At 58.0% G+C, this 60948-nt stretch overlaps 1 protein-coding gene across 11 annotated transcripts; it reads right to left on the bottom strand.

Annotated features, from left to right (window-relative positions):
• Positions 1-1089: 1089 nt before the first annotated feature.
• SPEG (striated muscle enriched protein kinase) lies at positions 1090-49997 on the bottom strand. Of its 11 annotated transcripts, none has more exons than XM_037849595.1 (43): positions 49932-49991; positions 48896-48938; positions 47952-47986; positions 47290-47379; positions 46870-47206; positions 42820-44120; positions 40761-40904; positions 40240-40422; positions 31316-31512; positions 31004-31092; positions 30141-30316; positions 27488-27748; positions 26220-26378; positions 25929-26118; positions 25598-25821; positions 23096-23215; positions 22711-22815; positions 21905-22111; positions 21413-21536; positions 21140-21315; positions 18716-18828; positions 18140-18308; positions 17792-17888; positions 17452-17652; positions 16408-16465; positions 15765-15842; positions 15471-15649; positions 15014-15040; positions 14162-14314; positions 13948-13990; positions 12970-13038; positions 10720-12700; positions 10264-10395; positions 7652-7768; positions 7292-7459; positions 7074-7196; positions 6741-6908; positions 5987-6605; positions 4098-4337; positions 3792-4015; positions 2827-2902; positions 2403-2552; positions 1090-2136 (listed from the first exon to the last, which is right to left on the bottom strand). In XM_037849595.1, exons 6-43 carry the CDS (start codon positions 42998-43000, stop codon positions 1944-1946), a joined length of 7914 nt encoding a protein of 2637 aa, XP_037705523.1. In that variant the 5' UTR covers positions 43001-44120; positions 46870-47206; positions 47290-47379; positions 47952-47986; positions 48896-48938; positions 49932-49991; the 3' UTR covers positions 1090-1943. The 11 variants fall into 11 exon arrangements, 10 of the variants coding, with proteins under 10 accessions (XP_037705523.1, XP_037705517.1, XP_037705520.1 ...); XM_037849589.1 differs by having other exon boundaries at positions 47952-47981; positions 49932-49981; XM_037849592.1 differs by having other exon boundaries at positions 47047-47206; positions 47952-47981; positions 49932-49980.
• Between the last annotated feature and the right edge of the window lie 10951 nt (positions 49998-60948).

The raw sequence follows: 60948 nt of genomic DNA, 5'->3' as shown, positions 1-60948 counted from the left end.
ATTTATCAAGATATGAGTTCAGGCAACTCATTTTTATGTGGAAACAGTTGCAGTGAGTAGGGGATTGGAGATTCTCACAAACTATGTATCTTCATCGTGAAACTGACAGGTGGGCAAGGCATCCCTCTGGTCCCTTCCAGCTGGCTTTAACATCCTGTTATTTTACAATGATGGAGCTTGCCCCTTCCCTGGTGTCCTGAGAAGCCAGGGAAGCTGGGCTATGCTGGGCTGGACCAGGGGTTGCTTGAGCTGGAGCCAAGGGAACCTCAACCTCAATCAGCAACACAACCAACACCAGCTCTCTCTGCTCATGGCTGGAGGTTTTGTTCCTCTCCCTTTACCAAGCACAGAGTTTTCAAGATGTGGGGAGGGGGGCAGTCCCTCTGGGTAGAGGGTGGTCTGATTCTCACCCCCCCCACCACCACCACTCCAATTAGACCCTCTGCAGGGCAAGGCAGGGCAGCCCAACTCTAGGATCCAGTGACCATTTTGTGACACCACAGGGGAGCAGCTGGAACCAGGATGCCTTGGCACCCAACAGACCCTCTAGCTTGCCATGGGGACAGAGAAGCTCCAGGCTGATGGATCCCTCAGCCCTAGGAAAATGTTGGTCTGTGGCCCCCTCACGGTGGACATGCCGATCGGAATACTCTCACAGCTGCCCTGTGCAGCTGGTGCTCAGGTGGGCTCTGATGGTGTGCTAAGACACAACAGGTGGGGCTTGGGCCACCCTCCTTCTTCCTGCAGCCCTTCACACCACCTGCTCTCTCCAGTGATCATGATGAACCCCACTCTGCTCTGGGGGTCAGGACCAGGACTGGGTTTGGGCCTGGTTCATTCTGAAGCCCAGCATCCCCCAAACTGTGATGAGGGGACATGTGAGAAGAGGTGAAGCTACCAGAGTCTGGTTGGAGGGTTGGGGGTGCTATTCATAGTCCTGCCAGGATTCCAGAAACTGCAAAAGGTATATGGTGAGGGGTTCTCAGCTTTCACAAGTCCATAAAAGGCTGAGATGCCCCTGTCCCAGGACTCACTGCCTCCCTCCCTCAAGCCATCCCTCCCCACAAACCACACAGAGGTCCTGCTGCTTGCCGTTTTTATTTTCCTTGTGACAGACAGACAGACAGCTGCACAGGCAGCTAGATGGCAGGGGATGGTCAGGACAACACGGGCAATAGGGATTAGATGGAAGGGGAAACTTCCTAAGTCAATAAATAAATAAATATGAGTGGGAAGAAGGACGAAGGCCATGAAGGGGGTGGCGGGGACATCCTCAGGCCAGCTCAGAGGGCCCCTGACCCAGAGGTGAGTTCCCTGGGACAGGAGGAGAACAAAGGCTCCAGTGACTGCTCACCTCCAGCCTCCAGCCCTGCAGCCTTCTCCTTCTGGCTTGCGGGCAGCTGGCAGGCCCCAGCCCACCTGCATCCCCTCTCCTCTCCCTCCCCTACCTCGCTGCCCTCTCTGGCATCCTGGTTCTGGCTCCCTGGTGCTGTCTCCATGTCCCATCCTTGCTGCAACTGACACCCACTCCCAGCCCACTGCCCTGACACCCTAGGCCCCTCTTCTGCCTCTCCAGCCACTCACACCGTCCTTGGTTCTCTCCCCAGCTACACTGTCCCTCCGGCCCCCCAGGACCTTCGCAGAGTTGCCTCCTCCCCATCTCTCTGCTTCTTTCCCTTTTCACTTCTCTATTCCCTTCTTGTCCTTCTTCCTGCTTCCACTCCCGCCCAGCCTGGCCAAGGGGTCTCCAGCTCTGGCCGGGGGTGGCCCGTGGCCTCTGTCCCCGCAGGTCCGCAAGTCCGTGAGGTAATAGCCCGGCCGGATGTTGCTGCTGGTGGTGTCCAAAGCCCCGGGCCCACCCGGCTCAGCGCGGGCCCTGGAATGTCCCGCGGTGTCCGTGGGAACCCGAGTGGAAGCCCGAGGCCGGGCCGCGGCCGGTGCCACTATGGGCTGCCGGGGTAGGAGCGGAGCAGCACCTTGTGGCGGGTGGCGGCCTCAGCCCGGCGGCGCCGCTGCTCACCCAGGAATTCCTTGAGCCGGTTCGTGGTGAAGGTGAGCGTCTGGCGGCGCAGCTTCATCAGGTAGGCGTCCTGCAGCCACGGGTGGGCCAGGCAGTCCTGCACGGAGGGCCGGCTCCTGCCAGGCCCGGCCGGGACCGTGAGCCCACCCACAGACCCGCACCCCAGTCCTGGACCCACCCCCCAGCGAGTGACCTCGGGCAACTCTGAGGCTCAGTTTCCCCATCTCTGGATTGGGGGCTGCGATTCTGCCTATCTCATGGGGCTGTTGCAGGCAAATGGAGGCTGTCCAACCATGGGGAGTGAGCAGGGGCAGGGTCTTTGGCATGGGTTGGGCTGGGGCAGGTAACGCTGGGGGGCTTGGCAGGTGTGGGGTCTGCTCACCAGGGATGCACTGAGAGGACCTTTCGCAGGAAGAGGGTGGCGCTCTGGGAGGTATTAGGGTACAGCTGGAAGGCATCAAAGCGGCCCCCCACAATCCGAGCCTCCGTTTCCTGGGGCTCTAGCTCATAGAACGGGGAGCGTCCACTGAGCCTGTTGTGGGAGACAGTTCAGGTGACACACTTGGACTGGGGCTCAGTGCCCACCCAGGCCCTGGGGGACATTAGTGTGGAGGTTCTGAGGGCCACAGTACCCAGTGGTGCTGCCCTGTGCCTGGATGTCCAGGGAGGCCTGAGCTGTGTGTGTGTGTGCACGCATGCGTGTGTGTGCGTGTATTAGGGAGGCAGGGGGTGAGGTAGACAGTAGGCGAGTCCTGGAGCCCATGGCATGGGAGGAGAGGGCGGGGCAGGGCCTGGGGGGCACTCACATGATGTAGGTGAGCACACCCGCTCCCCAGATGTCCGTGGCCGAGCCGATGGGATCCCCCTTCACCATCTCAGGAGCTGACAGGAGACAGAGGCCAGGCTGACCCAGCTTCTTGGTGGCAGGGGAGAGGGGAGAGGCGGGGGGAGGCCCCTGGGGTCCAGGGGAACAGAACAACGCCCAGGTCGCCAGACCCTGGTTGCAACCAGGGCACCAGGCCCTGGAAGCCAGCGGACAGGACAGGAGTGGGGGTGGCCCCAGGGAAGATGTGGGGAACGTGAGGGTTCAACTTAGGCACCGAAGAGTGAGAGTCCCCAGAACTCCAGAGGAGCTAAGAACTGGGGTCAGTAGTTCCCTCAGATCAGCCCCGAGGTAGGATGCCCACTGGCAAAGAGTATGGCCAACACCAAGATTCAGAGCCTTTGAAATCAGCCTGCCTGGTTCTAGTCCCAGGCCTGTGCCTTCCTAGCCACAGGACACTGGGCAATTTACTAAATCTCTCTGGCTCCACATCTCCTCATCCATGAAGCATGGCCTGCAGAATAGCTCTAAAGGAGGGAGACAGTGAACGTAAAGCCCTGGGCACTCAGCAGGTGGCTAAATGGTGGCTCTTTCCTTATTTATATAAAATAATAATTGATTCTCCCTGTCTTTCCAGCTTTATCAAATTCTAGTTCTACCACTTATAGTTGTCTGATGTTGGACAACATACTGAACTTTTGGTGCCTCTGTTGCTTCATCTGCAAAAGGGTTTAATATTATGCCAATGTCCAGAGCTATTGTAAAGATCACATTTTTTAAATCCACATGAAGGACTTTGTCCGTTGCTTGGCATGCAGTAAGCACTCAATACATGGCTGAATGAGACCCATCCTAGGCATGTGTAGGGGTGAACTGGGGTAAGCCCTGGCTGCTGCACCCCTGGCAGCACCCCAACCTCCCACCCTGGCTGGCAGCCTGGCCCCTCACCCATGAACTCCAGCGTGCCCGTGCGGTGGCCAAGGGGCCGCAGGGCCTGGGGGTTGTAGGGCTGGGCACTGCCGAAGTCCACGATCTTGAGGGCATTGTCGGGTGCCAAAAGCAGGTTGTCCGGCTTGATGTCCAAGTGCAGCACATGGCGGCCATGGAGGTAGTCCAGGCCTTGCAGCAGCTGCACCACGTAGGTGGCCACGTCGTCCTCCGAGTACCGAAACCTGCCGGGGGGTTGAGGTGGGGAAGCAGGTGGTATCCCAGCCCTGCCCCACAGGTCCTGCCCCCCTGGGATGGCCCAGCTACCTGTCGCTGAGGCCACAGAGGAGTTCCCGGTTGCCGCAGCTCTCAGCGATGAGCACAAGGTAACGTGGGGTGATGTAGGCCTCGTGCAGAGCCATGAGCCGCTCGTGGTGCAGTGTCCGCAGCACTTCGTACTCCTGCAAGACCCGCCGCTTGCCCTCAGCTGCATAGGGCACGATCTTGGCCACAAATGTGCGACCCGTGGCGTTCTCCCGGCAAGCTCGCACTACTCCAAATCGGCCCCTATGTGTTGGGGGGGGGACACCAGAGGCTCAGAGGAGAGGAGGGACACCTCCATTAGGAAAGCCAAAGGGGGAAGCAGGGAACCCCCGGGGTGAGAATGCAGTGCTTTTTTTTAGGGTTCTGGAGGGGAATCCTAGAAACCTGGGTTCAAATCCTAGCTCTGCTACTCACTGGCCCTAAACCTTAGGCAAGTCCCCTGACCTCTCTAACTTCAGCTTTCCCATTTGTCAGTGGGAGAAGGTATTAATGCCGTGACTCCCTTTCGCAGCTGTTGTTGACAGTAAATGAAACCAACCGCTCACCCACTAGAACGGTTACTATTTAAAATAATAATAATAAGTGGCAGAAATGTGAAATGGTGCAGCCTCTGTGGAAAATAGCTTGGAAGTCCCTCAAAAAGTTAAACATAGAATTGCCATATGACCCAGCAATCCCACTTCTTGGTATATACCCAAAAGAATTAAAAGCAGAGACTTGAACAGATATTTGTGCACCCATGTCCATAGCAGCATTATTCACAATAGCCAACAGGTGGAGGCAACTCAAGTGTCCATCAACAGAAGAACGGATAAACAAAATGAGGTCTATCCATAGTAGAACACAATTCTGCTGTAAAAAGGAATGGAGTTCTGATACATGCTACAACCTTGAAGACATCCTGTTGAGTAGAATAAGCCAGACCCAAAGACAGCTATCTAATGATCTCACTTATAATAAATAACTAAAATATGCAAATTCATATTTGCATGGAAAGTAGAGTGCAGGTTGCCAGGGGTGGGGGAGGGGGAAAGGGGAGTTAATGCATAGTGGGTGCAGGATTTTGATTTGGGTTGATGAGAAAGTTTTATTAATGCATGGTGGTGGAGGTAGCACAACACTGTGAATGTGATGAATCCTACTGAATTGAAAGCTTGGGAGTGGGTGAGATGGGAAAGTCTACATTGTATATCTGTTTCCACAATTAAAAAGAGAGAGAAATGAAAGAGACACTGGCAATTAAATGCAGTACACGATCCTGGACTGGATCTTACAATGGAGGAGAAAACACCCAAAAGGACATTACTGAGGCAACTGAAAGAAATGGAATATAGACTTTAAGTTTTATATCAGTGTTAAATTGCTTGAAGTTGATAACTGTTCTAAATGAGGTTATATAAATGAATATCCTTGCTCTTAGGAAATTTACATAGTTAAGTATTCAAGGAGCATGATGTGTGCAACTTACTCTCAAATGTTTAGAAACTAGAAGGATGAATGGATGGATGGATGGATGTATAGATGGACAGTTAGACAGAATGAAATAACAAAGGTGGCAAAATGTTAAAAGTTGGTAAATATGGGATCTGGGAATGTGGTAGGGAACACATTGGGGCTCTGTGTATTGGTTTTTGTGTTATTTTTTTCAACTGTCCTGTAAGTTTGAAACTATTTCAAAATAATACATGAAATAAAAAAACTTGGTGAGAGCAGATGGCTACAGAGCCTGGTACAGGGCCTGGCACAGAGGAAGTTACTCGCTGGTGCTCTAAGGACTCCCCCGTGCCTGGCCAGCACAGTCCGCTTCTCTAGAATCCAAAACAGTCTCCCCAGTGCTTCCTATACTCTACCCCGCCCCACGCCGACCCTCTCCCCTTCCCCACACAGCTTGCCTGGCCTTCTCCTCCAGGAAGGTGTAGGGTTTCTGAGGGGGGCCCTGTCGAAGAAGCGTGGTGCCCTCTGGCCCAGGAGAGCTGGGGGGGCCACCCCCAGGGGAGCCAACCCCCTTCTTGGTTGGGCTGAGGCTCCGCACAGTCACCTTGGTGGGCTCAGGAGGGGGCTCAGGGGCGGGGGGCTCAGGGGCAGGTGGTGCAGACACAAAGGAAGTCACCATATACAGGGGAGTAGGGGAAGATGTTGGCTTAGCCTCGTGAGGGGTGGAGGCTGGGGTCGGGGTCCCAGTGTCAGGGACGGAAGACTTGGGCTCACTTGGGGGGATCTGGGAATTGGGTGGGGTGGGCTCTGCTTGCTGGACAGCCAGCAGGCCCCTGTGCTTTCGGGGGGGTGTCTGGGGTGGTGGACCCGCAGCCTTGAGTGAGGACAAGGCCTGGCTGGGGGTTGCTGGGGGAGATGAGGGTCTGACAGCGGCTGAGTGTGGGGCTGGGGGAGCAGGAGCTGGAGGCGGGGTTGGGGGTGGGGCCAGTGAGGTAGGAGAGTCAGGAGGCGGGGCCCTGGCTGGCCCTGAGGTAACAGGGACATCTTGGAGAGCAGCAGACAGTAGGGCTGAGGGATCTAAATGGAGAGAAGGAAAATCACCATTGTGCCCAGTGCGGGGTGCGGGGGGCAAAAGAGTGGTGCTCCAGAGAAGGGGCGGATCCTGGGCTCAGGGTCGCCTTCTCTTCTCTCAGTCCCCCCAATCCCACTGACCTTGAGTGCCCCTGACGAGGACCTTCTCAGAAGGGTTGCTGAAGGGTCCCTGCCCTGCACGGTTAGCACAGGCCACACGGAACCTCACAGTCGCACCGACTGGCAGGTGGGTCACGTTGTAGTAACAGTCAGGGATGCCCGAGCTCACAGGGTGCCAGGCAGACTCCCCTGCAGGCAGCATGGGGGAGGGGCTGAGGCCACAGAAGGGGTGGCCCCAGCTCCCAGTGCTATCCAAGGAGCCCAGGGCGGGGGCCTCTGCCTTGTGTGGGCACTGGTCTCCCCCTTCCACCTGCCATTGTCCTCTCCCGTCCCACCCAGGCCCCTGGCCCTCACCATCCACCCGTTGCTCCAGTGTGTATGTGCAAGGTGCCCGGCTGTCTCCCGGCTTCCATAGCACCAGCGCTGTGTCCTGGTACGTCTGGGGTATCTCAGGAGGGGCAAGCTTCCCTGGGATGCCTGGCAAGAGCAGGAGAGTCCCAGTGAGCACATAAGCCCCAGCTTGGGGTCCATCGCCCTCCCACCCCCACCCCAAGTCCCTTTCCCAAGCTCACGGGCCACAGCCACGGTACAGGAGCTGGTGATGCTGCCGAGGGCGTTGGTGGCTGAGCACTCATAGAGCCCAGTGTGCCGTTTGCCGACCCGGGGGATGCTCAGCAGCTGCCGTCCATCTTTGCAGGATACAATGACCACTGAGGGCTCTGACCGCAGGGACCGCTTGTCTGGGGGGCAGGGAGGAGCAGGAGAACTTGCAGACTGCAGCAGCACTCATGTTCCTCATGCAGGCTCCACCTCGTGAGTGTCCCCTGAGCCCTGCCCACCCCATCCCTGTAGCCTGCAGCTGCCAGCTCACACCAGCCCCCCTGCCCTGTCTCTGCCTGGCGGAGTGATCTCAGGTGCCCCGAGAGCTTTACCTTTCATCCAGGAGATGTGGGGCGCAGGGCAGGCCGCTGGCAGGCAGAGCAGCGTGGCCGCCTCCCCCTCCAGCAGCACCTGGTCCTTGAGTTTGATGTGGAAGACTGGGGGGAAGTCTGGAATGAGAGCAGGGAGGCCAGTGGTCTGTGGGGGCCCCAGGCCACTCACTGCTGAGTGGGGGGAGGACGCGTGCAGGGCCAGCACTGCTGGCAGGGAGCAGGGGGGATGGCTGCCTCTCCCCAGTGGGATGTGGCATATGGAACCCCACTTTGCACAGAGCATTTCATTTGGGGCCTGCATGGCTTTCCCAGGGCCCTCACTGTGTGTGAGCTCTCTGTTCCTTCCACTGACTATGGGAGATGCTCAGTGCCTGCCTTACATGTCTGTAAACCGCTTAGAGCAGGGCCTGGCACTATGTGAGTGCTCTATGAGCATTTGTGAAATAAAATGAAAACAAATAAATATTGAAAAACGATAATGGTTATACCCACTCCCTGCAATACCCATTCTCTCTGGGGCAAGTGCAAGGAGCGAGAGGAGCCAGTGGCTTGAGCTGACACGGGATTGAACGTGGACTGCCTCCACGATAGGCAGTCTCAAAAGCAGACCTCGGCAGACCTCGGAAGTGCGTCGGCCTCCCTGCCCCTCTTTCCCACCTGGAATCAGGGGGAGAGGGTCCTGGACCTTCTTCAAACCATTGTTGGTAGAATTAAAAGAGGGATGTGAAGTGCTTAGCATGTGTCTGATGGGTAATAAGTGCTTGTAAATGTTAGTCTTTATCGTGATTATTATTATTCATCCCATTTATAGGCCATCTTGTTAATATGCCCAGGAGAGAAGCCAGGCACAGAGCCCCCGAGAAAGGGGCCGCTTCAGCAAAACAGCAGCCGCAGGCACAGCTGGCTGGTGAGTGTGCCCCTGCTGGGGCTGAGGATGGGGCCGGGGTCTCTGCTCCAGCACGGCCAGCCTGTGGCTACCTAGTCCCATGAGGATTTGAGCTCATGCTCCTGGGAATGTCCCTCCAGAAAAATCTGCATCTGGTGCCAGTGCTGGGGATGAGCTGGGCAGGACAGAAATGTCCAGCAGGGGTGGACCATCGGGACAGCAGACTGGCCCCCACTTTCCACTGTGCCCCAGCACCCCCAAAGACAGGTCCCACACTGACACCCCAAAAATATAACCTGGACATAGTTTTATCAATGGTGCCCCTAGACCAAGTGAGAGCACTGGGTAGGGGGGAAAGAGGGAGTTGAAGAAGAAAGGTGAAAGGTGACCCCAGCCCAGCTCTGTCAGATACCACCCCCAGTCCCCACACCTTCCACCCCCCACACCTTCCACCCCCATTTCCCCAGGACCAGATCTACTTGGTAAAGTGGAACAGCTTTCCTCCTTCAGGGAGCCAGGAGAGGATGAGGTAAGGGGACACGCCTTGGCGGGAAATCAGCTGCACAAGCAAAATGGGGAGGGAGGGGGCCCCAGGTGGGAAGGGATCAGCTGTCCCCAGGCCTCTAGCCTGGCTTCTCTCTCTTTCCCCCTCCTTCTCTCACCCCTCCCTCTCCAGCTGGCCTCCCCTCCTCCTCTTCCCTCACTCCAGCCCCATGCTTCTCTGCCTCTCGTGAGGCCCCAGTTCCCCTGGCCAAGGCTGGACACTGTCCCTTCAGGCCCAGCCAAGGCTAGGCTAGAACTGTTTGGAGGACTTTAACCAGGAATCTGGAAAGGTTAGAACTGGAGACTTCTAAAGATCCCTCCCACACCTGGCTTGGGGGGCCTGGTCCTTTCCTCTGTGCCAGTCTGGAAAACCTGGCCCCGCAAAGCCCTTGAACAATGAGGTTTTTCAGTTGGGGGACCGGAGTCACTCCAGGTGGACAATGCTTCCTTCCCTGCAGGCCCAGGACACTGGGGCAGAGAAACCAGCCAGGGAAGGCCCCAAGTACCCCCACCCCCCACCGAGAGCCCTGGAAGCTGCTTTTCCACACAGAAGAGCCTTCTGTTTGCAGAGGAGGGGACAGGGAGGGGCAGTTGGGGGTTTCAGGCTGTGGAGAAACTGAGAATTGGAGACACAATCCAGGGTGGGGCCTCTAGCCTGGGGAAGAAAGTGCAGGTCTTTGGGTGCACCCTCAGGCCGACACACATTTAAGGAGGTGTATGAGGGCAGGAGAGCAATATCCTGAGGCCTTCTAGGGTCTCCCACCAGGGAGGAGGCCAGCCACAGAAAGGCCACAGAAGGTCACATGGTTCAACTCTCTGGCTGCTCCACTTACTAGCTCTGCAACTTGGGCAAGCTACCTAGCTTCAGTTTCTGCACCTGTAAAATGGGGTGGGCGATAATCATTCCTAAACAATGTAGGAGGGCTGAAAGGGAGAACACTTGCAAAATGTCTAACACAACACTTGGCATTGCTAAAGAAACAGTAGCTGCTGCTACTGTTTTGACCTGACTCCAGGCCCCTTCACTGCTGCCCAGGCTCTTTGAGGTGGTCCATCTCCCACCCAGCTGTGACCCCTCCCTGACCAGATACTTCTCACCCCCCTCCTGGGGTGGGGTGCATGTGTGTGTGAATGGGGAAAGGGGCAGGGACTGGGAGGTACTCCCTCCACTGGCTGCTATTACCTGACTCACTGCGCACATACTGGTGACCCAAGTCCTCCTGGACGCTGGCAGAGAGGTTTGGCTGTGACAAGCCCTTGTCCTTCCGCAGCCGAGAGAAGCCCCAGCGGAGCCGGCTTCGGCTTTCCCCTGGAGCTGCAAAGGCCCAGGCCGGTGAGCACTTGCCCAGCCAGCACCACAAAGCTGTCCCCTCCCTGCAGCCCTCCAAGAGGAGAAGGCTGAGGAGTAGAAAAAAACAGCTAGCCCCCTGACCTGCTCCCATCCCATCCCAGTCGTGGCCCCTCTGCCTCCCTCCCCTCCAGCAGGCGGCCAGCATGTCTTAAGCCTTTCTGACAGCATGTGCCCGGCCCTCTCCTCCTCCCCAGCCACTTTCCCGCTCTGCACTTGTCATCCCAGCCCTGCAACCCACCCCATCCACATTAGGACTCCACCCCCCACCCTGCCCCTATGCCTCCTCACCCGAGGAGCCCGACGTGGCGCTGGCCTCGGAGCCCAGGGACTCCGCCGAAGGGGTAGTGGCACCGGCCTGGGCGGCCAGCTGGTTGTGCGGGAGACCGAGGCGCCGCAGGCTCTCGCCCTCCGACGTGGCCCTACGCAGCCGTCCGAACAGGGGAGTGCTGCGGCCCGACGCGCCCCCCGAGTCCTCGCTGCTGCCGCTGCGCTGCAACCGGCTCGACAGCCGCTCCAGCGTGGAGCTGAGCCGCCTGCGCACCGCCAGCACCGGGGAGCCCCGCGCCGAGCTGCCGCCCTCCGAGCTCTCCCCGTCCCCGCCACGGGCCTCCCAGGCTGGGTGGCGCTGAGCTGGGGGGGTCCGCCGCAGCCGTTGCGATAACGACAGCGAGAGGCGGCGGACGAAGCCCGGCTCCCCGGCCGCCCTGAGGTCCTGCACCGAGCGGGAGCGCTCCGGCCGTCGCACCACCTCCAGCGGGGTCCCCGCCGGGCTGGGCCGGTATATGCCGTCCTCCTCCTCGGCCCCGCGGAAGGGGCCGCGCTCCTCCGAGCGCGAGCGGCTCAGCATCCGCAGCCCCCGCGACAGGGGCGACTCGCGGCTGCGCTTGAACTTGGCCTCGAACACCGCTTCCGACTCCAGGTTCTCGATGCTGCTGCTGAGACTGCTGCCTGGCCTGGGGGGCACCGTGGGGACCCGGGCTTTCTCGGTCAGGGCCGGGGGACCCCCGGCTGAAGGCGCGCACTTCTCGGGGGCTCCGGGAGGGGGCGAGGCCACCCTGGCGAACACAGCCGCGTGGGGCTTGGGCTCTGGCGGAGGGGCCGCGGGGCCCTGCAGGACACCCTGGGCGTGGCCCGGCATATGGAGCGACTGAATGATTTGGGCATAGGGCGTGAGGGGTGGCGCGAGGGTCTGCAGGGCCGCGGGGGGCTTTGTAGGCTTGGGGGCGCGGACCGGCTCCGGCATGGGCTCTGGGGCCTTCTCTAGGGCTGGCTGCGATGCCGAGGGCTGCAGGGAGTCACTGGGCATTGTGGCAGGACGTTGCACAGACTTGGGGACACTGGGCTTGGGGACACTGGACTTGGGGGCGGTGGGCTTTGCAGGGCTGGACGGCTGGGCCTCGCTGAGGGCAGACAGGGAAGGAGACTCCTGCAGCCTGCGGGCCCCGAGCCGTGCCACGGGGATCTCCAGGGGTGCTCCAGCTCGGCGGTGCCGGCCCCGGGGCTCTGCCTCACCCTGTGAGAAGCTGCTGCTCTTCTGCAGGCCCCGAGTCTCAGGCGGGGGCTGGTGGCGGGGCGCTGCCTCGCTGGAGGCGGCCCGCGCCAGTCGGGGGTCCCGCGCCCGGCCCCCCAGGCTCTCCAGCAGGGGGCCCCTGAGGCCGCTGACTTTGCCATCCTCGGGGCCTCCCCGCAGCAGCCGCTGGCGCAGCGCCTGCAGCCTCTGGGCGTACTCACCCTCACCCAGGCCTCCCCGGGCCAGACGGGTGGCGCCCGGGCTGGGGCTCCTGCGCTGCGGCAGCTCCACAGACGCGGCCTTGTACAGTCCCCGGCCCGGCTCCCGCGACACGGCCCGGGGCAGGGCGCTCTCAGCCGAGCTGCCCCTCCGGAGCTCACCCCGCCGGGGGCTGGGGGGCTCCTGGCCTGGGGAGGGGAGGGCCTGAGGGCTGGGGGCCTCCTGGGCCTGAGAGAGAGCGCTTCCCTGCTTCTGCCAGTCCATGAGAGTGGTAGCCCCAGCCTCAGGGGTCCCTAGGACCTCATCCTCAGTGGGAATGTCGGTGAGGGACACTCGGGAGCCTGAGAACTCGGGCTGCAGGGGACGGGGCACCGAGGGCAGCTCCTCCAGCTCTTCCTCTTCAGAGTCCGAGGATGACGACAGCCCCCCGCTGGGGGGTGGGCGCCGGGGCACAGCCACCCATACCCGCTCTGGGGGGGCCCGCAGCAGTTCAGGGATGGGGCGCAGCACCAGGTGGCACTTGTAACTGATCTGGGAGCGCTGGAAACAGAGCACTAGAGTCAGGTTGGCAGGTGTCCAGGGCAGAACTGACCCACCCAGGCCCACCCTAGCTCAGACGTAGTCCTGGGGGAAAGGCCTAAGGCAGGCAGCGGTTTAGGGCACAGGGGGAAGCCAGAAATTCAGAGAACAGAAGCCAGAAGATGGATGAGCAGGAGGCAAGGGCACATGAGAGGAAAAGGGCAGGTTAGAGAGAGACGGCTGGAGAACCAGAAGGTGTAAGGGGCAGAGGCAGCCCCAGCCCAACTCACCTGCCACTTCCGCCGGGAGAGGAAGAGTTTCAGGTGATCAGTGCTCACCTCTGCACCTTTTGCCTCTGTCTGCAAACCCGGGAAAGAGGGCATGAGGGAATGCCTCTGCCAACCAAGACCTCCCGGGTTGGCAATGGGACAAGTCCATGGGAGGAGTCAGTAGGTCATGGGAGGGGACAGTGGGCATAGAGTCTGGGCTCCTGGAGGTCCCCTTCCCTTTGGGTCTGTCCTGACAACTCCACAGCCAAGATGCTCCATGTGTGGACAAATCCCCTGGGGCCCCAGCTCCCCATCTCAGTCTGTCTCCATGTAGGGTCAGAACCCTGGACAGCTGGAGGCTTGGTGGGACAGACAGAAGCTTCCCTCTGCCACCCACCCAGGCCCTCCTTTTGGAACTGCTTTCTGGTTTGCGAGAGACCTAACTCCAAGGACTGACAAGAGTGACCGCACCCTTAAGTTGACTGAGCACAGTGCTCAATGGACAATATATTCAGTCACTCTTTCTGGATTCATTTACTGAGTTCCCCCTCTGTGTCTGGCACTGTGCCCCATGGTGCTGGGGTGAGAAGATGAATAAGTGGGAACCCTGCCCACAGGGAGCTCAAAACCTAGAGGCCAAGTTAGCCAGGCCACTCACCAACCTCAGTGCCATAGGCCCAGTGCAGGCTGGAGGCCCAGGGCTGGTCTCGAGAGCTTGGAGAACCCACTGAGAGCCCCCCAGCAGGATCCCAGTTCAGATAGTGCACCTTGGAGTTTACGACATCCCAACTCTATCACCAGTTTGAGCCTTGATTTCCTTATCAACAAAATGGGAATACAGCACCTGCCTTTGCTGAGCTCCTGGGAGGCCAACAGAGCACAGATATATAAAATGCCCACCGTGGTGATGCATATAGGGGTACTCAACAGAGGGGGCTGCTAATAATGTGCTCTCTCCCTCTGGCTCCTGTTCCACCTACTTTGTGGGACTAGACTCACTTTGAACCAAGGATGTTCTAGGGTCTCCTCTGCAGTAGGCCTCCTGTAAAGAAATGAGGATTAAGAAGGGGCTAGAAGGATTTTGATTCATTCACTCATTCAATAAATGTTGAGAAAATGGGGCCTCTAAGGAGTTGGGGGATTGAACATGTCAGGGCAGAGGAGGAGGGCAGAGGGAGGGGGACACTGTGGTGAGGGGGCTCCTGGTACTCACTGCTGGTCCCGCACCAGCACTTTAATGAGGAAGCCCCGGGCCTCCCTGCTTAGGCTTAGGAACGTCATCTCCTCAAAGGCCACGTTGTAGTTTCGGATGTTCATCAGTGTCGTCCGGTCATTTTCCCCAACAAATGGGGAGATTCCCGTCAGACTACAGGGTGGAGAGGGCTGTCATGAGAGGTGGGCAGGGAGGGTGAGGTGGAAAGGCCCAGTGTGGGGACAGGGCTGGGGATGGGTGGAGGCCCAGGGCTGGTGGAGGATAGGCATGGGGAATCTGGGCAGAGGGGAGGCTGGGCAAGAAGCCAAGGCACTCAGCCTCTTGCCTGGCCTGCCCCCACCCCACTGCCTGGATGGGCTGGGAGGTAGCTCTGCCCTTAGATCTGACCAGCCAGATCCCCTGCCCCAGGCCTATGCTTTAAGCCTGTTTTGTCCCTCGTCCAGCCGTGGCCTCTCCATGAGGTGAGGAGTCCGGGGACCAAGGGAATGTGCCGACTCTGAGCTTGAAGTACCCCCTCCCCTTCTAGACCATGTTCTGGACCTTGTCATTACCCATATATGCTTCTATCTGTCTATCATCCCAGGCATGCTGCCAGTATGCCCACCCCAGGTCCCAAGGGTGGCATTTAGGGAGGTGCAGGCTGGTGGACAGAGCTCGTACATGCACACTGGGGTGTCACGGTCACGCACTTGGGGCCCTTGCTGGCAGGAAAGAGTGGGAGGGAGTGGAAGAGAAGGGGTCAGGCAGCAGGGCCCCTTCTTGCACTCCTACCCCAGGGCCCTGCAAATGTTAGGGGTAGAACTGCAAGGAGGCCACTAGGAGATGGGGTCCTGAGTGCAGGGAGGTCCTTACCAGAGGAAGGCAACAACACCCACGGGCCTGTGGGGAAAGGAGAGTGGACAGGTAAGAGAATTGCCCACCTCCCACTGGAAGCGAGCAGCCACTGCCAAGCTGAGGTGTGGGCTCTTTGTGAACCTGCTGTGGCCAGAGGTCCAGACACACCTGCAGGAGTCAAAAGGGGTCTGGGGGGCCATTGGGCTGTGCCTGCCCCACTGGGCAGGTGTGGAGGCTGCAGAGGGGGAGGCCCGCCTTCCTCCCTCCCCCAAGGGCCCAGCACCCAGGGACAGGCAGAGCTGAGGCTCTGAGCAGTTGAATCAGCCCCTGATTGATGGGGCCAGGGAGTCACGTGGGCAGGAGGAGCCCTCATGAGAGATTCCCCCCTGCCGGCTATCGGAGAGGAAGGAATCTGGGCAGAGCACCTAGGGCAGCAACCCTGGCCCACCCCCGTGGCCCGGCTCGCCAGCTTCACCAGATATCCGTGACCCCGGATACAGGAGTCTGGTTGACAATCTCGGGCGCCACGAACTCAGGCGTGCCGTACTGGCAGTACTGGGGCTCTCCCGGAGTCAGCTCCTGGGCATTCCCAAAGTCGCAGATCCGAACCTGCTCTTTGCCGTCTGCACCGTCCCACACCAGCAGGTTCTCGGGCTGCAGGACACAAGGCAGGGCATGGGAGCTGGGTGAAGAGAGGAGGACAGTCCCCCTACCTGGATCCCATGAGGGCTGCCCACTCCCACCCCTCACCCCCCCACCTGTAACTCACCTTGACATCCAGGTGCAGCACATGGCTCTGGTGCAGGTAGCATATTCCCTCTAGCACCTGCCGCATGTAGGCCCGGATCTGTGGAAACAGGGAGCCCAGAGTCCATGGGAGAGGGTGGGGTTTTAAGTTTGATCACCCCCAGAGCTATGGAAAGAGGCCAGGCCATGCCTGGGGAAGGCAGGTAAAGGGCACTGAAACAGATTTAAGATAGCTGAGATCCAGGACCACACTGTACAGCTGTGCAGGTTGGGCACAGCACAATTCTAGGTAGGAACTATTTACATTGTAATAAGTGGAATTATGCAGTGCAGGGCAGGACTGCAATGAGACTGATTAGAGTTGGGGCAGAAGCTCCTTCTGGGAGAAAGGTCTGGGGAACATTTACTTAGGAAGACTGGGAAACAACAGTTAGGGACTCGAGTGGGTCTGCCGAGGTTTACAGAGAACAGTGGAAGTTCCAAATAGATGAGGTTCTAGTCTGACGAGGCAGGGGGAACTCTGCTGCCCGCCTAACAGTGCTCTCCACCACCTCCCCGGCCTCATAAGGGCACAAACGGCATCCCAGGACCCACCCATGGGTTTAAAGAGCTCAGCTGGGGAAAGGCTGATGCCTTACCCGGCCCCTGCCACCCGCTGCCCTCACCTCAGACTCACACACGGTGGGTTTCCTGGCCATTCGCTCCAGCAGCTCCTCTGTGCAGCTACATCCCAGATCAAGGAGAACAGTGACCAGTGCTGGCTGCCTGGCCCACCTCTGGGCAGGGCCTTCCACCCCCAGAGCTCAGGGCCAGTCCCTGCTCAGTTCAGGGTTCTCCTTACCCCTTAAAACACGTGATACCAGGCAGAGACGGTCTTTACCCTCCCTGTCATTGGGGTGCATCGATGGGACAACCTGGCTTGAACTCTTACTTGCTGTGGGATTTCAGGCAAGTCATGAACCTTTCTGAGCCTGGGTTGCCTTGGATGTAAAATGGGGGTAGCATGTCCTCTCCTACCCACCTCACGAGGTACTGATAAGCATTAAATTAGAGCAGAATTTTGCTGACAGTGGATGAAACTCCTTAACTCTATTTAAGAATGACCCAGAAGGTGCACGACAATAATTTGTCATTCTGCTGAGGTTTGGGTTCCAACAGCGCAGACTCGGAGGGGGATGGGCAGGGCGTGATCACCCTGCCAGAGGTGAGATGAGCTGACCACCGAGCACCCTGACCCCAGCGTGCCTTTGCTTTACCGTAGCTCTCATTAAAGGATAAAACCCTTTCCCTATGAAAACAACCTTCAAAATAAAACCAAATATTGATGCTCATGGAGTCACTTAAAATGTTAAGACACACTACTGCATTTTATGACGAAAATCATTTGCCACTCACTAGCCATGTGACTTCCAGCAAGTCACTAAGCTTCTCCATTCCTCAGTTTCCTCATCCGTATAAAATGGGGATAATAAAATTTCACGAGGTAGGTGTACATGAGGATTAAGTGACTTGGTATTTGTAAAACTCTTAGGACACTTCCAAGCACACAGAAGTACTAAAAACTGTTTTTCACAGAAGTCTCCAGACTTATCCCTCACAATCCCCAACGGAGCCACTCTGCAAACTGTAAACCATGTTGCCAATGGCTATGATAAGGATCAGTAATTTCAGTCACGCATTCCCTCCGGTCCCCGCCTGTCCCAGGATACAGCTCGGTGACGATGACCAGTCCCCGGCGCCTCTCAAAGGCCTCGTGGAAGTCGATGATGCAGTCGTGCTGAAGCCGGGCCAGCAGCCGGGCCTCCCGCCGCGCTGATGCCTTTGGCTTGGCCTGGCTGGGGACGAACTTGGCCGCAAACTCCAGGCCAGAGCTGCGCTCCACCACGCGCCGCAGGTAGGAGAAGGCACCCCTGGGTCACCGGGAGGGGGGCCAGCTCAGCTGTTGCTGCAGCCCAGGCTTTCCACCTGCTCCCGGCCCTGAGACCCAGTCTCTCGGGATGATGCGCCCCCAGATACCGTACCGCGCCGTATCCCCTCCAAGGCCCATACCTGCCGATCTCCTGGTGGATGTCATAGAAGTCGCTGAGCCTCCTCCCTCGCTGCTCCTCATCGTCCCCGACCCTCTCTACCTCCATAGCTGTCTGAGCTGAGGAAGAGATGTCCTACTGTTAGGTGAGAGAAGCAAGGAAGGGATGAGGGCAGAGACTGGGACAGTCAGGGACAGACTGAGGCAGCGGAAGAGGGACAGAATGTTGGGGGTCCGAGGTGGGGGGTGCTGGGGGCTGGAGGATGCATGGCCACAGAGTGAAGGACCAGGCAAGTGTTTCCTGGGCAGAGGCTCCAGTCAGACTCCTGGGGGTGAACGCTTTGCCCTTCTCCCCTTGAACCCCAGCTCACCTTCACGAACAGCCAGCTCTGCTTTGCAGGAGACATCGCCTGCCAGGTTCCGGGCGGTACAGGTGTAGACGCCGCCATCCTGGGTCCCCGTGCTGAGCACCACCAGTGAGCACTCATTCTCCTCGTACACGAAGCTCACGTGGCTGCTCTCCGTCAGCAGCACCTCATCCTGTGGAGTCGGGCGTCACCTCCGGCCCCGGCCTGGCCTCACCTCTCCTTGGCACCTGGCTTCACCTGGGTCCAGGCACCTTTCTACCCCGGGCACCACCCTCATCTCCATCCCAGGGACTGGCATCACCTCCACCCTGGGGACTGTACTCCCCCAGGACCCAGAGTCGGCTCCATCCTTATCTCCCACTAATATCCCTGTACCCCCCACTGGAGTCCCCCAGCACCCCTGGGTCCCACTGCCGTCCCCTAATTACTTGTCTGGCAGCAGGTCTTCTTTCCTGCCCAGGCTCCCCTGGTCCTTAGGCCTCCAGGACCCCTCCTTCCCTCACCTCTAGGGAATCCTGCCCCCAGTCTCCTGGCCAGCCCTGTCTAGGACTCAGGCTGCTGCCTCCATCCCCCACTGACCTTGTACCACATGATGTCTGGCACTGGTTTCCCTTCCACCACCACAGCAAAGCGAGCCGTCTCCCCAGCCCCCACTTCCACGTCCTCCATGATGGACTCAAACCGTGGGGCCTCTGGAACACACAGGGCCAGGAGTGGAGGGGTGAGGACGTTGGCATCACAGGGCTGCCTCCTCAGCCCCTCTCCAAATCCCCCCACCCCCTAGCAACTGGCTCAGTCCAACACCAGACTGCCCCTGCCCCGACCAGGGCTCTCAAACCCAGCTCCTTGGGACACCAGATTTCTTTGCCTGGACCAAGAGCTCTGCCTATAAATCCAGACACAATGTTCTCCAAATCTCCAAAAGCGTTAAGTTAGAGAGGGCAGGCTTGCTTTGTTTGGTTTGTCCCTCGGTGTTCGTTTGCCAGCTTTAAAATTACATGTTCACACACAAAAGAAATCTGGATTTCCTGCCTCTCTTGAAAAATCAGGACTTGCAGTCCTGAGCCTGCTTCCCTCACTGCATTAATGGGCAGACACTGGGTGGCTCAATGCTGCCCCCTGTGGGTGACCGCCCCTCTTCACACCCAGCTGCCTCCACCTCACTTTACCTGCGACCCCAAATTAAGTTAATGGATGGGGTTGTCTCCGTCTTAATGTTTTTTCTCTCTGAATCTTACTTAAATGTTTCAGAGGCCTTGCACCATCTGTGAGATGGCAAGATGAACAAATGGGCAATCCTCAAACATTAACCAAACAGTCTAGAAACTGATTCTCAGCCTAGTTCTCCCCCATGAGGCTGATTTTATTCCCCACGCACATCAAGAGATGGTATTATTTCTTGGAAGAGCAGCTTTGAATTCTCATGGTGGAATTAAATACATATTCCAATGTGCTGTGCTCAGGAGCCTGCTGCCCCACTCCTGAGCATGTTTTAGGGTGTCTGCTTCCAAGGGGTGGGAGTGATCAGGGCCTCGGGGAACAGTGGGGAAAGGGGTTGCTGGGTGGGGATGGCATCCTGGGAGTGGGAAAGATGCCACTGTGGGGTAGCTGTGGAGGAAAGGGGCCATTCCACTTGTCCTGCCTTGGGGGTGGGTGGGGTGGGAGGGGGACAGGGATCCAAGCTCCAGCCTCAGCCATTGCTGCAGCCTGGGCTCTCAAGCACCGACTGGCAGGGAGGCAGTCTCCTTCGTGGGGCCAGGGCCTCTCCAGACCCCAGGGCTCCTCCTGTATCTGGGAAAAAAGATGGGCCCTGCAGCTGGAACATCAAAGCAACTGAGCAGGAAGCACTGGGACAAGCCTCACTTAATCATGGGGTTGAAAGGGGCAGGGGGCAGCTGGGCAAGGGGGAAGACATGTAAGAGGGAGACCAGGGCCCAGACGATCTGGGTCCCCCACTTCCCACCAAAGCCCACAGTAGAGCCAGGAGGACTGTCCCCTTCTCTTCCTTATGAACCCTATGGCTGCTTCTCTTCCACTTTAAACAGGCTCCTCTCCCTGCTAGGAATGTGCTCCCCAGTCTGCTGGGGGCATCTAGAAAGGTCAAAGCACTGCAAGGCTTTGACTGAGCGCCAACAGTTTTTTTTGTTTTTTTTTTTTCAAAAAGCACCAGAAACTGGACCTTTACCCGTGATAAGAGTGCCTGTGCTAGCCACGGGGTCACCTTTGCATTGGGTTGGAATTATATCTACTCAGCAGGTAACACTGCTTAATTCATGCTGATCTGAAGTTCTGATTGGCAGTTACATATGTCTAGAGTTAATTAACAAATCGGAAAACAGAACAATTACTCCTTAATGGATGCCGTGGTTGGGAAGACCACATCTTCAAAGTTACGGAAGAGAAAGGTAGGGAGGCTCTGCCCAGCAGGTTTCTTTCTGCAAAAAGGGCAGCCAGGATCCTGAGAGCCAGGAGTCTGGTGACAGATGCCCTCACTTGGACTTTTTTTTGTTTGTTTTCAGTCACCTGGTCTCACCACTATACCTAAGATACCATTTCTTACTGTGTTTACCACAGGAGCTAAGAGCACTCACTAGCTCTGGAGTTAGGCATCTGGGTATAAATCTCAACTCCTAGGATTAGGAGTACTGATTAGGCTATGTGATCTTGGGCCAGTTACTTAGCCCTCTCTGAGCCTCAATTTCCTCACCTATAAAATGGGGATAATACCCGACCCCACCTCCCAGGGTGGAGGTAAATATTAAATGAGGTGATACGTGTAAGGAAGGTGCTCAGCAAAGAGACTGGCACATGCTACCTGCCCAGTGAATATCTTCTTCTTATTGCCCATACTGGCATTTGTATAGCTGCTAGACAGATAAGCCTGGGAGGGAGGATGTGGAATCAGTTCCCCCGCAGGTAGAGGCAGGTGTGTGCCGCTGGGTGTGTAAGGACAGGGCTGTGGGCCTCAGAGGGAGGGAGGGAGAAAGACACACTGTCACCCACCTGCCAGCTCCAGGGTGACGGAGCAGGCCTGTGTGCCGTGGCGGTTGCGGGCCGTGCAGGTGAGGGGCCCCAGGTCCCGGCGGCTTATCCGGCAGATCCGAAGACAGTACTGGCTGTCGTCCGGCTGGCTCAGCTCGTACACACCTGCCCGTGCCTCGAGGAGGGCCCCGCGGCAGCTATGGGACATGTGAGAGGGAGGTCACCCAGGATCCGGCCACGGTCAGAGCTGGGCTGCCCCATGTGGGGAGCAGGGCAGGCCAAGTGGGTCCCCACCTCCTCCAGACGACCTGGGCCTCCACGTGGTTGAAGGTGACGGTGACGCTGGCAGGCTGCCCCTCCACCACATACACCACATCCGGCCTGTCCAGCACAGCGGGGGCCTCCTCCAGTGGGGGGCCTGGGAGGGGAAGAGCTCAGGCTCGGTGCTGGGCTAACTGCCAGGGCCTAGCTGCCCCTGCTCCTCTCACCTTCTTAATCACTATGCCAGTTCCATTATCACAGAAGAGGACCTTGAGGCTCAGAGAGGCTTAGCAATTTGTCTAAGGAACACAGCCAGCAAGGGGCAGAGCTGGAATTGGAACCCCGGCTTGTCTGACTGCAGAGCCTCATCTCTGCCCACTGGGCCATGCCGCTTGCCGGGAGTGAGAAGAAAACACATTGATGGGCCAGGGTTCCTCCCAGCCACCCTGTTCCTACTGTGTCCAGATGGGCCAGCACGCGGGCAGCAGGCACTCGGTCTCCACCCTATGGGACCTCCAGGCTCACCACGCTCCAGCAGCTGCATGGGCTCCGAGGCGGGCGAGGGCTTGCTGCTGTTCTTGGCAGTGGTGCTAAGGACGCGGAAGATGTGCTGGGCCCCCTTCCGCAGCCCCAAGGCCGCCCACCTAGGCTCCCGCAGGCCCGTGGCCAGCGCTGTCCACTGGTCTGAGCCAAGCACCTGGTGCTGCACCGTGTATGTCAGGGAGTCCGGATCTGCTAGGGGGAGGCAGAGGCTGAGAGGGCTGATGACGCGGGGACGCCCCCATCTTCATCCGCCTTTGGTTAGCTTGGGACTCTCTGCCTGCTCTGAGGACCTGCCTCAGTTTCTCCTGTTGCTCCCTGCCTGCCCCCACCTGCCCTTCCCCAGCCACCAGCCTGGCCACACTTAGAGCCATCAAGGTACCATGTGTGGAGTCCAGTTACAGGTGTGGAGAGACTTGACTTTTGTTCCAATGCCTCACTACTTGTGGCAGGGAAACTGAGGCATAGAGCAGGACTAGATCCTGGTCAAGGAGAGGAGAGGGAGTCCCCAGGATAATGATCCAGGTCTCCAGCCCCTCAGGGAGCTGAGAAAGAGCAGGGAATGTGGGGGCACCCAATGTCTCCTCCCCAAACTTGGAGCGAGAGCCTCAGGGAGAGAAGCTGGGACATAGCTACCTCCTGCCGTGCTCCTAACACTCCTTCCACTCTTTGGTCCACTTCTTTCTTGGGGCCTTGCTCTGCCTTTCCTGGTTCCCTTGGTGCCCTTTGCCTGAGCCTGCCCAGTTTAGGTCCCCAGCCACACCTCATGGCCCCGGGCAGCCCTGACCCACCAATGGCCGTGTCCAGACTCCTGGGAGGGTTCCACGTGAGCACAATCATCCTCCCAGTCACAGCCACCACCTGTGGGGCACCATCTGGAGGGCCTGGAACCACATCTGAAAGTCACAGGTTGGGTGTCTGCTGAGTCCTTTAGAACCCAGTGGCTATGCAGGATCACCAAGGCCCTGGGCAGCAGCCTGGGAGCCAGAGCCCAGTCACAAGGGCAGAGGCAAGGCCAGATGGCTCCCAGGAGACCACCGTCCACTGGTGGAGCTAGCGTGGAGCCTGGGTGGTGGTCCCTCCCTCACCCAGCTTCCTGGGGCCACCCCACCTTAGGATGGGTGGTACAGAGGTTCGGCCTGTGGGTGCAGCCGGCCAAGGGAGCGCCCGCCTCACCTGTGACGTAGAGGTGGGCGTAGCAGGCAGCTTTGCCCAGCTTATTGGCGATGACACTCTTGTAGACGCCGGCGTGCTGGGGCCCCACGGCAGGGAACACCAAGCGATGTACATCCCTGTCTGGTGGGGGAGGGACAGGGACACTGGGCCTGAGCTAGAAGGATACTCTGAGGGGTGGGCCCATGCCACCCCAGGCCCGGCCCCTCACCCTCACCCATTGCAGGGAGGAGGTGAGGGGGAAAGGCTGGGGCCATCCAGCAGCAAACCCAGGGCCCAAGCTCTCCAAGATGGGATTCTACATGTACAGTGGCAGACCCAGCCCCTTTTGTGGCCCCCCTTGCCCATCCCTCCAGCACTTCATGCCCAGCAAGTAGCCCCCTCCTCCTATACTGGTTCAGTGTCCCCGTCATCTCCCCAACTCTGGGGGTTCCAACCTCCATGTCAAAGTTCTGACATGGCTCTTTCCTAAGGCTCCTCACTCTCTCCCCTCTTCTCCAGCTCCACTGCCACTGCCCGTCCCATCTGCAGTACAGAGCCCCATGACAGCCCTCTGCCAGCGCAGTCCACACTCGGCCAATGGAAGACTGGAGACTGCTAGAACCTATTAGAGGGTGGCATCCAAAGCCTCCCTTCCAGCCACGTCTCCTGCTATCCTCTACAGTTTGATCCTAATGAACCATCAGGCTCCCTGCTGTCTTTTCTCACAAAATTTCTCCTTTCTGGAATATTCTCCTCTCACCTAAGGCCTCTTTCTCCTTCAAAACACAGTTCAAGTAAGTGCCAGCCCTGGGACACCTCCCCTGCATGTCCCCAGCCCCTCGGCACCCTGTCTCCCTCCCCAGGACCTCAGCCCTCTGGCCTGCATTTTCCCTGGGCACCAGCCCTTGCTGCTTTGGTGGTCCTTCCTCTCTACGTGTACACGTCATGGCTCCTGAACCGGCTTGCAAGCTCTTTAAAGACAAGGCTTGGCTTTATTCAGATCTGCTTGCTCCAGCAGGCCCAGCAACGCAACGCCTTACATGCAGTAAGTGCCAAATACATTCAATCGTAAATTATAATAACAGCCGTCTGCTCTTCAGTTCCAGCTATGTGCCCAGCCTATGGCAGGTACTTGACATACATCGTTTTTCTAATCCTTGCAACAACCCTGCAAAACTATACCCATTTTACCAATGAGGTCAGAAACCTTAACCGAGTTGTCCAAGGTCACATAGCTAAAACACAATGAAGCCACAGCTTGGGCTTGATTCCATCTAATTCCAAAGCTCTATCCCTACACCGTGCTCCCTGAATGACAATAACCAGGCTGCCTCTGCCAGGGACAGGAAAGGAAGGAGGCCTGCGTGGTCCTCCTCCACGTCAGGGCTGTCCCCGAACACCCCTCCCTCCTCTGCAGTTATCTCTGCATGGAACGGTTACCCACAAATTTATCTCTGCTGACACTATTTATAAAGGAAGAGACGCCAAGGGCCACCACTGACCCCAGATACAGAGAGAAGCAGCGACGCCAGCTCAGATCCTGAGAGACACCCACCCAGGGTCTCAGAGCAGATCAGGAGACGGGAAGGCCCGAGGGCTGAGCAAAGACATCCCTGAGGGGGCTGGGGAGAAGGAGGGGAGGCAGGGGGAGGAGAGCGGGACATGGGCAGCGGAAAGCATCCTCATCAGGATGTGGGCGCTGGAGTCATATGGTCCCTGCACCTCTCCAGCCTCAGTTTTCCCATCTGTAAGGGTACCTGCTTCACAGGCCTCTCAGGGTCAGCACTTAATAAAGGCAAGCTTTCATCATGCTGCAGCCATACGAGGAAACACTGTGCAGTCACTGGGGTGGGCGCTGTCTTACGGGGGTGGGTAAGACCCTCTCATGGCAGACTCAGAATCCTTCAAGGACGGCACTGAGATACTCCCATGAGGAAACAGCCCAGGCTAAGAAGACACGGCCCACTTGTCATTTGTTGTCGACCCTGGCCCAAGCAGCATTTCACTGCCAGCCGCTGCCCAGGCAGGCCTTCTCACTGACATTCCCCCAGCACCACTTTACCAACAATGGTGACAACGGTTGGCAGCAACAACAGCAATAAAAATAAGATCTAACATTTATCGAGCACTTGCTACTTGCCAGGCCCTGCCATGAGTGCTTTACACATATCTAATGGTTTAACGCTCATAATGACCCTATTACAGGTGAAGAAATGGAGGCTCAGAGAGGCTGCATTGCTTTCCCGTGTTCTCACTGCTGGTGGGTAGCAGGCCGGACCGCCTTACTGTCCAGTAAGGGCTGACGGGGCCACCAATGTCCAGAGCAGAGACTAGACTCTGCTCTGCTCCTCCCTCAGCACATGGGGACCACGCAGGCTCAAGAAGGGAGCCAGCGATGCCCCCCAGACCCTACTGGGCTAGGAGAAGAAGCCCAGACGGTCCCTAAGTGGGGCGGAAGGCAGGGGAGAGGGCACAGGAGGGCAGCAGAGGGACCCTCCCCAGGGACCCTTCCTGGGCACGTACACTGAGTCATGCGCCGGTCGTCACTGCTCTGGATGCGGTGGCCGTTGTGGAACCAGCTGATGGTGGGGTAGGGCAGGCCGGCCACCTGACACTCCAGCATGGCCTCCTTGGCCAGTCCCACCTCCAGGTCCTGTAGCGGCCGCAGGAAGTCGGGCATGGACAGCCGCTCCAGCTCGCCCTGCTCTGGCTCCTCGGGGATGGAGGGCATCTTCTCCAGCTTCGAGCTGCAAGAACCACAGTGCTGCCCAGAGGACCAAGGCTGCATCTGCCACCACAGGGCTGGGGCACCGCGTGGGCGGCCCCCTGGCCGTGCCCGGGGCCGGGGCAGTACCTGGGGCCCGAGGCAGCTGTCCGAGGCTCCTCCACGTAGAGCTGGGCTGAGCAGTGGGCCTGGCCATGGGTGTTGGCAGCACTGACAGCGTAGAGCCCCTCATCCTCGCTGCCCACGTGGGTGATGTGCAGTGAGTGCAGACCTCCATCCTGCCGCAGCCGCACGTTCTCGCTCTCTTCCACCGGCCGGCCTGAGGAAGCGAGGGCCAGGAATGGGGAGTGGGCCCACGCGGGAGCAGGGGGATGGTGGGCGCTACCCTCAGGCTCGTCCACAGGGTGGAGAGGGTCATACCAAAGTGAGTCCAGGTAACAGATGGGGGCGGGGTGCCACTGATCTTGCAGTCGAAGCGGGCCGCACGGCCCTCCAGCGCCTCCACGTCCTCCAGCAGCCGCGTGAACAGGGGCGCCAGGGACGGCTGCACGGTCAGCCGGGCACTGCAGGTCAGCTCATCTGGCAGGGGGGGTCAGCGCTGGAGTGGGGAGGCAAGAGCCCCAGGCACCCCAATCTGCAGGTCCTGTCCAAAGGCTGGGCAGGAGAGGGGAGCTGGGCCAGGAGCTGGAGCCTGGTGGGAGCCCAGCAGAGGCCCCGGGACCCACGACCGAGGCAGCGGGCCAAGATCCAAAGTAGGGACTTCGCAGGAGGGTGGACGTCCGCAAGGGTGGGTGGCAGGCTGCCCACATGGGCCGGGGAGACAGCCAGAGACCCCGGGCCTGACTCCAGATGTCCCCTCCTCTTCTCAGCTTGCCCACCCAGGATGAAGCACAGCCTCGTTCCAAGAACTGTGTTCCTAGAAGTCAAATCCACTCCCTTCCCCCAGGCCCTCGTCCAACTCTCCTCTGTGCCCTGTGCTATGCTCCCTTCTACTTGCCCCAGAGCAGATGCCCCTTTGCCGAACTCTTCCACCTTGCAAAGAATCTTCTAGAGAAATAATAGCCCCTTAGGCTGGCCTGATGCTTTACTGCTTACAAAGCCCCTCCAGTCTCACCTTATGTGCTCCTGGTGAGGCAGGCATCATTATCTCTGCTCTCCCAACAGAGAAGATGACGACGAGGTCAGAGATACAATTAATAATAGTAATGGCGGACGTTTATTAGGGGCCCTCTTTGCCAGGTGCTGCACTGGATTCTTTACATACATTATCTCATTAATCCTACCAATCACTCTACAAGGTAGGTATTATAATCATGATCCCCTTTTTTACAGATAAATAAAAAGCTCAGAGAGATGAAGTGACTTGTCGAAAGTCACACAGCTATAGTATGGCCAGGCAAGAGTTTGTACCCAAGTTCAAGTCTATTTCCTAGTCCTCTGCAGACTGACTTGTTCCCTAATAGTAATAACGGCTAACACTGTCATTGTACCAGGTACCACTCGAAGTGCTGGCAGTGTATTATCTTCACACGATCCTGGGAAACAGGCCTACGGCCTTGCACGCCCCACCCCACTGTACTGCCCACTTTCTGGGGCCTGTTACTCTGCACCAGCTCTTTCGCCTCCAGTCCCCCCTCCCCCCAGCTCCTGGGCACCCACGGCAGCGCCGGGGCCCGTGCGGCAGTTACCTTTGGCCGTGCTGAGCTTGCAGGTATAGACGCCACTGTCGTCCTCGTGCACAGAGGTGAGCAGCAGCTTGCATTTCCGGCCATCGAAATGCATCTTGCATTTGAGCAGCGCAGGCTGCAGCAGGCGGCCGCGGCACAGCCAGTCCACCTCCACGTCGGCAGGACCCGCCACCAGGCACTCAAACAGTGCCATCTCCCCGGCCCCCACGTCCACGTCCTGCAGGGGGGCCAGCACGGCCAGGGACCGGCTTTCAGGGTGTGCTGGGGGAGGGGGGAAGCGGCCACGGGGGGCACGCCCGGAGCAGACACACATGGGGCGAGGGAGACACACACACGCACACACAGATAGACAGACACAGAGAGAGAGAGATGCATTTTGTTCCCTGGAGACAGGGAAAGCCTGCCCACCCGGTCAGGGCAGCAAGGAGTCCCCAGGCCTGGCTTCACGATGGCCACCCAAGCTGGGCTGGGGAGGAGGAACTCTTGGGAGGTGAGAGGGAACTCAGGGAGGGGACATCGAGAGGGCCCCATGGTCGCAGAGACGGCGGCGGCGCAAAAAAAAAATCACAGCACACCAGATGGGTACAAACTGGACTTTATTTCAACTAAGAAATAGGTGTTTCCAAATATCCCCTAGACCCAATACCGCAGCCCCCTCCCATGAGGCCAAGCCTGGGTACCTCCCTCATGCCCAGGCAGCGCGTTCCCAGCTCTGATGGCGAACAAACGAGGGAGCCCAAAATGGGCCCCTAAGCCTGCAGCCCGGGAGGGTGCGGGGCCAGGGACCGGGGGCCTCTGGCTCTTGGTCTCTCGTGGAATAGAAAGTGTTGTGCCATTTGAAACTCATTTCTGGAATGGTCAGTGTCCTGTCCACTGTCAACAGCCCCCTGCCCCCTGGGCCCCTCCCTCCTGCAGATGCCACGGCCTGGCTCTGGTCCCCTCTGTCTCACACCCCATAGCAACTTTGTGGCATCTTTCCCTGTCACAGACACACAGACAGACAAACGGATACACAGACAGTGGCCTGTAGCAGCGGTAGCACATGCGCTCGCTCGGTACTCCTCTGGGGGGAGAGACTGAGGGAGGGGTCTTGGTACCCCTAGTGGCCACCCCTCCCCGACAGTCCATTGGGGGCCCCCTGGCTGGCCCAGCCATCTGTCCATTAGGGAGGGTGGGCCCACACAGGGTGCTGCAGAGGGTGGGGGGTGGGCAGTGGGAAGGGGCGGGGAGGCTGGGACGGGCTCCGGGCCGGCTGGCCGGCTGGGTCTGTGGGCAGGAGGCAGTGAGACACAGCGAGGTCCGAGAGGTGCCTGAGACAGGGGCGCGGCTCGGAGGGTAGCGGGGGGAGCGCAGACGGCCCCCTGAGCTCACTCGCCTGTGTACAGACAAAAACCTCAGTCAGCAAGCAGCAGGTTAGTGCAGCGCACGCACACACAGGCACGCGGACCTGGCCAGGGCCCCTCTGAGTGGAGAGCTGCCTCCAACACTGCCGGGGCAACGCTGCCACTCTCGGGCCCCCAAGATCAGCCCTGGGTGGGGGGTGGGAGCCAGCCAGAGGCTGGAAACCTTGGGCAACCTGGGAAGAGGCATTCTCAGGTATCGGGAGCATCCCTAAAGCCTGGGGGACGTTCAGAGAATTCAAAGGGAGAGAAGCACTGAGATACCGGTTAACAAAGAGAAGCGAGGCAGAGCCAGACCCTGAAGGGAAAGGAGCAGGCCTGGGCATGGGGACTGGGGACGCTGAAGGAAGCTAGAGACCCAGGAGGGCGCAACAGGGTAACTGAGGCAAGTGGCTTTAGGTGGGGCTCGGCATAGGAGAATAAGACAGTTAGGGACGGGGCTCCAGCAGGCTCCTGGGCATAGTCTTGGGAGGCTCCCAGAGGTGGCCTCTGCCAGGCTTGAAGGGCCTGAGCATCATGGGTGGCAATCCTGGGCGATGGCTGATGGCAGACGTGAGCAGGGGCTCCCAGACCCAACCCACCCACCCAAAGGGAAGGGCGTGGTGGAAGGCAGGGCAAATGGCCACCCCCTGGGGAGAAAAATCCAGCAGCCCCCAGAGGGCAGCCCAGCTAGCTGCCAGAGAGGCTCTCTGACCTTATGTCCCCAACTCCTGGGGCCCAGCCCTCTCCACATTTTGTGGCTCTGTCCCCCCCCCCCCCCCCGGCAACCATGCACTCAAATCGTCCCCAAGGCCCCTCCGAACGGGTCCAGTCACCAGACCCTCCCCACTGCCACCCCCCATCCACAATAGCACAGCAATGTGTGGGGGAGGATGAGAGGAGGGAGAAGTGGGTGTGAGGGAGGGGCCTGTGCAGCTATTGGGCTGGGGGAGAGCAGGGTGACATGTGGAGAGAGGACGGTGGCAGGAAGGATGGTCTCTGGCTCACGCCTGGGGCAGACGTGACGGAGATAAGGAAGGCAGTACTGTGTAGTAATCTGACACAGAGCAATTTGCTGTGGGGGCCTCGGCAAGTCACCTCCCTTCTCTGGGCCCTGGCTGACTCGACAATATAAGGAGCTAGATTTAGGGGCCCTAGGACCCTTTCTGCTCTGGCCTCCTGTAACTGAGGCTGGTGAGAGTTGACAGCAGGGGTGGGAGTGGGGGGCTGGGATCAGCAGGGGAGGGGGCGTGTAGAGAGTGGAAGGTGCTCACCTCGGACCTCCAGGCGGGCCTCACACTGCCGAGCACCATACTCGTTGACAGCTTTGCAAGTGTAGAAGCCAGCATCGCCCCGCTCGGCCGCCAGGATCCGCAGCCGGCACAGCCCGCCCTCCGCCTCCTCCGCGAAGCGCCGCTGGTCCGGGCGCACGGGCTGCCGGTTTCTCAGCCTGTTGGAGGGGCAGGAACTCAGTCCTGGGGCCCGGGACCCTGAACTGCACACAAGGCAAGTGGGGCGGCGGAACCCAGAAGCCTCTGCTCGCCCCACGCCGTTCACCCACTGCCCACATCCATCCCGTTCTGACCACAGGCACGCCTGGGCTCCAGGGCTGGATTTCCATCCTGGTGCTGCTCTCCCACCCCGCCAGGCACTTCCAGACCACCTCCACCCTCCAGGATCTCCAGTACTCCTGGAGGAGTGCCCTGCTATTTAGCCCTTAGCAGCTCTCCTATTTCCTCGTTTCTGATTTTTATTTGTTTGTAAGTGATAGACAGCTTTCCCGTTCCCCAAAAGGGATATGAAATAACTTACAAGGCTAAGGAAATCACACTGAGAACCAATCAATTAAAAATGAAAAATAGAACCTAAACCAATAAAAAATACACTAGTTGAGTAACCACTGTTCCAGGCACCTGGGGTGAGGTGGGGGAGGGGGGTCCCCAGAGTTCATCCCAGGTGAACATAGATGGGGCAGAAGAGGGAATGCTGAATGAGCCCTGAACGCCAGGCGAGGGGCGGGTGCACACGGGCGGAGTGGCGCTGCTGGGTCTGGGCTGAGGCCCCTCCCCTCCAGCACAGATCACGGCCAAGTCCACAAAGGGGTGCAGGTGGGTGGTGGCGAGCGGCTAGTACTCACCAGGAGACCACGGGCTTGGGCTCCCCCTGCACTCGGATGCTCATGGTGACATCTTGGCCTTCTCTGACTGACTGGTCCATAAGTGAGACCTGAAGGGGGACCCCCAAAGCACCAGGGGACAGGGGAGACAGTCAGCACACAGCCTCTGGCTCCTGGGGGTGGGGAGATCTGGGGAAGGGGCCTCTTCTGCACCCAGTGTGACGGAGGCCAGCTCTGCATAAAAGGGTTGATAGGGCAAAGTCCAGGGGATGCTGGACCACACAAGGGAATGAGGGTACACAAGGGGATGGGGGCTGGCCTCAGGGGTCTGACCTTGAAGGTTGGGGGTGCCTTGGAGCCAGTGTCCGAGGAACGGCGGTTCTGGCTGGGACTGAGCTTCATGGTGGGGGTTCGGGGCCAGGTCTCCCCAGGTTCCGGGAACTCCTCAGGGGGGCTCAGGTACTCCTCGTCGGAGGTGATGGGGCTGCTGAAAGGGGAGGTGGACCCGCCTGGAGGAGAGACAGGAGAATCTGTGGCACAGAGAGAGATGCCAGGGTTGGAAGGGGGTTGAGAAGAGAGTAGATCGATCAGCTGTGGGGAGCAAGGGCCTGATAAGGTCTGCAATGCCCCAAAGAGCCCAGCCCTGCCCTGTCTTCACCCTCCAGGGCTCCCACGCACTTGATGTGTGATCTTGGCCCAGGTGTGTCCTCTCCCTGAGCCCCCAAATTTTCCTCTGCCACAGATTCCCCAATACTGACCCTCCTGATCCCCCTGAGGGGTGGAGGCCTATAGGGAATGGCCTGGGACAAAGGAAATTCAGGCATCAGTGGTCCTGTTCCTGGGCCTTGCAGGAGACCAGGAATTCCACTGGAGCAAGGAACCCACATTCCTGGCAAACTGGGGCCCAAACTATCAGCTGCAGTCTCCTAATGCAGGTGGTTCCCTCTCCAGGACCCCAGAGTGGCACAACCAGGACACCCGCTTCTTGAGAGAGCTGGGCCTGGTGCAGACCGGCCCTTCCTGACCTCGGTGCCACGGCCAATGAGGTGGCACTGTCCAGTGCGTCCTCCCTCCTCTCCCTTCTCAGCTTCCTGCCCCAGATACCCCAGGGGCACCTGTTGGCCCCAGACCGAAAGCATGAACCCCCAAACACTCAGGGGATGTGAAAGCAGAGTTTGAGTCATCCACAGAGAGGGGAAGAGGAGGGGGGCACCGGCGTCAGCCTGGGGGGAGGGGTGTCCCCAGGGCCCTAATACCTTCCCCCGCAACTGGCCAGGGGCCCAGCCTCTCCGACCTGGCTCCTATCCGACTGCCAAATACAGACATGAATCCACCACAGCCCCCGGCCCCTCCTCCTAGTTCCCCTACCCCAAGTCCCGTGGCCCGGCCCCCGGGCAGGGCTGTACCCCAACTCACCCCGACTCTGCACAGGATCCCAGCCTGTGCCTGTCCTGCAGGCTCTGCCCTGGCACCAGGCCCTCCTGCTCCTTGCCCGCTGCCCACCCCGTCCCGGCTCCCCAGGGAGAGGGCACCCAGCCCGCCCAGCCCCACTGGCTCACTCGGCTGACCCTGCCGGGGCTCCGCACCAGGGCCCTGAGGAGGGGGCAGAAGGAGGTGGGGGCCAGCCAGCAGCAAGGCTCGGTGGCAGGCGGGCAGGCCGCTGGCTGGGAAGGTGGTGCCTGCGGAGACCACAGGCAGCCTGGGCCCTGCAGGGGAGGGGAGGAGAGGGGCGGGGCAGAGTGCAGTCCCTGGCTGTATTTAGCCACCCTGCTCATTCCCAAGCTGCTGGATCTGCCTTTTCTCTCCTTACAGCTTCTGGACCCTGACAAGGGCAAAGCCCCCTCCGTGGCGCCTCAATTCAAGGTGCAGGGGCCTTGATCCCCAGGGAAAGACAGGGGTGGCACAGCACTGAGGCATTCACGATGCCTGCCATGACCCGTTAGATTTGAGATGTCACACTCAGGGAGGTATTGGTGGCAAATGGTTCCTGGGATGCCCCTTCCCCGACCAAACCACTAAGACCCCCAACCTGGGAATGAGCTGAGGACCCTCCAGTACTAGCAGGCCAAGCCACACCGTTTGCTCTGGTGTTGAGGATCAGAGGACTGTTGGGATCTTCGACTCCTTCCCAGAGATGCCCCCTCCACTGGGGTAGGGGCCAGAACCCACCTCTGCCTTCCCATGCCTGCCATGGCCAAGGGGGCCCAGCAGCCGCCCCAGGGCACCGGGCCTGCACAATGCTCCTACAGGCTCTGCCAGGGGCACCTGTTGGCAACTTGTCCCCCACCCCATCAGCCCCAACCAGGGCCATCAATCAGGGGGGAGGGGGCGGCTTTCCCCAAACGACCCCTCACAACCAGCTCCCATTTGTATTTGCATTGGTGAAGGGACTTGGAAATAGAGCAAAGGAGAAGGGGAGGGGCTGAGGAGAGGTCACGTGCTCCCTCCTCCCTCCTCCTCTCGCTCCCACCCCTGCACAGGGCCACATTCCCAAGCTCTGACCTGTGTTTCCCAGCATTGCCAGCGAAGGAGGACAGGAGGGGACCCAGCGGAAGAGGGGGCCCCGCCATTCAGGCTGGCTGTCTTGGCGTGGGGGTGGGGAGAGAAGTCAGAAGGGCACTTGGTGAGACACTGAGGGCACCGGCGTGGCCCCTGGAGGCAGGAGCTTTCTCTCCCCTGCTTCAGGGTCACCTCCAGGCCAGGCAGTTCTGGGAGCTCAGGTAGCAGGAGAGCGAGATTAAAGCAGGACAAGCAGAGTCGCAGCGAGCCTCAGAGCCCCCTGGTGGTGGCCAGGGGAATGGCATCGTGGGTCATCCCACTGCCAAATGGGCCAGGTCCTCAGGGCCCTCAGAGCTGAGGTGGGGGTGGGGGAGACTAGGCAGGAACCTCAGGCCCCAGAGGGGCAGAACTAGGCCTCTGCAGAGACGAGGCAGTGGCCTCTGCCCCTCTGAACCTCCAAAACTGCATGGCCAAGGAGGCTGATGGAGAATCCCTGTCTTGGGCTCCCAGACCCTCTAGGCTCCACCAGACTCTGGTGATCCTTCACTCCCCCTCTCCATCAAAACCATTTTGCAGCGGGTCCCTGACATCCTCACCCTGCTCCAGCCCAGGTCTCGTGGGAAATATTGTCACACGGACCAGGGAGGGGGCGCAGGTAGCCCCCTAAACCTATGATGCACAGAGAGACAACCAGCCTTCAACCAACCACATGTGAGCCCTGCCCCTTCACACTCACACCCCCAGCCCCACAAAGCTATGGATCAACCTGCCCTTTCAGCACTTCTCCCAGCTCAAATTCACATGATAAAAATACTGGCATCAGGGAACACTCACGTTGGGGAGCCCTCCCTCTTCAGATGGTCCATCCAGCTCAGTACAGTTCCTAATGCCCTCGATGTTCCTCACTATAGATAGCTGCAGTCATCCGTGTCTACTGCAGGAAACGTCGTGCAAGGCACCGCATACAGGTTCTCGGGCTGCTCCCTGAACTACCTCTGTCAAGATCACCTGGGAGCGTATTTAAAACACAAATTCCTGGGCCTTACTCCAATCTTCAGAATTAAATTTCCTAAAATGAGGGTCAGGAAATTGCATCTTTGGAAAGCTCCCCGGGGGCATTCTTAGGCACACGGAGGTGTTGGGACCACGGTGGATCCTCATGGGTGGAGGACAATCCTGCGAGGTTGAATCCTTGAATCCCATCCCTCCTGCCCCAGATCACTCTGCCATTAGCCCTGGAGCAATGGTAAGAACCCCAGAGGTCTCACCCCAGAGCCCAGCATGGCATCCCATCTTGAGCAAGGCCACCAACTCTTTGGCAGTGGTTTGCAAATTGTAGCGTGCATCAGAACCACCTGGAGGGCTCTGTATCCAGACTGCTGGGCTCCACCCTCAGAGTCTCTGATTCAGCAGGTCTGGGGTGATCCCTGAGCATTGCAGTTCTAACCCATTCCCAAGGTGATGGGACTGCACTTTGAGGCCCACTGCTCCACAGTGTCCTCTGCCAGCACAACCTTCACTCAGGCAGAGCCTCATCACCCTTTGCAGCTGAATGTCTCCCCAGCCTCTGCGTAAGGCTTGTTGCAAGGCTCAGAAAGTCCCAGGACTCTCTGCTCACCCACCTCCACCTCCCCAACAGTTCCCAACAGTCCAGGAGCCCTTGAGGTTTGGCTGCCAGGGCCGAGGAGTAGGGAGACACAGGCATGTCTTCAGGGGCCTTCTGGCTGGTTGGGAAGACATGGGCCAGATACACAAAAGACTATAAGAGCAAGCAGGAATGTTAAGTCCTTAAGAGACTTAGAGAGGAGAGATAAAGGCTCAGAGAGGAGGAGATTACTTGTGGCTCTGGGAAGAAGAGGGAACTTGAGAGAAGAGGTGTTACTGGGAGTGGAATTAGAGATTGGTTTAGAGGGGACGAGCATTCCAGGCAGAGAAAACTGCATGAGCAAATGTTCAGAGGCCAAAAAATGTGCAGGGAGGTGGTGGGTGGTGGTGGTGGGGGGAGATGTACACATGAAAGATCTGTAGCTTGGTCTGTCCAGCCATAGGACCAGGTAAAGAAGTAAGAGAAAGGGCACAGCAATGTTAGGACAGGTGTCTCCCACTGCCTTGGCTGCCTCTGGCCACCCTCAGGTCACCCTCTGCTCTCTGGCCCCTCTGGCCCCGAGTCCAGATGGTGGAGACCAGCTGAAGGGGTGTGGCTTTTTCTCAAAAGGCAAGAGAAGCTCCTTAAGGGAAGGAGTACTTGGAGCATGTACGTGGGACCTGGCGGCCCACACCTGCTCTGCACGTGCACTGCAGCTTCTCTGAAGGCAATTTCCTAAAGGTCTGCTGCGATGACTCCAGCAGGGAGGTGAGGGGCCAAAAGAGCACAGGCTGGCCACGGGGTGGGAACTTCCACAGGGTGCTGTCATGACTATCTCCCCTTGGAAAAGGAAAACAACTGTACTGAGAATAATTTCTTTTGGTTTAAAAGCACAAGGAATTGGAGAGAATTTCATCTGGTCGGCTTGACCTGGCTGTGGAGGTGTTTAACTTCTTTTGTGTGATTATACTGGGTTGCTCCATGTTGGATAAAGTGTTGGCACCCACAGGAGATGAGGTCTCTGTTCTCCTGACAGGTGAGAGATAAGCCCCGTCCTGAGGTCACAGCCCCGGGGACTCGACGCATGGAGGCAGACCTGCTTCTGGTGGGCAGGAGTGGGGACGGAGGGCTGAGTTGTGGTCAAGGACCCTCGCTGCTTGTTCCAATGTCGTCCAAACCCCAATCAAGGATGTCCAACCCCTAACCACGCAGCAGCCAGCACTGGGGCCAGGGGCAGGAGAAGAGGGGACACATGCTGGGGCCATGACTTTCTTCCTTTCCTTTGCTTTCACAAGCCCCAATAAACAGCCTCTTCCTTGGTGACAGTGTTGGTCACCTTGGTGGGACCAGAATGAGTTTTGATGAGCCATATTCTCTGGTCCAAATTTCCTTAGCGAAATCAGAGGCGCCATCAACCGAGCCTCACAAATCTGAGTGAGCAGCCCAGGGCTCAGGATGGTCTTCGCTTTACTGATGAGAAAACTGTGGCCAGCTAAGGCAAAGTGACCAGGCCAAGGACTCAGCTAGAAAGTGCTAGAACCTAGGGCTCAAATGCATAAGACCAATACTTGAGAGGAGGACTGAAGGCAGTGGGAGGGAGGCAGAGAGCATAGAAGCTTTCGCCTGCCCCTTCCTCCTGACCAGAGCCCACAGTGGGGCTGAGCTGAGTGAGCCCCTGCCAGGTGTGAAAAGAAACAAATCAGGACCACAAGGAAAGAAAATTTACAACCTGACCCACCAGAGGGGTTGAAGGAGTCTGAGGCCATGTCAGCAGTCTCTGCCTCACCGTGAACTCAGGAGCACCAGGCCACCTGAACCCCAAACCCTGAACCCCTTCAGAGTAGCAGGAAAGGGGGCAGTGATGTGCAGTGGTTAGGAGTGTGGGCTTGGACGACCCAGTGCCAGGGCTTCAATCATGGCTTCAGCCTTCCACCGGCCCTGTTCTCCTACAGCCAAGCACCCTGAAAGGGTAGCCACCAGCCACCCGAAACTATTTAGACATCCATTAAAATGAAATGAAATGGATGCCCAATCACATTTCAAGTGTCTGGGAGCCTCACGTGCTTAGTTGGCCGCCCCATTGAACGGTGCACATAGAGAACATTTCCCTCATCACAGAAAGATAGATCAGCACCGCTCTGGGTCAATTTACCAAAGCCTTCCAAGTCCCAGTTTCCTCATCTGAAACGTGGGCCTCATAAGAGAACCTGCCTCACCAGGGTGGATGGAATGGGACAGCCCGATCCGCACGGGCAGGTGCACAGGAAGCAGGTTGGAGATGGGTCACCCTGTTCTGCTCTGCCAACCATACTGTTCCCTTGTTCCACGTGTGGTTATTACTACCACCCCAAAACACACGAGGCTTATGACATTCCTGGGCAGATTACAGATGCTCAATAAAGGTTTCTGTTTTTCCATCTGTAAAATGGGAATACCACAACCTGTCACAGGTCCTTTGCAGGGATCTATATGGCACAATGCAGCCCAAAGAAAGAGAGGTTAATGGGCTTGGAAAAAGTACACGGCACTCTCCAAACAGAAGCAAGTGTTTGGAGAGATGGAGCACCTGGCACCCAGTCAGCACTCAATAAACGCTTGTGTCATGACTGCGGGCAGCAGCCGAGGAGACTTCAGTTAAGCACACTTCTCATACTCCCAACCACCACTGGCCCCAGTTCACACACACACATACACACACACACCCTTTGGGAGAACCGCTGTGGTCTCAGCAGAGTCACTTCGTGGGGTAGGGAGTGGGGGGAGATCAAGGGCTGGGGTGGGGTTGTGGGAGCTGGTGAGACTCACACCCCCAAAAAACTCCCCAGTGACCCTTTTCCTGGTTACCGTGGTACCCAACCAGGAACTGAGATCTGAGGACTCTCAAAAGCAGGCCTGTTTGGGTGGGCACCCAGCCCCGGTTACCGAGGCACTAGTAGGATGGGGAGCAAGAAAGGAAGGCAGCTCCATGCAGGCCTCTTTCATCAGACACCACATACCCCCCTCCCTCTACCTGCCCTTCACCCCACTCCCCAGCACCCACACTGCCGGACACTTCCTAGCCCCGCCCCTCCCACTCCCTAGAGACTCCAGGTGTGGGACCCCTCCCTTGCCAAATGTCTGTGCCACCCACTGGTTCCACCCACCCCCGCTGCACTCCGGGTCCACTGGCCCCCATCAAGCCGCTCTGGACCAAACAGTGCCTTGTAGGGTAAGAAAGGCAGCTTCCTCCACCGAGAGCGGAGCCAAGCCTGGACCCACATGCCCGCCCCCAGGGCCCTGGAGCCGGCCTGGCTGCTGGGAGCTGCTGGGGGCTGTGCTCTTGCTGTAATGCTAGGAGAGGACACGGGGTCTGGAAACTATGGAGGGGCTGGGGACTGTGGGCTTTGTAAGGGCAGAAGCAGAGTCCTCAAGGAACAGAAGAAAGAGCAGAGCAGAAAAAAGGGGCTTCCCAGCGCCTCATGGATACTTGAGCTCGCGTGTACCCCACACCCCTTAATAAGGCTAACAACTAACATTTGTCTACCGCTTTACAGTTCATAAAGCTCATTCACACGCTCGCTTTCACCCGTGAGGACGGTGTAATTATCTCTGGTTTACAAATGAGGAAACAAGCGCAGGGAGGTAGTGAACACAGATCCCCCACCCCCGCCCTCCCCCAAAGTCAAGTGCTGACAGCTGCCTTGCCCCAAGCCTCCTTCCCAACCTTAAAAGGCTCCCAAATGGCCCTGAGCCAGGATTGGGGCAGCCCCCGCCGCCCTCCCCTCACCAAATCCCAGCCCAAGCCAGGTATCGACCAGAGTCCTGGAACCAGGCCTGGGCCCCCCAAGGGGAGCTGGGAGCTGAGTCAGAGGCCAGATCCCAGAGGTGACAGAAGGACGGAAGCCTGTGGTGGAGGGATGGGTGTGATTCAGCGAGGTGGGGGTGAGAAGGAAAGAGCCTAAAACACGGGTGCCTGGAGAGTGACATAAACTAAGGAAGATGAAGACCTGTCACTCCTCAAAGCCACCCAGGTGCAACCAAAAGGATCTAACTTAGGACAGGGACCCAGACAGACTCCACAAAGAGCTCCCTAACCGCGAAGGTGCCAAGGCCCCGGGACCAGGGCAGACAGGCTCTGTCGTCTTGTCTCCTGCGGTGCTTAGCAAAAGAGAGGGACAAGGACAGTCTGTGTCGTTCCCCCTCCTGGCACGTGCTGCCCCTCCTCCTGCTGCTCTAAATCCCAGCCTCCTTCAGGGCCCAGAGAAAGCCTTGGCTTCTCCAGGAGTGCTTGCTCCCCCGAGGGCTCTCCGTCCTGATATCCCAGAACGCAGGTAGACTGCTCCACCGCTCTAGGCATGGGATTAAATCTGCCCTGCACTGTCCATTGACCTTAGATTTGGTCACTCAGCTATAATATCCTTGAAGGGTGATTCTGAGTCTTCTCCTTCTGTAACCCTCTCTCTCCACCACCACCACCCCACCCTCACCCCACCCCCACCCCCTGCCACCGCTTCCCACCCACTGCCCAGGACCCAGCACCCTGTCAGGTCCAGCCGCCTGAATGAGTTGAGTGGGCCAGCCCACTGCTGATACAGGGCCAGCCTGCCTGAACCAGAAAGAAACTGGGCTTAAACCCAAAGGAAGTCTGACACCAAGTAAGGGCTTTCACAAAAATAGAAAAGGCAGCCTCAGTAACTCCCATCTCCCCAGAGTTGTTCTCAGCTGTGCCCTCTTTAAGGTTTGGGGTTCAATCGAAGGAGCAGGGGTGGGGCTGATGCATTTGAAAGCATCTCTTCTTACTGCATGGGTCTGTCCTAGAAAGGAAATGACCTCAGGAGGCTCCTGGTGGCTCTGGAGCCTTTGGAGCTGGGAGGTTCTTTTTCCTGAGAGACTCAAAGACAATCTGCTTTCCGTACAGGACCCTGTTCAGGGAAATGAGCTTGAGATGATGGCATTTAGAAGATGTGTAAGACAGACTTCGCTGACTCCATGAATTGGCCAGCCTGGTACCTGCCTTGGGAATTTAAAGTGCTTTCATCAGAGCAGCCAACACAGAGACTGTGCACAGGGGTTGCAAGCTGAGCTCCAGGCTAGGAGTGGGCAGCCTAGGGGTGTGGGGGAGGCATGGCCTCAGAACCACAGGGAAGGGTCACTGCTCACCCTGACCCAGCCCCCAGCTCGACGGGCTCCCTACCAGGTCTCACAGCCAGTGTGGCAGCACAGGTGGCCTGGCCCAGCTCGTTGGTGGCGATAGCCATATAGCTCCCAGCGTCGGCTGCCCGGGCTTCCCTGATCAGCAGAGTGTGCCGCTCACCTTCAGCCCGGATGAGAAGGCGGCCACCACTTCGCAGCACTGACCCATCCTTCTGCCAGGACACTGTGGGAAGGCAGGGGGAGAACCAGCTCACCATGGCCAACGGGGGCCTGTGGGGGACATTCTTTCCTCTCTCAGCTCACCGCACAGAAGCTGGACCCTAGGAAATCCTGAGGAATCTCCCGCACTCACAGAAGCCCAGGCCTGCCCTCCCCTCTCCCAAGGGACCCTGAGAAATCTCCCCTAACACATACCCAGGAGTCAGGACAATCTGCCCCCTTCCCCTGTCCTTCCTGCAGAGGATTCTGGGGGAAACAGGGAGAGACAAATCTCCCCCTCCCTGTTGCACACACCCACCCATGCCCAACCTTGACCCCAGCCTGGCCCCAACCCACGCTCACCTTGGGATGGGGGGTTGGCAGTGACGATGCACTTGAGCAGCACGTCCACCCCTGGTGCCGCCACCACCTTCTGCAGTGGAATCTCAAACACGGGGGCCTCCAGGGGCTCTTCCCCGGCTGACACATAGGAGTCATCGGAAGACTCTGTGGAGCCACAGGTGATAGAATTAGGGGACATGGCCCCTATGTGGGGATGACGCAGGGGGAGCCCCACAGCCTAGGGAGCCAAACCCAGAGAGAGGGGCTTCTAGATGGCGACTGTTGGGGAAGGGAGGGTTCTCTCTCCTGCATATCCTAAGACAGGGAAGAAAGACAGGACAGGGGTCCTCAAATAGAACAGGGTAGCTGCAATCCCACAATGGTTAGGCTGCTCTTCAACTTTATCCACATCAGAATGTCAGATTCTGGAGGAAGGCGGGGGCTGGGCTGTATGTGTCTTTTTATAAATTGGTCATTGTGTATGTTATACCAGGCCCCATGCAAGGCACTTTGAGGGACATGAGAACTTAACAAGCTTCCAAAGCTTAAAGTCTAGCTGAGAAGAAAAGACAACAGAGGGCAAGCTGATAGCAACCCAAGATTTCAGCAATAATAGCGGTATCACAGGGCAACACGTGGTGAACTGTCAAATTAGTGAAGTGAGCAAGATGCCAACAGAATCAAAAGAGGGAGCAGCAGCTGGGTTCTGCAGCGGTCTGAGAGGCCTTGTGAAAATGGGCTTTGATTCCTTCATTCCCCGAAAAGTAACACTGCACCTACTGCATACCAGGTACCGAGATAGTACCAGGGATATGATAGGAAGTAAGATGCAGTCCCTGCTTACCAGATACTCATATGCAAAGAGGTCATACAATGCCAGTGTCATGATCTCTGGTATTTTCCAATTCTGACATTCCATAAACTAGAGGGCATTGTAGGCAGCCAAAGGAGCAGTGAGAACCCAGTTCTGCAGCTTTCTAGCTATATAACCTTGGGCAAATTAGACAACCACTCAGAACCTCAGTTTGGTTATCTGTAGGATGGAACCGATAAAACCCAACACCTTGCAGAGTTGACATACAGATTAAAAAGAGTTAACATCCCCAAGGGCCTCCTTAACACAAGCCCTGCTACATGACTGTGTGTGTGCAATAACGGTTGCTAGTAGGACGATGGACAAGCGTCTAATCATCTCAAAAGATTTTGAAGTGGTAATTCCTACATGGAAAATAAAGAAAAATACAGGATGGTAAGTGCAACGAAAGAGATGCTGACAGGGTCTCACGAGGGCAGTGGGTAGCGGCATGTTGCTTTTGGAAGCAGCTGAAAGTCGAAGCGCATCAGGGATGGCTTCCTCTGCCTCTCTCCAAGAGATGGGTCCCAGGTTGAGGATGAGCAGGAGTTAGCAGGGGGGCAGGGACATTAGGGCATCGCATGGGAAGGTAGGGAGACCACACACAGACTAGCACAGTCAGTTACATGGTGCAGTGACACAAGGACAGGAGAGAAGAGGCTAGAAAGGGGAAGCTGGGTCAGATCTTAGCAGCCAAGGATGGACTAGGGGATGGTGCAGCAACAGGGAGGAAATTGTAGGGCAGAATTGGTTGGCCCAAAGCTTCCTGTAGCAGAGATTCGACAAGTGTACGTGCACCGAGACCTACTACCATCTCATACTCGCCCATGGAGGGGTTGGAGTGAGGAGGGGCTCCTTCAAGTTCCCACCAGTGCGTCCCCACACACCTGGTCTTTGGCCAACAGCCAAGAAGGCCACTAGACCCAGGAGACCTACAGCAGGCTCCTAGGCCCCAGACTTTGCTCACACCTCAGCCCCACCCAGTCTCCACCATAACATGTTCACACTCTGTGCCTTACCAGCAGGAAGGTTCTAACACAATCCTCCACTCACACTCGAGCCTGTGTCCACCCCTTCCCTGACAAATTGGAACCTTGAAACTGCCCCAGAAACCCAGGGTAAAGTGGATGCTCTGCCAGAGCAGTCTCAGCCTCTTCAAACCCCCTGCCCCGCGCCCCACCCCACCACCAGGTCCTGGCACCTTCTCAGCACTCCTTGCGGCCTTACCTAGCTCAGGAGAGGTGGGCCGGGCCCAGCGACCTTTGCCCTGGCTGCGGGTCCCTCGGCGGTCCCAGGCTCCCCAGGGCCCGTCCTCCTCCGACCCTCTGCGCAGCCTCTTCTCCGCCTCAGGCCCTGCCCTGTTCTTCTCCAAGGTCTGGGGCACTGCAGCGCCCTCCTGGCCGGGCATGGCCCAGGGTAGGAAGCGCACGGCCTGCGCCGGGGGCTCCCGCTTCCGACCCGGAGGGGCTTTCGTCCTGGTCTCGGGGAGATCTGCGGCGAGGGGCGGCACCGGACTCCGGCACTCTTGAATGGCTCTGCCCCGGGTCAGCGGGAACTGGTCCCGGCGCCTAACCTCCTGCTGCGGGCCTTCCCCCGGCTCCGTCCTGCCCGCCGGCCCGCGGCTGCGGGGCCTCCCCGCCTCATCCCCAGGCCTCCCCGCGACGCTCGGAGGGGGCGTCTGGGCGACGGCGGGGCCCTCGGCTCTTGGGGTCTTGGGGGTAGAGGGCCGAGAGAAGAGTGGGGGCTCGCCGGGCTCGCGTGGGGACGGGGCGCGGTGCAGAGTGGTGCGCAGAGACTCGTGCGAGCGCACCAGCTCCTCCCGCGACGTGGAGCGGCGGATACGGCCCAGCTCCTGGGCGAAGCGCAGCTCGAGGTCTGAAGCCGGGCTGCGCTGCCGCGTGCGCTCGTCCAGCGAGGCCGCCTTCTGCTGGAACAGGCGGCGCCGTTCCGCCACGCTGCCCCGCTGCGCCCGCAGCTCCTCCTGCGAGGCCCCGGGCGTGCCCCACGGAGCGCCGCCCTCGGACTTGGGCTGCTCCAGCGAGCGAGCCTTGCGCAGGGGCACCCAGGGCCGCAGGGGCGCTGGCGGCGAGTCGCTACGCTCCAGGCTTCGCCTTCGCTCCTCGAAGAACTGCAGCTTGTCCAGGATGCGGGAGCCGGTGCGCACCAGCCTGGGCGAGCGGCCCAGCGCGGACAGACGGCCCGAGGCCTCGCTCAGTGGCGTCTGGGGCCGGGACTCCGCTGTGCCCGCCAGCGAAGGCCCAGACGACTTGGACTTCTTCCCTCGCTTCTCTTCCGCGGTGGTGTCCTCGGGCAGCACGGGCTCTTGAGTGCGCCGGTGGGGTGAAGTGGGGGTGGCCGGGGGCTGGGCGCTGGGTCCCGGCGGGGGCCTCTTCCCCACCCGGGGAGAAGGTGGGGGGAGCAGCGCGGACTTGGAGGGAGGTGGTGGGGCCGCGCGATGCGGGGCTTCGCTGGCCGGCTGAGGCTGAAGGTCTGGTTCCTCCCTGCGCAATCCGCTCTGAGGGACGCTGCTGCAGAACCAAGATGGAGAGGGGTAGACGATTTAGGGGGTCTCCCCTCCTCGACCCTCAGCTTAGGACAGGAACTGGGTGGTGGGGCATGCTGGGCAGGCTTGGGGGTGACATGGTCCAGTCCCTCCTGCCTCCCCCCAAGAGGAGGGCACAGCCAGAGCAGGTGCTGGGGGGAGAGAGGCTGCCGGCTCTGGCACCAGAAGCTTGGGCTAGAGGCTGGGTCCGTACAGACTCAGCCCTAGGGGCTCTGGCCAGCCCCTCTCCCCAGCCCAGGAAGCTGGGAAACAGCAGAAACAAAACTGAGCGTGAAAGAGAGAGAGAGAGAAAAGAATGAGGCATTGGACCCAAAGGATGAAGTGGTGAGGGAAGAAGGGAGGGTCGGGTGGGGCGGGGCCCTTTTGGGAATGCAGCCTCCCACTCATTCCTGCCCCCAGCTGGCCCCCACACCCCTGCCCATCCAGCGGGACACACCCCCTTCACTGAGGCTCCTAGAAGAACAGCAACTGCCTCTTCTATAAGGCACACGCCCCATCCCGGTGATTGCCTGGCACTTACAAGGATCTCTGAGCCCATCCTTACACCATCACCAGCTGATAGGACATAGCATGTGGCAGCTGAGGGCGGGGGGCTTAGGATACTCAGGTTCCAACTCCCTGTGATCAACCTGTCCCACCCGAAGAAACCCCCCTGAGAAGTCCTTGGAAACCCCTCTGAGAAGCACAGAAGTACCCCACAGGGGTGTGCTCAGAAGTAGCTACCAAGAGGACCTGAATTCGGTGTGGGAGGAGGGAAGAGGGAAAGAGCTGGTCAGCCCTGGGTACCGCACCCTCCCACCTACAGGGCTCTGGTGCCTCAGTTTCTCCCATCTGGGCCCTGGGGGGGGGGCGGTTCATTAAACAAAGATTAGCATGAAAAAGGAATAAGTATCATACCTGACACATTAGAGGCAGCTTAATAAAAATTTGTGAAATGGCTCATTGAGTACTTCCCGTGTGCCAGGCATGTACTAAGCACTTAAAATGCATTGCATCATTTAATCCTTGCAACAAACCTTTGAGATAGGAACTGTTATTACCCCTATTTACAGATGAAGAGACTGAGGCTTAAAGAGGTGACACAGCCAGGAAATGGTTGGTGCTAGGAGGGAAACCCTGGTAGTCTGACTGCTGAGTCCTGGTTCCCTCAAAAATATCTAGGTTTCTGTGGGCACAGAAGGGAGGAGAAAGCGTAGGGTGTCACCCACGAGCAGAAGTTCTCAAGGTGCCTAAGTGTAAGGATGGTCAGCCACCCAGTTCCCAAACCCCACCTCTGACTGGCTGGGGGCGGGAAGGGCAGCAATACAGAAGGCCCAGAGGAAGCAGAATCTCGGCCAGCACCTCAGGGAGGCAGGGTCTCCTCTGGGGCAGGGGCAGCAGATACCCTGAGCGATGGCCTCTGGGAACTGGGTGGGGCCTGGAGAGAAATTGAGGACAGCAGAGGAGGCCTCTGCTGGCAGCTTCCAGCTCCAGGCCAGCCTCTGTACGGCAGACATTACTAAGGAAATGGGTTTCTCGGAAGTTGCCATAGCAACTCCAGGCTCTGGCTGGGGCCTGGGAAAGAAAGGCAGGGAAGGAAAAGGCAAGTCCAGGGCACAGGGGCACCTGGTTAATGCCATCAAATAAAGCAAGGGAGCCTGCCCCTGTCCCTGCCTTCTCCCCTGCCCACTCCTAGCCCCTCTACCCATTCTGAAAACGGCCTCTCCCACTGGGCCCCTTTTTTCTTCTCCATGATGGTACCTCCCACACACACCCATCTCCATCACAAATCAGGCCCCCTATCAGCTCCCCAAATGCCCCCCAATACCTGTCATCAGCCACTCCCCTCTTCTGCGATAGCACTCCCTCCTGTATCTATCTGCCAGCCTCCAAATCTCCAAAAATGGCTCCAGTGCCTCACTCCAAGACCTCCGCTCCTTACAGCTCCCCCCACCCCCACCCCAGGACAATCCTCCACCCCACCCTCGGGTGTTTCCCACAAGGTCTTCCCTTCACTCGCCCTCTGCCTCCATCACTCCAGCCCTCTACCTCCGCCCCAGTCCCCAGTCCCCATGCCTTCCCTCCCCCAGCCCCCTGCTTCCCACACACCCCACAACCTCCTCCTGCCTTCCCAGACCCCTTGCCCCGTCTGCCCCCTGACCACCTCGCTCTCTTCTCTCTCCTGGTTGCGTCTTGCTCGCTCCCTTCCTCTCTCCTGCTCTCCCGGGAGCTGCCGTGCAGAAAGGTTCCGTTCTCCCAGTAAAAGGCCCACATGGGAACAGGAATGTGCAGAGATGAAAAAGGCAGCAGCTGCTGAGACAGCAGGCACGGAGGGGGCCCCCGAGGGTGGGGGGATCCTGGGGACAACTGGAGCCTGAATGGGTGAGGCGGGAGAGGGCCCCTGGGAAACTGGAGATCTTGGAAGAGCCAAGGAAGGGACGGAGGGGTCCATGAGACAGTGCAGATGGCAAGGGGAGCCAGGACAGGTGGGAGCAGGAGGATGTGGGTGGTGATGGGAGGAGGCGGATGGAGCAGTGTGAGAGGATGGAGTGGGAAACGGGGGGCCAGGAGTGGAAGCAGTTGGGGGCGGGGGTAGAGAAGCACACAGAAAGATGCATGGTGGTGGCTTTGGGAGCGCAGGTGAGATGGTCGGTGGAGGCCTGGAGCAGTGAGGGGCAGAGCAGGACAGCGGGGTGAGGTGGGACGGTGCAGGCCCATGTCAGGCCGTTACTTACACGTGGATCGAGAGCGCCCGTCCTCTGTACAGGCTGAACGCGCTGCCGTACAGGTCACTGGCCACCGAAAGGCTATCCTCTGACCCCCAGCTTGCGCCCACCAGATTAGCTCGAGATGCCCGCACCAGCGGCTCCACCCCCAGGTGCCGTGGCCCGGCCCCGGTTGCCTGTGCTTGCCTTGGGCTGCCCGGGAGGCGGCGGGTGCCACCCCCGCTGCCCGCTTCCTGCTCCAGGACCGTCTGCCCGCTGCCCCACCAGCTCACTTGCTCCTCAGAGGTGCCTGTCACGGAGGTCGGGGGCGTGTCCAGGGAGGTGCCCACCAGGGTGTCAGAGCCCCCTAGAGAAAGGAGCACCATCAGGCCCAGGCACCTACTGTGGGAAGCCCGCCTGCCTGTTCTTTGAGCACCCCAGATAGCTCACCCGTAGGGGTGCTAAAGGCCCCGTCATCCCGAAGCTCCAGGCGCTGGGTCCCTTGCACATTGCTGATGTCATCCTCACCCGTCTCCGAGTCTGGGGAAAAAGGGGTCTGTGTGGGCAGTGCCCTCCTCCCTCTGCCTCCAACTCTTCCCCAGCTGCCTTGCCTGCCCCCCAGCAGGCTCCATCTTGCCACTGGTAGGGCTTCCAGCATCCTGTCTTCTCCCCCCCTTGGCTCCACCCATCCTGGGCTGCTCTGGGGAACCCCATCCCATGCCAAGGCCCTGGCTCCATCTCTGAGCCCCTGACTACTGACCCTTGCCTCCTTGGAGCCCTCGAGGCCATGGTCCCCTCTCCCAGACACTGAATTGATCTCCCAGGTCTTATTCCCTCAGCCTCCTCCCCTTCTCAATGATAGCTTGAGTCCCTGTGCAGCCCCCCAAACAACAAGGTCACAGTTTCCAAGGCTCTAAATTCTGAGTTCCAGTCCTTCAGGAACAAAGGGGGGATCACCTCAGAGTCATACTTTCAGGGCACGCCACCAGCCCATCCTGTACCCTAGACCAGCAGGAGCAAATCAGGGTACGGCTGAGGCAGGGTGAGGAGTGGCTAGGGCCCGGCAGGGGCAGAGGGGGCGTGGAGGGCCAGGGCAGGAGCCAGTTTCCTACCGTAACTTTGCTTTCTGCAGGAGCGGAAAACTTCGCTTCCATAGGAGCAGCAGGAGAGAGACAGGGACAGACTGTTATCAGAGCGTTTGTGGGGTAGGGCATGGTGGGGAGGCAGGACACAGGGGTCACGAGGGTACCCAGTGCCCAGAGATGCACTGTGGGGGCAGGGGTGGAGGAAGGGAGACACCTGGGATGGACAAAGTGCCTGTCATTCTCTAGTGGCCTGTGGGTTCCCATTGGGTTCCCACAGACCTTGCTGGGTATTCACCAGCGATTCTGATACTCTCGGTACTTACTGGTGCTTGCAGGTATCCACAACCTGTGTTCCCACTGGCCAAGCATGCACACACACACATGCATACACACACACACACCTGCTTGTTCTCAGCCACAGACCTCACACCTCTCTCATTAGGGGTCAGCCCCTGTCACCAGATTTGCATTGTGCTTTGACCCCTTACATACCAACCCCCATTTGCCTGTCACCTGTACTGCTGAATGGGCCTCAAAAATGCTCAGCAGTTAGGCTAGTTTCCTGGGCATATTTTCAGCTTTCCCAGATTCTGTCAAGTTCTGTGCCTCAGTTTCCTTATGGGTGCCATGGGAACCAGGGGCCATGTACTGGTTGCCAAACGAGGGCAGTGAGCTCACCACTCCCCTCCCCCATGCCCACCTTTGCCCCACGGACAGGGAACAGTGAGCCCAGGCCCATGGTGGGGAGAGCTGACCACCCACCTCCTCCCCCTGTTCTCATTGCTAGGCCCTCTCTCAGCTGCAGGGCACCAGGGGCTTTTTTGGGTGGGTGGGTAGGTGGGTAGGTGAGTGAGGGTGTGTATCTGGACTGTTTCATGGGTGGTCTTCAGGGCCTTGGGGCCTCATGAAGGGCCATGGACCAAGAGGAGGAATGGGCATGGGCTAGAACAGGGAGGCCATGGTCCACGCACCATGGGTGAGTCGGCCAAAGGCCCGGCGGGAGTGGCCGGTTTTCTGAAAGAGAAAAGCCAGAGTGAGTTGTTGAGGGGGAGGCTCACCCCTGAACACCTATACCTCTCATCCAAACCTGCTATATCAAGCAGAAATCAGGGGATGGACAGAGTCAGGGCTGCCAACTTTCCCATGGGGGACATCTCCCTTCCCATTCAGCCCTCCCAGCTGGAGCTCCAGGCTACCCAGGGGAGCAAGGAGGGGAGGACAGCAAGGCTTTGGGTCAAACGCTGGGGCTCCAGGCTGGACATGACGCTGGGAAGACTGGGACCCAGGCACCACCCCCAGAGAGAGAGGAGAGGAGTCAGGGTAGTCGGCCCAGGTAGAGAAGGGGTGGGGGAAGGGCACTCAGCATGAGTGGGGGATGTAGGGAGAGGACGCAGATTCCCAATGCAGGGAGGGCAGATACGTGGGAAAAGTGTCCAGAGGGCGGGGGAAGGGTGATGGGGGGCAGAGGGCAAGGTCCCCCAAAGGGCCGGAGCCTCATAAATACAGAAAGGAGGCCCTGGTATGCGGCGGACAGGGCAGAGCTGGGAGAATTCACTGAGCTCAGCGCGGATCCGTGTGCGTTGCTTTCGGGAGCTCGGGGAGATGGAAGGCTCCAGAGTAGGGGGCTGGGGAAAACCGGGCGGGGGGCTGGGGACGGGATCGGACAACGGCGAGAGAAGACGAGATGGCCAAGGAGCCAGTGGGCGCTCCACGCCAAAGGCTGCGGCGGGGGCCTCCCGCAGTGGTCGCGGGACTGCGGGTGACGGGGGTGGGGAGGGTAACGGGGGGTTGCCGCCCTTCAGCGTGGGCAGGGGCCTGAGCGCTCAGGACGCAGGTCGAGGAGCCCTCGGAGCGCACCCGGACAGCCGCCCTCCGCGGGGCGCGGGTGGGGCAGGCGCGTCTCCCAGCGCCCCCTCCCCCGGGGCCCAGCCGCGGCGACCCGCCCTCCCTCCAGGGCGCCCGGCCCTCTCTGCCCCTCCCGGCGCCGCCCGCCCCCGGAGCCCTCACCTGGAAACGCTTCTTCACCCACAGCTTCTTCATGGCGGGGGAGGGGGCCGGGCCGCGGCCGGGCGAGGAGGGGACGGGCGGGGGCGGGGCGGAGTCGGAGGCGGGGCCGGGGGCGAGCCGGGGGGCGGGCGGAAGCGGCGCGGGAGGCGGAAGGAGCCTCCCGGCCTCGGGAGCCCGCGCGAGGGTAAGGCGGCGGCGGCTGCGGCGGCGCCCAGAGCCCGCCCCTCCCACGCCCTCCTGCACCCCACTTGGCGCCCCTTCCCTCCCCTGCGCCCCCTGGGGCGGCGCTCACCTGCCGCCCAGCCCGACCACCACTCACGTGCCCACGCTGGGAGCCCCGCACCCCCACCCCTCGTCTGCCTCCCGGGACCTGGGCACGTGGGGAAACTGAGGCACAGGGAAGGCTGCAGTGGCTCCTAATTGAAATCATTCGCTCCCTGGCAGCCCAGCGTGGCTTCCTCGCCACCCCCACCCCTGCCCACGGGCCGCTCCAGAGGGTCAGCAGCATCTCGGCTTGCTCACTCCACAAACATGCACACACGCACCCGGTGCCGGGCACTACCCATCTCGCCACAGCCCTGACACGCCGCAGGGCGCGGGGGAAAGGTGGGGGCACCTAGGTCACACATACCTCCAGGGTCCCAGGTGGTGGCTCCTTGCTAACGGGACCCAGGGCATGAAAAGCTCCAGGCTCCTCAGGAAAACCAGAGAGAGCCGGAGTTTTTCCAGTGTGGTTATTCTTTCCCTGTGCCTCAGCATCCACACACATGCGCACACACAGTAACACACCTCTGCTCAGGTGCCCGGAGGTACTCCTGTTATCCACAGGTTCACCCTACCTTCTCATTCACAAGCTGGACTCATCAAACTATTTTGTGCATACACACAATTCTACCCCCCAAACAAATCATTACACGTCTGTTTCTTTAGCACTTATTACGTGCCGGACATTGTATAAATGATATCCATTCATAACCACCTTGTGACCTTGAAACCCTTAGGAGCATGCCCCTGCCCAATTAACTGACAAAGCGACTGAGGCTCCAAGAAGTCTGATCACTTAGCCAGTCACACAGGTTCTGTGACTCTACGTGGCCTCCAGATCCGAATTCCCATCCCACATGCCCAGGTAGTGCCTAGTTTCCAAGCTGTGACTATTAAGTAATTATTAGTAACACTGACTGCATGCTTACTATGCACCCGGCATTGTGCTAAGCTTTGGATATGAATACACTCATTTAAAACCTGACAACAAGGGGGAGACTGAGGCACAGAGAGGTTACTTAACCAAGGCCGCATCGACAATAATTGGAGGAGCCAGAATTCTAACCCCAGCCCTCTGACTGGGTTATTGACCCCACTGTGCCCTAAAGCCACACGTGCTGATTGGCCAGTGGGTTCCTGACTTTCTCCCTTTAAGCCTGGGTCTAACATAAATACAGGTGCAGACTGATGTGCTTTGTTTGGCCTGTAAGATGTTTTGTGTGGGGCAGGCATGCTCCAGTTCCTTGACAGCAACACCTCACTCATTTACAGTTCCTACGTGGCCCCTGAAGTCATTTGAATTTGTGGCCCCTATAGTTTAAAGTTGAAGGTCATGTCTTGTACATTCTGCAGGTGGCCCCTTCTCCCAGACCCCTAGAGGCAAATGTGGCATGTACAGACACATGCACAAGGACGTGCACCAAGAGGGTACACACGTGTGTCCACACCAGTTTCAGCCAGAGGACCCTGGACACCTACAGGTGCTTTCCCTGCCCACCCCCCAAACACACCCACTCACAGATGGGGTAGCTGAGTGGGGAGAGGACAGGGGGTAACTTGAGCCCCTGTTCTCCAGGAGAATCCAAGGGGCTGGCACATTCCGTAGCAAAAATAACCAATGGGTAGCGGGTGTGAGTGACGGGACAGCTGGGCCGAGTTGGGGCCTGCAGGATTCTGTGTTCCTGTCCTGGGCCTGCATCGCCCTGGGACTTGCTGTCAGGGTGGGCCTCCCCTGGCCAGCCCTGGATTGCCACCCCCCTCCTTTCCCCATGCCTTGGCAGCTGTGCCCCCCTGCTACTTCCCCAAACCCAGTCTTCCAATTTCTGCCCAGCCAGCATTTCCCCTTCAACAAAGAAAACCCAGGCCATTGCTGCCTTGCCCAATGTCTCACACAGACCCTCCTCTGAGCCAGACATATCCACTTTCCCTTCCCTCCCCGTTGCCTCCTCTCTTTCCCGCCTCGTGTTTCAGTTTCTCCCTTCTCTTCCCTTGTTTACCCTGCTCTGTATTTCTGACATGCTATTTAATTTTACTCATTATTACATTTAGTAAATGTCTGTGTCCTCTCACTTGAATGTAATCTCCCGGAGGGCAGGAATTTTGGTCTGTTTTATTTTCTGTTGATGTATCCTAAGCATCTAGAACAGGGGCTGGCACATAGTAGGCACTCAATAAATACGGGGGGTGCATATGGTAGAGATGGGGTGGGGGAGAGGATGAGGGGAGTGGGGGTGAGGGGAGTAAATCATCCTGGAAGAGCTCCAGCCAGCCAGCCCTCTTTCATTCTCTGTCCACACCCGGACCTTTTTCCAGGAAGACAGCTAGGCAAGTGGTACTTGGGGTAACCATCTCCCTATTCCATTCAGGACCTTCCTGAAAGATCCTGGCCTGGCTTCAGGAAAGAGTCTGGCTGACTTGGGGCCTCGCTGCTCCCCTCTCTCCTCCCTCCCAGGGCTCCTCACTGCTCCCACTCTGGCCTCTCCTCCTCTCCCCCACAGGGTCTCGGCCTGCCACTGGTCACTAGACTGAACGGATGGTGACAACCTCTATACACATTCCCAACTCCATATTAGTTTCCTCCTGGATTTTCATCCAGACATTATAAATTGCAGATTCCAAGTGAAAAAGATGATGAATGCAGATTATTTGTCGGTGCATGTTCTGATGTATTCCCCTCCTTCCTCTTGCCTAAACTGGCCTTCTCTCCCTAGCTCTAACCCTTCCATTCCATGCCTTCAAGTCCCCAGGAATGGTTCATTCCATTTGTTGGCTTTTGACCTCTCTGATTGACCCCAGAGTCTTCAGACCTTGACTTTGAAACCTCCAACAAACAAACATGGTGAGCATCATCAAACATGCCCTAAGCTTTGAGGTTGGCACTTGCTCTGGTCACTTGATTTGCACAGAGCTCCTGGGCCAATGTAGGTGGGAGCCTGATGTGTTGAAAGAGATAGATGCCCACCTGTCTTGGAGACTGGACCAGAGATGGGTTTGGGGATTTTGACAGGGGAAAGTTGGTTATGGCAACAGATCCTTTACTTAGTCTTCCCATGCTTCTCTTTCTACTCCCAAAGGCAACATGGCCCCAGACCCAGAGACCTGGCTTCCAGTGCTGGCTCTGCCACCTTATACTAGCCACTGGGTAAATTTCTTCTCTGAGCCCAAGTTTTCTCATATGTATAATGGTCATAATAGTCCTCCAGGGCTTGGAAGATTAAATGATTCAGTGAGATCAGGTAAAAGAAAGGGCTTTCTTTATACATGTTAAAAATTCTACAGGTATCCTGCATTCCACCATCTTCACCTTCTTTGTTTTCTACTCTTTCCTTATTTCTATGCTGCCTACCACCCCCTATTTCACATCTTCCACACTCTCCAGCCTGCAACCCATTCATCTCCTCAGGGCCTCAACCTCTCAGAGCCATGCCAATATTCTGCCATCCTTGAGCTAGCATCTCAGGCCTCAGTAGTGCCAGGAACCTTAGCATCACCCGTCTTGCCAAGCCAGATGGCAATCCCAGCCAGGAAGCTGCCTCCTTCCCTCTGCAGCCAGGTCCTTGCTTGGCCACTGGCTTCCTGGAGTACCCTGAAGTCTTCCTGCTGTTGATTTCCGTGAGTGAGTCTAAGAAATGCCAAACTGCTTCCCCAGCTGCCCTGACTCAGGAACTGTCACTGGGCAGAGGCTGGGGTGGGGGTGGGGGATCGGACAGAAAGATGGGGAGGAAGCCAGACCCACCAGTCAGTCCCCAGCATTACCAAAGCAAAGCCCCATCTCCACCCAAATCCTGTGGGATTAGTGTGACAGTAAAGCACATGGTCCTTTGATCTCTGCTTTGCTACCTTCTGTCTGTACAAACAGGACAAGTCATTTAATCCCTCTGGGCCTCAGTTTCCCCAGGACTGCTGTGAAACTTAAATGATATATCAAATCATAGTAAATGAGAGCACATTATCTGCCACATTATAGCAATTAAAAAACGGCACCTATTCATTTTATTATAAGTGGCTACTAAGAATTATTACCAATTAATAATAAGGCTGCTTTGGGGATGAAGATTGCACTGGTATGAAAAAGTTCTCAAATGTGACTTGCTGCAGCCCAACCACTCTTCCAACCCACGGATGACCCAGATTGCAGGCGTCCTCTTTTAATATGGATGTCAAAAGGCCCCAAAGCCAGACTCACAGCACCCAGGGCCCCTTTTGCATTCCAAGCCTCTCAGGCCTGTACTTCTACCCAAGCAACCCAGCCTGGAAACTGTTCCCCCTGGCCTCTGTCTAGGTATGCCCAGCCACCCAGGTTACAGAGGGGCTAGCACCCCATTCCTCTCCCCACTTTAGGAGGCTAGGGCAGGCCAGGACACACTCATCCTCAGAAAGGCCAGGCCTGGGCCAGGTCATATAGCAGCTATGCCCCCCACACTGGACAGCTCTCCCTCTCCCTCCGACTCCTCCCTCAAAAACTTCTGGGGTAGTACAAAGCACCCAGAGCCAAAGCCAGAATGTCTGGATTCTTAGTTCTTGCTTGGCTGTGACTAGCTGTTTATCTTTGGCCTCCCTCCCCTCTGGGCCATTTTCCTTACCTGTAAAAGGAAGTGTTTGGAGCAGCAGTTCTCTGTGGTCCTTTCCAGCTTTACACAAACATTCTAAGCACCACTCTCCTTCTCAGCCCCTGGTAATAGCTCTCTTCCCCATTCGTATTCTCATCAATCTGTCTATCTTGCTTTTAGATGTACTCTCTATTTTCAGCCCCTGAGAGGTCCAGAGTTAAGATCGCCAAGGAGTCCACTCCTTCCCCAGCATAGGGCTTTGCCAGGACCCTCCCCACCCCCTGATCCCACCCCCAGTCTAGGAGAGCCCCTACCTGGCCAGGTAATAACTAGGCCAACCAGGAGAAGACAGCCTTGCCCCTCCCTGGCCCTCTCTGGCCCAGGCCTGGTCTATGGGGACAATAAGGAACCAGTCATTGGAGACTCTAGGAGGGTGGGCAAGGCGGGGCAGGGGGAGGGAGGAGATGGTGACAGAGGCAGGCTGCGCCCCAGCTACATCCCCTGACTCAGCTATACCCTGGAGCCTTCTTTCCCCTCCAGCTGCTGAGATCCTTCTTACCTGTGTCCCCTCCCAGCCCCCAAGGATTTACCCCTAAATCCAGCTGGAGTGAGAAGTCTCTCTTCTCAACAGCTACCTGGGGGATGCTTTTCTGGGTGACTTGAAAATGCCCAGGACAGACTCTGTGACCCCCAAGCTCTTTGCCATTTCTCCCAATTGCAGCTTGCTGCCTCTGAATTCCATCTTTCCAAAGCTCAGTCTGCCCAGGGCTCTGTCTTTGGCCGCGAGAAGGACCATTTGGCTGACATACTGGCTGAGGATATAAGAAAGGAAGCCCCCAAACTGACCCAAGGAGAATCGGCCCTGGCCTGGCACCCACTCCAGCCTGACAGGACCATGAGCACTGGGCCAGGCTCCTGCCCCTGCCCTTCTGCCTCAGACCACCACCCATCCCTTCCTACCTGAGCCTAGAAGTCTACTCCAACATGGCAGGCACCCAAGGGCCAGCCCTGAGCATCCCTGTTCTATCCTTTCTAAATGTCTTCTCCACAACCTCAAGTAGACTTGGCCCATGGGCTTTCCACACCAACCCCACATACACATCTGCTTGTGCATGGCCCAGACCCCACCTCAGCCCACATGCACACACATGCACAAGCACATGCTCACATGTAGAGTCTTGAACACCCACCTCCATGCACACCCACAGAACCCTAACCCTAGTCCACCTCCTGATGCAACCTGCTCATAACTGTCCACCCTCCAGCTTCTTCCATCCAGCCTGGGGCTGACCACACCAACCTGGCCATAGCAATGGACTACAAGGAGGCTTGACCCAGGCCCTCAAGATCCCAGCCTGTACCAGGGGAGCTGTGCCCCCTTCCTCAGACATTCACATATCAGCAAGGGGTGGGTCAGGGGTCTCAAGTTTAAATCACTGGAGCTGAAGATGATACGCTTCCCCCAGGAGGTCTCTCTCTATATATAGGGGAACCAGGAGGGCTTCCATTAAGGAATTCCCAGAGAGTCCCGAGTGGAAATCCGATTTGCTTACTAAGGGCTGACCTTCGACCTCTGACCTTCCTGTGGGAGCCAGCACTTTCTTCCGGATCTGCACTTCTGGCTCAGAGCTGCTGAGAAACCAGGGCACCTGGGAAGAAGGCATGTGGGATGCACCAGTACAGGTACCTCCCCCACGTGGCCTGGGCAGCCTCCTCTACCTCTGAGCACCCCACCCCGGCCGGGCCCTGGTCCCACCTCCCCATTACCTCCGACTTCAAGCACTGTGAGAACAGCCTCGCAGGAGGCCTGGCCCCGCTGGTTCTGGGCCTTGCAGCTGTACACGCCGGCGTCCTGCACCCCGCAGCTCCGCAGCCACAGGCAGCTGGGCTCAGGCGCCGGCGGGGGCAGGGGCTGCCCATCCCGGAACCAGCTGAGGCTGGGCTCGGGCGTCCCGCTCACCACCACCCGCAGCCGCACGTCCCTGCCGGCAAACACCGCCGCGTTGTTCAGCGGCCGCAGGAAGACCGGCGCCCCGGGCGCGGCTGGCGGGGCCCCTCCGCCGGCCCCCACCTTGGCCCTCTTCGGGGGCACCCCGGGGCTGGGTGGTGCCCTCGTGCCCGCGTCCTCGCCTCGCGTGCCCCGGGCTTTCTGCATGGCCTCTGCAAGCTGGGGGCGGCGGGGCACCCGGGGAGGTGATGGCCTGACAGGTGAGTCGTGGGGGGCCGGCGCCCTGCCTTCCTGCTGCCCGCCCGCCTTCGGCCTGCGCTACCCAGAAGGTCACCAGGGCGGGCGGCTGCAGATTGCGCCTCGGGGGCTATTTTTAGGCCCCCCGGCTCGGGTTGCGAGAGAGCGGTGGAGGGAGGGGGCAGCAGAGGAGGGGCCTCCACTCTGCTTCTTCCCTCCTTCCAGGAGCCCCCATCGCCCGCCCAGGCTTAGAGGGTCCCTGGGGACTTGTTCCAGGCCCCCTCCCCCGGTGGTGCGCCAGCTCCCCTAACCGACCCAGTTGGGAAGTCCGGTTACCCCTGGGCTCAACCCCGTTTCCCTTCCCCCTCTGCTCAGGTCCCTGCTTCCCAGCCCCGCTGGGCCGAGGGACAGGAAGAGGAAACAGTGAACACGGGTGAGGTGCCCAGGGGCAGGTGGGAAGGCAGGCCCCAGAGTTGGCGAGTAGAAGGCAGGGGAAGAGGGACCAGTTGCCGCGGCCCTGCACCTCCATGATCATCAGTAAGACCAGGAGCCCGGAGCCTGGGTGGATTCGGGCTCTCAGCTGGTCCTGCTCTTACTTGCTGCATGACCCCTTAACTTCTCTCAACCACCATGGACTCATCTGTAAAAATGAGTAGGAGGGACATTCCAGGCAGAAGGAGCAGCCTGAACAAAATCAGAGCCTGATGAAAGTAGATGGTGTTCCTGCAGTCAGAGGAGATTGGAGTGACAGAATCGCAGCGTGGGGGGTGGGGAGTGGAGGCAAGGGAGGTGGGGCCTGACCCCCAGGGATTTGCCTGCTAAAATCTCTATCCTGAAGGAGTAGAGCATCAGGGCTGAGGCTGAGCTTTAAGCAGGGGAATAACATAATCAGAGATGTGTTTTGGAAGGATCCCTCTGGCAGCCACAGTATGGAGGGTGGGCTGGAGACGGGAGAGCAGGAAGCCAGTTAGAGCCATGGTTCTCCAAGTGTGGTGCCAGTTAGGACTACCGATTCCAAGGCCCTGCCCCCAGGGACTCTGGTGGTGGTAATGGGGTGTCCCAGAATGTGCATGCTTAACAAGCCACTCCTGGTGACTCTGATGCGTCTGAGGGTTGCACTTTCAGAAACATCAAGTTAGGACATTACTGCTTTTAAAAATCAAAGTGAGATCTTTGTGATGGAGATCCAGGCTCCTGTGGGGGTGGTCGGGTGGTCACACAAATCTACACCTGGGATAACATTGCATAGAACTAAATGTACACACACATACACACCACACTGATGAGTGCTCATAAAATTAGTGCAAGCTGAGTAAGGTTGGCGGACTGTATCAATATCCCTTTCCTGTTTGTGACATTGTCCTACAGTTATATAAGATGTTACCATCAGGGCAAACTCAGTGAAGGCTAAGAGGATGACTTTTACTTCTTATAACTGCATGTGAATCTACAATTATCCCAGAATGAAAAGTTAAAAAACAAACAAACCAACAAACAGGTGACAGAACCAGGCCTGACCTTGAGCCTGAGAGCTGAAGCCTGGGGACCATGATATGGCAAGGGCTGAAAAGAACCAAAGGAGGAGCCACGAGTCCTTGGAGATGGAGAAGGGTACTCTTAATCTTACCTCCTCACCCTCCACCCTCAGTCTCAGAGACTGGATTAAAAGTGAATGAGTGTGTGTGTGTGTGTGTGTGTGTGTGTGGAAAGGCTACAGAAGAAACTATTTAAACACTGAATTATGCCCATAGGGATTCAGAGCTGTGGGGAATGAACTGAATTTTTTTTTTTTTTTTTGGTTTGCCGACGTTAAAGCTCACTCTTTGTGATGTGCAGTTCTCTGGGTTTTGACAAACACATAGAGTCATGCCTCCACTGCCCCAGTACCATATAAAGCAGTTCCATCAACCTAAACACTCACCTGTGCGATTGCTTGGTAGTCAGTCACGCCCCCTCCACTAACCCCTGGCAGCCACTGACGACAGATTGAATTGTAACAGGTAAAAACTGTAGAAGGCACTGCAAGCAGATGGAAGATCAAGAGCAAAGGAATAGAGACTGCTTTTTAAAACTGATAACCCAAAGCCACCTAGCACTAGGTCCTAACAATTACCTGAATGGAATAGGTGCTCTGTAAATATTGGCTGGTTGGTCGATTGAATAAATGAACTGTGCTGTCTTTGGCAAATCACTTAAAATCTCTAAGCCTCAGTTTTTCATCCAGGGCTTATTCATTCATTCAACAAACATTTTTGAGTCGCTATTATGTGCTTGGCATACTTCTAGGCACCAGAGATAGAACAGTGGACAAAACAGACAAGAATTCATGCCCCCTTTTGCTTACATTCTAGAAGACAGACAAGCAGTACATATAAATAAATAAGGAAATTCTAAAGATTGTTACAAGGCGGTAAGTATTATGGAAAAAAGCGGGGTAAGGGTGATGCAGTGTGGTGAGCAATTTCTCTTTTAAATGGGGTGGTTGGAGTGGACCTTAGGGGCTGCATTTGAGCCAACTCTGAAGGTGTGAGGAAGCAAACCATGCAGACCTCCAAGGACTGCTTCCGGGAGAGGTGGGAGTGTGCACGGAGGGCTCCCAGAAGAGCCAGGAGGTCAGTGCGGCTGAGGAGAGTGAGATAAGGTCAGTCAAGTAGCGGAGTCCTGGTCACCCAGCACCTTGTAGGCCAGGGTGTTTTTACTCCTAGTGAAACTGGAAGTCATCTCAGAGGCTTTTGAGCAGAGGAGTTACATGAACTGACTTATGTTGTTGTGATGGCATTAAATTATTATATTAAATATTAAAATGAATATTAACTATTTAAAAGGGCCTGGCATACAGCCTGGAACATGCCTTGCGTGTCCCCGCTTCTGTGTGTCCACACTGGGGCATTCGTTGATGTATGCGTGGGGCATGGGGACTGGGCAGGGAGGGCTCGGGCGGTGTGAGTCGCTGGCGCCCTCTCCTGAGGAGTCCACACCAGCTACAGCAGCCCGACGCCGGCGGGCCCTTACAGGCCTGTCGTCCAGGGCAGCTGGCAGCCAGGCGCTGTCTGTCCCTCGGCCTGGGCCCCACAGTGCCCCACGGCCTGGCGCCGGGCTGGGTGTGTGTGCTGCCAGGCTGCCCTGCCTTGCGATCACAAGCCTATGGTGTCATGGAAAGAGATCTGGGCTCCGGAGGCCAAGGATCCTGGGGCTGGATCCTCCTCGGCCACAACATGCTGTGTGACCTTCACAGGTCACCCCACTTCTCTGGGCCATGGGATGTTTCCTCCAAGTCATACTGACTCACCGTGTGTCTGGCACATGATGAAAGTTCAGTAAATGTTTTGTTGGATCAGGGCTTGAAGTGGGGACCATCAGCCCCTCCTCATGAATATTAAATTTAGAAAAAAGTAAGTAGAAGTGCCTGGTGGGTATTCATGAAACAGTTATTTAAATATTTCATGAGCACCTACTATGTGCCAGGGACCAGAGATTCAATAGTGAACAAAACAGCTTAAAAACCCCTGACCTTGGGTAGCTGGCATTTTAGGTGTCAATGGTCATTGATGTATTTGCATATGTGTCCTGGGCAAGCTTGCGGTGAGAGGAAATAGAATGGGAGGAAAGAGGGAGAAATAGTCTCAAGGGGCAGGGTTGGGTGCAGGGGTAGCCACAGTGGACAGACAGGTGGGGAAGTGCCTAGAGAACCCTCAGTTCCTGGCTTGGGGACATTTCTCCTCCCCAGTCCTTCCTGCTCCACTCCCTCAGATGGTGTCTGAGGAGGTCTCCACCAGGTCTCTTGGGGCCAGCGGGAAGGTAGCCAGCCCTCAGTGAGCTCTCTTCTCTCTCAATGTTCATAGCCGTGAAAGAAAAGCCACCAGAGTACCCCGCAGAGCTGGGAAAGGTTTGCTACAGAGGTGATGAGAGTATGTGGGAGGGATGCAGTAACGGTCTGGTTGTATGTGTATTACCACATGAGACCCAGATCTTCTTTGGTTTGTCTTTGTCCGTCCTCTGGGGTGCCCACATCCATCTC

Source organism: Choloepus didactylus, chromosome 9 (assembly GCF_015220235.1).
Source record: "Choloepus didactylus isolate mChoDid1 chromosome 9, mChoDid1.pri, whole genome shotgun sequence".
Lineage (NCBI taxonomy): Eukaryota > Metazoa > Chordata > Mammalia > Pilosa > Megalonychidae > Choloepus > Choloepus didactylus.
The sequence above is the reverse complement of the archived record's forward strand: the minus strand, read 5'-3'. Positions and strand labels throughout refer to the sequence as shown.

Excerpts from the sequence above, each read along its gene's own strand:
- SPEG (XM_037849589.1), bottom strand. The coding sequence starts at position 49,964 with ATGAAGAAGCTGTGGGTGAAGAAGCGTTTCCAG. Across the intron at positions 21,537-21,904 it reads CATGCAGCTGCTGGAGCGTG|GCCCCCCACTGGAGGAGGCC; the intron begins GTGAGCCTGGAG and ends TTCCCCTCCCAG. Across the intron at positions 7,460-7,651 it reads CCACATCTCCTGGATGAAAG|ACAAGCGGTCCCTGCGGTCA; the intron begins GTAAAGCTCTCG and ends CCTGCCCCCCAG.